Consider the following 72,089-nt stretch of genomic DNA (forward strand, 5'->3'; position numbering starts at 1 on the left):
ATTCTACTTTCAGTTGACACTTTAAACGAATAAAATCACTACTTTTGATAAACCAAGAAAGAATCACGAATCAAATTAATGAAATATCTGCAAATAATTATTTATTGCATACATGCAGTTTAAAACGTGGTTTTGAAGAATTAATTTCTAATGTTAAGCAATTTCCACTTTAAAAACTTTAACGTTCTCGATTTTCATCGCAACGGCAATCCAACCCAGAACTTTCAGATGCAAAGAAGAAATTCTCAAAAGAATATTACAATGTCAATAAAGATATGTCCGCAGGTTTAAAAAAAAGCAAATGTTTGTTGCAAAATAACTCATTTTGACACCACATCCATTCAAACGTGGTTTTAAATAACTAATTTCTAATGTTTTGTAATTTTTAGTTGAACAAATTGAAACATTCTTAATTTTCATCTCAACGACAGTTCAACACAGAACTTTCAGATGCAAAGAATAAATTCACAAAAGAATATTTCAGGAATACAATGTCAATAAAGTTTTGTTCGTAGGTTAAAAAACACCAAAGTTTGTAGCAAAACAACCGATTTTGACCACACACCCATTCATATCACATAATCAACGAAATACCAGCAACAGAGGTAAATAAACAGACATCCCATCATTGCGCACGCGCAAGTAACTCAAAAGCGATATCGCTTCTTTGGCGCATTTAAGCGAGGAGTCGAACCGCGCCAAATGAAATGCGATCGTAGCGCCATCTGTATGACCTGCGTACGCGGTCGTGTTTCTAAATTCGCCGCCGGGAACATTGGGCGTCGAGTATTTTGGACCCAGGAACATTGGGCACAATATGCTCGGCACCCAAAGTTCCCGGCGCCCAAAGTGCTCGGCGCTCAAAAAGCTCCCGGCGCCTAAAGTGCTCGGCGCCCAAAGATCCCGGCCCCCAATCTTCCTAGACCGCCGTATAACATATGCTATATTTAGAGCCGCTAATCTTACTACTATTATATATGCGAAAGTTTGTCTGGATGTATGGATGTTTGTTACTCTTTCACGCAAAAAACTACGGAACGGATTTTGATGAAACTTGACAATAATATAGCTTATGCATCAGAATAATACATAGGGTAGTTTTCGTCCCGTTATGGGAGGAAAACCCTCTTAGGGGGGCGATAAAATACAATTTTCGTGTAAATTCTCTAATATAGGGATGGAAAAATACTTGAACATATTTACATTATATGTCCATCGAAAGCTCTGATATTTCTGCTGAAGATGGCACCTGTTCGAAACTTCTAAGCAGAATAAAAAACGAGTTATGAGCTTTTTAGTTCCATGTTCGAAGGCTTTCCTCAACTCAATACAGTATTTAGTGTATCATCTCAACTCCCTGTCGATAGCGACAATTGTTGTATTTTTGACTTTCTTTTCTTTTCGTGATTGTTCAAGGCTTTTCTCAAGTCAAATCTTGAAGTAAGATTTTTGCACAAGATTGTCAAATAATACATGATTTGGCTGATGATTTTCCATTTAAACGGAACTTTAATGTAATTAATGGTTTTTTTAATTATTTATGCTAATCAGTGGCAGATTGGTTAAAGAAATCGGCCCTGGCATAAAGGGATGTCGCGGCCCCATAGTTTCTATAGATACTCATTTTCACAAAAATGATTGGGGAACGATATCACTTAAATATGAGGAAATTATTGAAAAAAAATAAATACTTTCTTTTAAATAAAATTTAACAGATGGAATTCATTTCTGTGTTTTAATGGTGAACAATTGATACAAGATAAGCTAAACCTTTGTTTGTATAAAAAAAAAAGGTGATTGTACTAATCTATTTAAGTATTTTTAAGTGTCTGGTGCTGTATTGATTACTTCCGTAATGATCTCTTCTAACATTACTTCAGTCAGAATAGGGAGATTATTAGGGAGGCGAGGGGTATGGAAGTTATTAAATATTAACATTAGAAACTTAATTGTAAGTTTAACATTGAGTCAGAAATATGGGGTCCTGGGAACTCTCCCCCGGAAAATTTTTCAAATTGTAGTACTAAAAATGCAATTTTAGATGATCTCTGGTGAAGTTAGGGAGAACGGAGGTTCGAGGGTCCTCTTCCGGCATTTTTTTGGAAGTGAAACTCCGAACTTCCATTTATATGTTATCTTCAATCATGTTAGGAAGATGAAGTCCGAGAAAATTTCAAAATATTAGCTCTGAAAACGCAGTTTTAAAAGATTTTGGGTGATGCTAGGGAAAGAAGAGATTCGAGCAACATCCATCAAGAATGTTTTTGAAATTGAAATCTTAAAAAGGTATAATTGTAAGCTTTTTTTTTTTTTTTTTTTTTTGATAAAAACTAGGACATCGACAGTTATTCAAAAGTTAAGTTCCAAAAACGAAACTTTCATCGACCTTCGATGATTTTAGGACGAGTTACGGCGATGCTCTGCTTGGAATTTTTTCGAAATTGAAGCATTTAAAACGAGATTTCTGGATGTGCTTTACTGATGATGACAAAGGGAGAAGGGGCGGGGGGGGCTTTCTTTGAAATTTTTCGATACTGTATATTCGAAAATGCTGTTTTAAACTATCTTTCATAGTGTTACTAAGAAGAGAGGATTGAGAGCTTTCACCTGGTCCCGGTAAACAATCGAAACTTCGGAAAGAGAAATCAGAGGGGTAATATTTAATGCTACAGCCTGTTTTAAAGAGTGAGACTGACCAAGTAGTTCTTAGGGCCATTGCTCTGGAGACGATTTACACTAAATACCCCGAAAGTGAATGGATACATGTATATACCGATGGGTCAAGAGTGGCAGACCATATAAATGCAGGTGCAGGCGTCTACAGTGAGCACTTTTCTTTTTCTATTCCTGTTGGTAAATATGCCTCTGCATTCGATGGAGAGGTAAAAGCTATACACCTGGCTCTAGATCAGTTGAAATACCGTGATTTTAAACTTAAGGGATGCGTTGTCCTATCGGATTCTCAAGCGGCTATTGAGGCGATAGCATCGATAAAGAGCTGCAAATCGCAGGAAATTTCTGAATGTCGCAGTTTCATTAACGATCTGGTGCAGCAGAATATAAAAGTGGTGTTGCAGTGGATCCCTGCACACTGTGGGATTAGAGGAAATGAGCTTGCTGATGCTCTGGCCAAGAGGGGGTCTGCTATTATTCAACTACCAAATGAGCCAGTCTCATTCAATGCAATAAAGTTATATATAAGGAAAAAATCAAGAGTTTTTTTTTTTTTTGGCAAGACCTAAAAGGTAGAAGCAACCACAAAGTTTGGTTTACAAACCGTGATTTTGTCCCTTCAGCACCAAGAGCAGAGTCAGTGGCTTTGTTTCGACTTTTAACTGGCCATGACTGTTTACCAAAACATCTTTACCGCTTAAGGATTGTGAAGAGTCCCAATTGTCCCCTTTGCAATTCAAACGAAGAAATGGACATTCGTCACCTGCACACTTGCACCCAGCTTTCCAGACGTAGCCTGTGTGACCGTTATTGGGAAGCAAGAGAGCGTATCGGCAGCTAAATATTTCACCCTATTGTTTCTGTATTTTTCCTTGTTCTGTGTATTGTGTTTGTTCCTGCTATTTTGTTCTTTGTAACCTTTTCTTGCTGCCAGCCATTGGAAATAAAAATAAAAAAAATATTTAATGCGGAAAGATGAGGTTAGTGGATGATGGAAGATATAAAGGTCTGGTGAACCTGTGAGTCCATGACACCATGACATGAATTTTTACATGATACAGAATCTGAAAGTGAGAAACGAAGTAGATCGATAGGGAAAAGACTATGGTCAGTTACAAAAATTGCTTGGTGTGTAGTGTTTAGATTTAAATTTGAGGTTTTAATTTAATTTTTGAGAATAGGTCAAAAAATCTTCTGTCATGATGTTATGGGAAAAGTGGGGATTAGGGGAGGTTTCGTACTTTTTTTTGAAGCTCAAAAAAGGTAATTTTAGACAATCTTCTATGATATTATGGGAAGGAGATGCTTAAGGGGCCTCCGAAATTTTTTCGACACTGATTTCTGACGCTCTTTAATGATGGGGTGGGGACGTTTCTAGGTCGATTGTGGCGGAAATATACTCCTCGAAGTTTTTCGAAGCTGAAATCCCAAATACGCTGTTCTAGGCCATCTTTAATGACGTTAAACTAAGGAATGGGGTTCGGGAGTTTTTCCTAGGAATTCCTTAAAAAGCTAAGTTTCAAAAACGCACCTTAGGCAAGCTTTGGTGACTAAAAAGGAAGATATAAGCTCTTTTGGATCCCTCTCTTCCCCACCTCTTGGCTACGTCCCAATCTTCTTTTAGTTATTTTATTGATAAAAAATATGAAACACCCTCAAACACTGTTCTCCTTAAAAACCATTTACATTTAGATTTTCCATACTAAAATTTTCAATTTACAGCCTAGTATTTTTATTTGCTTGGAATGCAAGCCATCTGCTGTCCCAAGTAAAAAAACTTTTCTTGACCTGATCTGGTGCTTTGGTGACCTTAAATAACCTTAATGATCTTTGGTCTTTTTTTTCACTCTATTTTATTTTAAATATCATTCCTTTCTTCACCTCTTTATAAAGTTTTGTTTCAGTTTTCGATTCATACATGATTTTTACATTCAAACACTTAGAACTACTGGTGTGACTATTAATTTCAAACACTCTCGCTAAACTTTAATTTTTCTCCTAGGTAAACCATATTTCTGGGGCCTGTGTACTTTTCCATATACTCTGATTTTCAGGATGATATTCTTCATTAAAAAAAATCGGAAAGCTAAAAGTAGTAGGTAGAAAGTAGAAAAGGTCGGTGTGTCGGCGGCCCCTGGGAATCATTTTTTTTTAAATATATATAATCATTTTTAAACTGAAGGGTCTTCAACCGTGGGTTTCAACCCTTCGAGGGATATTGAGTGAGAGAAGCTGAATATTTTATTTTTCGCAAAAAAAATGTTAGAAACGCACATTTAGGAGGCTTTTACTTAAATAATCTTTATAATACAGAATTTTGGGTGCTCCAAACTGTGTTTTAAGATTGCATTTTCTGTTAAAGCTTTAATGAAAAAATACTTTCTGTCACTTTTATTGCAATTGTTATGAACTACAATTCATAACAATTGTGAATTGCCATTCATAAGTAAGGTAAATGTCAATTGCAATTCATAGATGAAATTGAAAAATGGACAAAAGTATTTTAACTTTTAAATACTGTCCTTGTCTTTGTTTTTTATTGCATTACTAAAATGAAATTGGTGGCCCCATTTCTGAAAAACTGGGAGCTCCACAGCCCCCTTAGCAACGGCCTTGCACCCTCCATCCATGGGCTTGAGCCTATGCGTGTAAAGAGGAATTGAAGCTAGAGAATTTACTTAGTGGTATTTACATTTTACTGTATGTAGACAGGGCAACTGATCGGCCCGAACATGACCGGCCCACCGGGCAAATGCCCGGTTGCCCGCCGGGTGTATCTGCCACTGATGCTAATTGAACACTTACTCATTATCCAATCATCCAGCAGACTGCCAAAATTTTTGCTGTTTTTGAAGCCGAAGACTACGTCATAATGTTTCTCAGCTTGCACCATGTAAACAAAATATCGCCAATCAAAGAATCTTTAAAAAACTTTTTTTACTGTGTTAAATAATCCAGCAACTAAATTAGGCAAATCCATAAACAGCACAAAAACTTCCATTAATTTTCCTTTTTGCACAATTTTAAACAATCGCCAAATTTTACTACTTATTTTGGAAACATTTCGGATGAAACTCTTTAGCGCCATTTTATGGTGACCAAAAGTACGTCAGCATCTGGCGATAATATCTCTGTAACGAAAATTAATATCATATCGTTTTACAAAGTAAGGAAAGAAGGGGGAGATCATCGAAGGTATACCAAAACGATTCCCGCAAATTCGGTAAAATCGCACCAAGAGTCCACAATGATTGAAATTTCCCAAAATAACTAAAGCAAGTATAAGGGGATTACGAGCAGCGTCAATAGCCATACAGAGAAGGTTTTAGACTCCATGTTTAAAAAAAAGTATCAACAGATTAATCTTTTTAAACATGAGAAGATTAATTTTATGTTTTGGAAATTTATTTATGCTTAAATATAGTGCTTTCGTTTCTAAATTAATACTATTTTGTACTTTATACTTATTGCTATTTTAGTTTTATGGGAAAGGAAGAAACTCGATTTTTAATCACGTCAAAAAGATGTGTTTTAAATTCTTTCACTTGAAAAAGAAAACAAAAGCAACTAACGATTTTTTCTCATAATTATTACTGACCCAGGCAACGCCGGGTATTTTTGCAGGTATATATATAAAAGCCTTTTACAATACATTGGTCTAAAATAGTGTCTCTACCCACCACCACAGGTAATGCTGTCTCTACCTGGCAGTGTCGTGTAAGCGATTAGGATTTGGATTTGCGTAGCCTTCACAACGCCACCATGTTAGGTTTGCCATAGAATCGCTATATATATATATATTGTAACGGATTCGGTGAGACTTCCAACTTTCTTGAAAGGATGACACAGTTCTTGATAAAAACACAGGAAATTTATTTACACTATGTACAGGAAATATCGTCAACAACTGCTAAATTATTCATCAGCAATTAAGCAATTATCACACAACACCGTAAACTCAACGTTTACACACGTATTTACTTCCAAATACGAAAACAACACAGCGAAATGCCTCGCAATAAACAGAGCTAATCCACTCACAGCACAAATTCTCAATCGAAACTCACTCCCCTCTTTATCCAGCAGGACGCTTTTATAAACATCGAAGAATTTTCCACAGCATTCTTTCTGCTTCCAGAAATGCGTAGACCGTTATCAAATTTTATCAATGAAAAGAAAAGGAAATAGGGGGTCGTATACTTTAGCGGAATTAAAAGGGGTTGTATATTCATTACGGGAAACTATTTACAGGTTACGTTACTACAATAATTACTATTTACAGAATTTGTAACATTGCCCCCTTCCCAAGGACTGCACGTCCCGGGCTTTACAATCCCCAGAAAGGGTGCAAACACAAGTCTATCACAAGTTCACAAATACACACATTAATTAATAACTAACAGATACAGAAAACAAAATAATAACAAGAAATATTACTAAACATTAAAAGCAAAAATTATCTACAACTTTTATGTTATCAACCATGGTTGTTTACGTAATACTCATGAACTATGGCCATAGTATGGGGCTAACCGATCATAATGTACAACCCTAGGTTTTGCATTAGGTGATTTTTGGATCCTCACTACGACGTCATTTAGTCGGTTAAGGACTTTGTAGGGTCCATCCCAATGCGACTGCAATTTGGGTGACAGACCTTTCCGTCGGATGGGATTCCATAACCAAACCTTGTCGCCTTCGTTGAATTCATGTCCAGTAGACCTTGTGTCGTATCGGGTCTTCATCTTCTCCGCCGCGATGTTGATTCGCTCTCGTGCGAAGTTATGAACGTCTTCCAACCGGGCCTGGAGATCCTGGATGTACTCCTCAGGCGATGCAGGCGCATCCGGAGGACGACCGAAGACGAGATCACAAGGTAGCCGAAGCTCTCGTCCGAAAAGCATCTGAGATGGGGCATATCCGGTAGTCTCGTGGACAGCACTGCGATAGGCCAGCAGGAACAAAGGTAGCTTCTTGTCCCAATCCTGTTGATTTCTGGAGACCATAAGTGAGAGATTATTCAGGACTAGAGGCCCCGACAGACGTTGTTCTGTTCAAACTTTGAAAATTGAAAAGTTAAAAAAATTCAATGAACTATCAAGTGTTTGAACCGTTTTATTGAAAAAAAAAATAAGTAAAAAAAATATTTAAGCTGTTCTTGGTGTCAGAATGCGTATATTTATTACAACTTGATTTAACTACAGCCCACTGAGCAGTTGTTTTATGAACCTTTTTTTCTCCCGGACTTGATGGCTTGTTCCTTTAGCCATAATCAAAGGATAAAAAGCGTCCTCCGATATTAAGTAAAAAACTAATTACCCATCTAGAACAAACGGAAAATCCCGCTGCAACATCCCCCATATGAAAAAGAATAAAACAATCGAAAGGATATCGTTTAAAAAAAAAATGATTAATGTAAAAACCGTTCTCTAAATAAGTGGAAATCACTCATCCCCGACCCCCACTCCTGATGTAAAATAAACACATTCTTCAACTAAAATGACTTAACACTCTTTAAAAACGAAAAACAATTCTTTGAAGTTTGAAATATTTCGTGAAATAAACAAAAAATACAATAAATTACATTAACAGTAGTTTTAAAATGTAAGCAAATGATCACGCAACTCTATTGTTTATAGCCAAAGTCACAAAGCCACCACGTTACTGTAATCCAGCCGATCAATGAGCGAAGCCTACTCCGACCGATTAGCAGTTCGATCTTTTGAACGAAAACTTTTAAAACTTCATACATTGCCTAGTTTGTTCTTTGCAGCAAAGGTAAAGATCTTCCACTGCACTGATCTTTTGTGTACAGAACTACCCTATTGTAATTAATATGGACGAAAATAAAATTTGTTTCGTCTTTAAATTCCATCATCTTTTCCTTTAATAATGTACTGATTAGTTTGATAACCTTTAAGTATTCTTGACATTGTCAAAACTCAGATGGCTTTGAGCCGAGAAACAAATGTTGCTAGGTTTCGGTTCAACTACGACGCCATCAGAACACACGTTTTGCGTGAACCTTCCAGTACTTTACTTTAAAATATATCTCGGGACCTAAAATCGTTGCTTTCAAGAGAAAAATGAAGGCTTCACTTTCTCTCTCTACGTTTTATCTATTCTCAGTTGACGTATCACAGTAGAAAATTTCATTACAAAAAGCAGAGTTGGCTTTCTTATCGTCCTTTGGCAACGGGTTAAATATTTATTTCAGTTCTCGCTCAACAATAGGTTAAAATGAATATTAACCATTTGGGAGATACAACCATCCAATGTTTAAATTAATTAATTAATTAACTAAAACGTTTCCGATTCTTTCCATCGCGCTTCGAAACCATGCTTGCCACAATTTAATTACACACAAAATATTTGATCAAAATCGGTCCAGCCGTTTAAAAGCCTTATGGTGACAAATGTCCGCATAGAAGATTTTTATATATTAAGATGATAACATTAATTATGACAGTATAAAATATTCATGTACCATACGAGTTTTTCCCCTCATAGGATAAAGACAGTGCAATAAATCATTTCTTCCGAAAAATTCAGAAGGTCAAAGCTAAGATCTGTGTAGCCCAAAAAATCTTAGCAACTAAGATTCAAGAAATGGAACGTAAGTATTTAACTGTTTATGTTGTGCATGTTTGTGTTATAATTAACATTTTAAGCCTACTGAAAACCTTTGACATGAATAAAGAAAGATGTTATAAAGCATCAATTCATTGAATTCAAGTGACAATTATTAAAAAAGTGATGCATTTTTGAAGTACTCTTTCATTATCATAAGGCATTTATCCATGTGACGGAAAATTAATAACAGTTGGAAATCCATCCCTGGTTTCAAGGTTGCAACAAAAACTACTTTGCCAAATCAGGAGCAAAATGCAGTACCAATTTTTCATGTTTCAATTTGGTTTTCTGTTGTGCCTTTTTGCTCTAAAATAGAAAACATAATATTCGCTTTGATTTCTGTTTTATTTAAAGTACTTTCAAATAACCTGTAATTTTTAGCGAACTTTTTTATTTTGCTTAGTTTGACATTCGAAACTTTAACCATGTAAAAGTTGTCCATTTTACTTCTTCATTTTTGTTGTCTCTTTTTTGTCATTTTTCATCAAAGTTGCATCATCAAAGTTTTTTTCAAAATGTTCACCAGCAAAAGTTTTATTTCCATTTTACATCATACGAAAGCATTCGTCAAGTTCGGTTATATTTAAATCGAATCAAGAAAGTTACGAAAACAACATGAAGAAATCATGATTTCTAAACAGTAACTTAAGTTACTCTATATTTCACAAACGTCATCAATGACATTATGAAGCCTTATGAAAGGGTAATATTTTAATTACTTATTTTATTATTATTACTTGAACAAGATTAAAAAAAAATCTAGAAAGACATATGAGGCAGTAAGAAGCAAAGGGATGGGAGAGCTTCATTTACCATTTGTACTGATTATCTTCAAATTTTAAATTTTGCCACTTACATCTTTTTGCCTCTCACTGCCTAGATGCCATTATACAGCATGATTTAGAAAAACTTTTTAATGAAAGCTTACCTAGGACTTTATCTTTAAACGCGTTTTAGCAAAACTTGAAAATGTCCACTTACATCCCTTTGCTTCTCACTGCCTCAAATTGTGTTAAATATATTGCTATGATGTTAACGTGCTATTCTATACATCTATTCTCCGATGCCTCATTTTTGGTACGAAATATAACCTACTAGCAAAAATACCCGGCGTTGCCTGGGTCAGTAATAATTATGAGAAAAAATCGTTACTTGCTTTTTTTTTTCTGGTTTAAGTGAAAGAATTTAAAACACATCTTTTTGACATGATTAAAAGTAGAGTTTATTCCTTACCCATAAAAGTAAAATAGCAATAAGTATAAAGAACAAAATAGTATTGATTTAGAAACGAAAGCACTATATTTAAGCATATACAAATTTCCAAAACATGAAATTATTCTTCTCATGTTTAAAAAGATTAATCTGTTAATACTCTTTTTTTTAACATGGAGTCTAAAAGATTCTCTGTATTGCTATTGACGTTGCTCGTAATCCCCTTATACTTGCTTTAGTTATTTTGGGAAATTTCAATCATTGTGGGCTCTTGGTGCGATTTTACCGAATTTGCGGGAATCGTTTTGGGATACCTTCCATGATGCTCCCTCCTTCTTTCCTTACTTTGTAAAACGATCTATTAATTTTCGTTACCAAGATATTATCGCCAGGTGCTGAGATACTTTTGGTCACCATAAAATGGCGCTAAAGAGTTTCATCCGAAATGTTACCAAAATAAGTAATAAAATTTGGTGATTGTTTGAAATTGTGCAAAAAGGAAAATTAATGGAAGTTTTTGTGCTGTTTATGGATTTACTTAATTTAGTGGATTATTTAACACAGTAAAAAAAGTGTATTGAAAATTCTTTGATTGGCGATATTTTGTTTACATGGTGAAAGCTGAGAAACATTGTGACGTAGTCTTCGGCTTCAAAAACAGCAACGTTGAAAAAACTGCCAAATGCATCAGCTACGGAAATCTTTCTGCAAAAATTTTGGCGATCTGCTGGTTGCTTGGATAATGAGTAAGTGTTCAATCAGCATAAATAATAATAAAAACCATTAATTACATTAAAGTTCCGTTTAAATGGAAAATGATCATCCAAATCATGTATTATTTGCCAATCTTGTGCAAAAATCTTACTTCAAGATTTGACTTGAGAAAAGCCTTGAACAGTCACGAAAAGCAAAGATAGTCAACAATACAACAATAGTCGCTATCGACAGGGAGTTGAGATGATACACTAAATACTGTATTGAGTTTAGGAAAGCCTTCGAACATGGAACTAAAAAGCTCATAACTCGTTTTTTATTCTACTTAGAAAGTTCGAATAAGTGCCATCTTTAGCAGAAAAATCAGAGCTTTCGATGGACATATAATGTAAATATGTGCAAGTATTTTTTCATCCCTATATGAGAGAATTTATACGAAAATTGTATTTTATTGCTCCCCTAAGGGGGTTTTGCCCCCCATAACGGGACGAAAACTACCCTATGTGTTATTCTGATGCATAAGCTATATTATTGTAAAGTTTCATCAAAATCCGTTCAGTAGTTTTTGCGTGAAAGAGTAACAAACATCCCTACATCCATACATCGAAACATCCATACATCCTTACAGACAAACTTTCGCATATATAATAGTAGTAAGATTGTGCGGTTAAATCTCTCCACCATGCCGTCCGATTGTGGGTGTAGTGGTGTTGTCCTAGTTTTCTCAATTCCGAAAATTTGACATAGGCCCTTAAACACAGCAGAGATGAAATTCCTCCCTTGATCGGAATGAATCTGCAAAGGTGTTCCGTATCTCGAGATCCAATGTTGGACTAGAGTCTCTGCTACGGTGGTAGCTTCTTGATCTGGAATGGGATATGCTTCCGGCCATTTGGTGAAGTAGTCGATGGAAACAAGAATGTATTTGTTCCCATCAGCAGTTCTTGGTAGAGGACCCAGGATGTCGATCCCAATTCGTTCGAAAGGAGCTCCAACGTTGTACAGATGTAGCTTCCCTCTGCTTCTCTTCTTCGGTCCTTTACGAGCAGCACAGGCGTCACAAGAATGGCACCACTTCTCCACGTCATCCTTCGCCTTGCTCCAGAAGAAGCGCTCCCGAACTTTATTGAGGGTTTTCAAGACACCAAAATGTCCTCCAATCGCACTACTATGTATTTCTTTCAGAACATCTGAAATCCTTGATCGGGGAAGTAGTAACTGCCACCTAGATGTTCTGCCGTCGTCAGCTTCCCATTTCCGGTGTAGCACGCCGTTCCGTAAATGGAGTGAGTTCCATAAAGCCCAGTATCTTTTTGTTGCAGGACTGAAGATGGAAACGTCCTGCCAGCTAGGGCGTCGACTGTCACTTTCTATGAACTCTAAAATTGGTGTTATGTCGGGGTCTTCAAGTTGATCTTTTCGAACTTGGTCATCACTCCATGGATCAGGTTCTGATGATGTTGGAGTCACTGTCACCTGATAGGCGGTAGGGCTAGCCGTTCCATACTGTTTCTCGATTCGGGAGCAATAGTGGCAGTTCTCAGGACAGGGTCTCCTTGATAAAGCGTCAGCATTACCGTGAGATAACCCTTTTCGATGCTTGATCTCCATGTCATATTCCTGGAGCCGCTGTATCCATCTGGCTATCTGGCCTTCCGGATTTTTGAAGTTCAAAAGCCAAGTTAATGAGGCATGATCTGTCCGAAGCAGAAATTTTCGGCCGTAGAGGTAATGATGGAAGTGTTCTACAGCTTTCACTATGGCCAGTAACTCCTTTCTGGTGACGCAGTAATTTCGCTCCGACTTTGATAAGCATTTGCTCCAGTAAGCGATGACATGTTCATTTCCGTCAATTTCTTGGGATAAAACAGCTCCGATGCCCTCGTTAACACAGGAAATTTATTTACACTATGTACAGGAAATATCGTCAACAACTGCTAAATTATTCATCAGCAATTAAGCAATTATCACACAACACCGTAAACTCAACGTTTACACACGTATTTACTTCCAAACACGAAAACAACACAGCGAAATGCCTCGCAATAAACAGAGCTAATCCACTCACAGCACAAATTCTCAATCGAAACTCACTCCCCTCTTTATCCAGCAGGACGCTTTTATAAACATCGAAGAATTTTCCACAACATTCTTTCTGCTTCCAGAAATGCGTAGACCGTTATCAAATTTTATCAATGAAAAGAAAAGGAAATAGGGGGTCGTATACTTTAGCGGAATTAAAAGGGGTTGTATATTCATTACGGGAAACTATTTACAGGTTACGTTACTACAATAATTACTATTTACAGAATTTGTAACAATATATATATATATATATATATATATATATATATATATATATATATATATATATATATATATATATATATATATATATATATATATATATATATATATATATATATATATATATATATATATATATATATATATATATATATATATATATATATATATATATATATATATATATATATATATATATATATACTAGAGGACCCGACAGACGTTGTTCTTTCAAACTCTGTAAATTGAAAAGTTGAAAAATTTCAATAAACTATCAAGTGTTTGAACTTCATCGTTGACAAAAAAGAGTGAAAAGAAAATGTTTTAAGCTGCTTGGTGTCAGAACGCGTATATTTATTACAACTTGATTTATCTAATGCCCACTGAGCAACTGTTTTATTAACTATTTTTTCTCGTGTACTTGAAAGATCTTTATAAAATTTATGATTTGTTCCTTCCGCCGTACTCAAAGGATAAAAATCGTCCTCAGATATTAAGTGTAAAAAACTAACTACCCATCTAAAACAAACGGCAAATCCCGCTGCAACGTCCCCCATTTGAAAAAGAATAAAACAATCATCATCATCATTGGAAAAAATGATAAAGGTAAAAACAGTTTGCTGAATAAGCGAAAACCACTCACCCCCTCCTTCCGATATAAAACAAATATTCTTCAACTTACATGACTAAACTCTTTAAAAACCAAAAACAATTCTTTGCAATTTAAAATATTTCGCAAAATGAACAAAAAATACAATAAATTACATTAACAGTAGCTTTAAAATGCAAACAAATGATCACGCAACTCTTTTGTTTATGGCCAAAGTCGCCAAGCCACCACGTTACTGTAATCCAGCCGATCAGTGTGCGAAGCGAACTCCGACCGATTAGCGGTCCAATCTTTTGAACGAAAACTTTTAAATCCCGCTCTCTCGCTGAGCATTATCACTTGCTATCTTTGGAGATATTTCGATAATTGGGAATCTGGCAATATTTCTTCATTGGCGTCAATTTTTAGCTTCAGCGCCTGCGAGAGAAGTATTTTTCGTTGCAAAGAGATCGGAAACATCTATCCACATAGGGTTACTATAAATTAGCAGGGTTACCAAAATAAAATTATTTATGCCAAAAATGAGATGACCACGCCAGATTCCCAATTATTGAAATATCCCCCTATAAGTCAGCAGGGTTACCAAAATAAAACTATTAACGCCAGGAATGAGACGACTGTAGTGTTCGCTTGTTGTGTTTGGAGGCGTAACGAGCGGATAGCGATGCAATAACGATAGACGCTGTTTGCATTAACACGCTATACTTTAATTAACACATATAAAAAGCGGCCACAACACATTTATAAAGAACATATACATATCTGAAGCTTACATGCAACATTCTATGACGTCGCGCCCAGGGTCGGACTGGGAATAAAATTCGATTCGGGCATCTCGAGAGAACCGGCGCCTCTCCAATTAAAAAAAAAACCTCACATTCATTATTAATTAAATATTTAATTAATATTCAGAAACATAAATTATAAAAATATTTCATAATTAATTTAAAACTAATCAATTAATTAAACTAATCAATTAATTATTAAGAATAAATAACCAAATATTGATTTAAAATAATCAATAAATAGCATTTTATTTTTTTAAAAAAAAGGAAATAATAATTTTTTAAAATCATTGTGGCAGCAGGATGTGTTCAAGATAACCTGGTACAGTGGCGCAATTAGAAAAAAGTTTTTTTTTTATGTGTGTAGGGGGGGGGGGGCACATTGAAAAAAATCTCATCTGGAAATCCTTTTATCTGACAGCAAAGGGGGGGGGGTCCGGGGATTCTTCCCCGGAAAATTTTTAAATTTTTCGTCTTAAAAACACAATTTTAGATATTGGACAACAAATTTTTGACACAATTTTAGACTTATGAGTTTAGAGGGGGGGGGGGGAGGTACAGCGACCTCCGCGGAAATTTCTAGAGATTAAAGCCTTAAATACGCGATTATAGGCCATATTTATTGATGTTAGGGCAAGTGATGGAACTCAATGACTGACCCGATCGATTTCGTTTTAATAGATCGAAATCAATTCCTCATCCCCCGCAAGTTTTCGAAATTGAGGATTAAAAAACAAAATTGTAGACGATCTTTGAAGATTTTACGGGAAGAAGGTTCTGGTGCTCTGCCCTGGAAAATTTTTCAAAATTTTGATCCTAACAACTTAAGCAATGATTTATATTCAGGATCTATTTCACTTCATTTTTTTTTTTTCGTATGGTTTAAAAACCTAATTGTGTATGATATTAGAAAAAGGCGGTATAGGTACCCTTGAATCAATATTTTCTGAAATTCAAGTCTTAAAATCGTGATGTAAAGACCATATTTTGTAATATTAGTAGGGCCAGCAATTTTCGAAGATGCTCCAGAAATGCAATTTCAAGCAATTTTCGATGTCGATGAGTATTTGGGGTCTTCACCAGGAGATTTTGCGAAATCGTAGATCTGGAAACGAAATTTCAGATGTTCCATTAGCCTCATGTTAGGGAGAAATTGATAAAAAAATTATCTGAATTAGTTTTGTTTCTTCTCTTTGTGTTATGAACAATTTTCGACACCCTATTAACTACTAACTACAAATATCTATACACCCTAATGGCAGGGGTCCGCCCTAAACATTGGTCTATGAAAGGGGTCCGCTGGCTATAAAATTTTTGTAAGCCCTGGGGTAGAGCAAATAATGAGAAAAACTCCGTGTTACTTAATTTTCATAGCGGTTTATTACTATTTCAAAGTAAAAATATAATGAATGATAATATAGTAAAACGATCAGTGATAAATTCGTTCGTTTAAAAGTAGATGTTAAAAAGCAGCTAAATATGTGAAAAATTACTACATTTACGTATAATATTAATGATTTTTAGGAAGTTAAGGGGGATAAAAGGGTCAGCACATTAAACAATAAGGAGCAATTTTAACAGCGCATTTTTTATTGCTAAGTTATTTGAAATTTCATCAAAATTCAGGTTTTCCATCAAAATTCGTTTCCTCTAATTTTGTCAAAGATTATCTATAAAGCGGTTTTAAGACTACCAAGTTAAAAAATTTCCGTAAGTGGCCACACGAATTTTTCCTCTTCTAACATCACCAAAGATCTTCTAAAACTGCGTTTTTAGAGCTACAATTTCGAACATTTCCGGGGAAGAGCCTCCAAACGCCTTCTCTCTAATATAATCAAACAACTACTTTTGTAAAGTTTCAATTAAAAAAAATACCAACCTTTCTTTCTCCTCACATTACCAAAGTTCGTCTAAAATGCATTTTTAAGGCTGCAAAATAGAAAATTTCCGGATTGAGAAACCCCCGAACTTCCTATTTCTGAGTGAATACTTCCAAACGGCACGACCTTGAGGGTCACGGATCTGGACGAAATTCTGGATTTAGGTCAATTCGCATCAGAAATGAACCCAGATAAAGCGGTTTGACTGCATAGGTTCTAGTTCGGCCGCAATGGGGTCCAAAGTTGCTAGTTTAGCTCCAGAAAAACAATGGTTTTTCCTCTGAAATTAACTTTTTTACCCTGTTCTTGCAATTGCATTGCAGTATCATCCAACTGAATGCATTCACAATATAGAAAAAATTCCCTCGTCCCACATTGTACTAACATGAGACGCAAAAGATGTTAGGAGAGCAAATATTGAGCCAAAGGTTCAAATTCCGAAGAAAACGCTATTGCAGTTCTGGAGCCAAAGAAGCAAATTTAAACACTCCTTGCAGCCAAACCAGAGCCTGTGCAGTGTGCACTCAACTAATTAACCTGGACTTATATCTAACACAACTTGATCTAAATCCAGAAGTTTACCAAGATTCGTGACCTTCAAGTTTTTGCCGGATGAACCAGATTTAGTTCCAGGACTCAGAATTGCAATGGTGTTTTTATTAAAATTTGAAACTTAGTCACAGTATTTGCCCTCCCAACACATTCAGCGTCTCTTGTCGGTACAACGAAGGGGGAGGGGAAATTTGTTCTATGCTGTGAATGTATTAAGTTGGCTCATACTGCAATGCAACTGCAAGAAAAGGGTGAAAAAAGTTTAATTTTAAATGAAAAACCATTGCGTTTCTAGTCTTAACTAGCAACTTTGGACCCCCATTTCTGCCGAACTAGGGCCTATGCAGTCAAACCGCTTTACCTGGGATCATATCTAGTGCGAACTGACCTAAATTCAGAATTTCGTCCAGATCTGTGACCCTCAAGTTCGTGCCGTTTGGTAGTTAGACTAATGACTCCCTCTTAAACCATAAGCTGAATCCTCTTCCTCTTCTCTTTCTCTCTCTCTTTATGTATAAAAAACACATATATATCTATATTTTAAAAAACTAAGAGGCCGCCGATATCATACGCTTTTTTTTTATGACTTCGCGACGGCCGCGGCCCGAGCTCCCTGCTTCTCAAACTTTTGGACTGAGTTACCGTGTAGTTTTTTTTTTTTTTTTTTTTTTTTGAAGATATGATCTGATTCCTCCCATAATGGGAATCGAACTCGATCGCATAAGACAACTAGTTAAACACAAAAGTAACTTTGCTGAATTTCTCACACTTCAACTGATTTTTTTCTCTATTGTAAAATCTCATCTCTCTCTGCAGATAAACATCATTTAGCTCAGGAACATTTTTTAAATTTTTCTTTTATGTTAGCGGAGCCATATTAAAATGTAAAAAGTTAACAAAAAAACATACTATTCTAGTTAGCATATTTTATTATTTAGTTTAACCACAAGACTCCTTATTTGATGCAGTTTTACAATTTCGCTCCCCTTTTTTTTTAAACCTAGAAGTATGATATGAGTAAAGAATGTTTTGTTAATTTGGAGGCATCCAATATACCGTACCATTGGAAATGAATACCAGGTAAAGAAAAGAAGTTAAATAAATAGCATGTTGCATGTTCCAGTGGCGTACCAAGAAATCAGTATTAGGAGCTGCAGCTCTATCAACCCACCCCGCCACTGCACCCTACTGTGTAATAATTATAAACAGCAATAAATATTTTTTTGCGAAGCGTTAGTGAAATGAATGGACCGTTTTTACAACACCAACACGAAAATTCCATTGCTAACAAATCTTAACAAAGCATTCCGTTAACAAGATAGTACAAAAGAAATAATTATAATAAATAATTATAATAAATCACTTAATATATTTCTACAGTTATACCATTCTTTTTACTTACATTTCAAAGTACTTCCGAGCAATTGTTGTTTAATATATTTAAATACACTTCTTAAAAACACATTTGGGAAAATGTGATCCTTATCATTTGTGTCAAAGAGCTAAAATGAAACATTATTTTGTGCGAACACTGGAAATCTCAAAACATTGCGTCCTGCGGAAGGGCTCTAAGCAATAAGTTCAGTAAAACACTCTCGAAAATCTTCCGACATAGGCAGGGCGGGCCTCGAAGCACTTTTGGAAATAAAAACGTTAAGATGTTCCATGCGAGTTGACAGTTGAGTACTGTACATTGTACTGCATCGTAATCAGCTAAAGCGGGGTCAGCTGCTGATGAACAAAAAACAGATGTGGCTCATTTGCTTGTAAAAAGATCTACGTTGTAATGTGAGTGGTGTGAAGGGAAGTGAGATCCTCTGCCCCAGGGCCATCTCCTCTCTAGTCCTACTGTCCGTCCCGTCTTTTCCTACAATGGTCATTAGGATAAGAAGTGGTAACGATCCTTTTATGTGGTGTTAAATGGAAATAAATTACGGGAAGTCTAAAAATAGCTTTTTTTTCCTTTCCGGTATTTTCTATTGCAATCAACAAAAAAAAAAATCCTTAATTTCTCAACTGACAAAAATTAATACAATAAAATTTTCCATTAAAAAAAAGAAAAAAAAAAAGACGACGGTTAACCGGCGCCTTTTGGAGCGGCGCACCGGGCATTTGCCCAAATGCCCGCATAGCCGGTCCGACCATGGCTCGCGCCTCTCGCGATGGTCCTGTTGTTCGATTAGCTGTCTCTCTCTCTGTCCGAACACGGTTACCGTTAAAGTCCTTTATTACACATCTCCCCCCTTTTAAAGGTCAAGTCTCTGAGGGGGACGGGCAGTTCTCCCACTTCCGGTAGTATATGGAGTGGTGGTGGAATTTGGTTCACTCCTACCACCACTGTCTGGCGACGTTGTCTCATCATCTGGTGGATTGGTCATCGCTGGACGAGGAATTCCTGGTGTTCTCCTTTCTGCAGGTTTGAAGTCATCTAATTCCTCAGTCTCTGGTTCGAAGTCTGTCGAGGGAATCAAATGCATCCTGTTTCTTCTGTACTGTTTCTTTCCCGACTCTATAATGTCTGATCTTGGATGGTTAGTTCTGCGGGCAATTCTTCCTGTGGCTCTTCTATCCGTTATCCATACGGGATCGCCCGGACTTAAATTGCTTAGATCTCTAACTCCATGTCTCTTATTATAATTTTTCATTTGTTTCTGTATTCTCTTGTCTTCCTTTCGTTCGAGTTCTGCCTTGTCAATCGTATGCGGTTGCAGCTGACTCTTTGCTATAGGGAGCGTTGTTTGTATTTTTCTTCCCATCAAGAGCTCCGCAGGGCTAAATCCATTTTCTAAGGGAGCCGATCGGTAAGCCATTAGAGCCAGATAAGGATCAGTGGACTTCTTGATGCGCATTTTGACTGTTTTAACAGCCGACTCGACAAATCCATTGCTTTGAGAAAATTTCGGACTGTTCGTAATGTGTGCAAATCCATAACTTTTAGAAAACTCTTGAAATTCTCTTGTTCTTACTGGATCAAATTGTGGTCCATTGTCTGATCTTAAAATGTCCGGTATTCCGTGACGTGAAAATATAGATTTGCAGTGTGTTATTACCTCAGCAGAAGTCAAATTACTTAGCTTCGCTATTTCTGGAAAACGTGAATAATAATCAATAATGAGGAGATACCATGAATTTTTGTATTTGAAGAGGTCAAGACCTATCATTTTCCACGGTCTTCCTGGAAAAGGAGTTGGGATAAGTGGTTCTGTGATTCTTTTATACAAGCTGTACAATTTTTCACTTTTTCCTCGATTTCTTTACTGATATTTGGCCAATAAACTGAACATCTGGCCAGTGATCTGCATTTGGTAATTCCAAGATGACCTTCATGGATTTTGTCCAAAATTTCTCGTCGTAACGCTTCAGGGACGATTATTCGAGTTCCTCTCATAAGCAACCCGTTCTGAAGCGTGATTTTGCACCTAAAAGGCCAAAAAGGTCGGCAAGATGGGTCTACTTTATTTTTCTTTGGCCATCCTTCTAAGACATAAGTAGTTAACATTTTGCACATTGAATTTTTTCTTGTTCTAGCTTCAATTGCGAAAGTCTTTGTGGAACTATAGGAATAGTGTCCGTGATTTGTCTAACGAAAGCTTCCACTTTTTCCTCTAAATCAAAATTCGGACCCTCTTGTGGATGATGTGATCGGGATAAGGCATCAGCTGCTAATAAATTATTTCCTGGAGTATGAAAAACACTAAAGGAATACCTCATTAATCGCATTTTAAATCTTTGAAGACGAGGAGTAAGATCATCTAGAGATTTTCTCATCAATATAGGGACTAATGGCTTGTGATCAGTTTCCAGAAGGAATTTGGTACCTATCAGATAATTAGCGAACTTTTCACATGACCATGTAAGCGCCAGTGCTTCTTTTTCTATTAGGGCGTAACGTTGTTCCGTTGGTGTTAAAGTTCTAGATGCAGATGCAATTACCTTCATCGTGGAATCTTCCTGTTTCTGGCATAATGTAGCCCCTAGTCCAAAGGATGAAGCATCAGCTGTTATTGTAGACAGTTTGTTTGGGTCAAAAACTGAGTACAGGTTCAGATGATAGCACTTCTTTTAATTTTCGTAATGCACTTTCCTGAGGCGTATCCCAAATAAATTGATTTTTTGAAGATAACAATGAAATTAAGATTGCCATTAAATTTGAAAAATCGGGGATGAATCTTGCTAAGTAGTTAGCCATTCCTAGTAATTGTTTAAGCGCTGTCTTATTTGTAGGAGGTTTAAACCTTTGTATGGCTTCTATTTTATCCAAGTCTGGACAGGGGCGGATCTAGAGGGGGGCCATGGGGGCCATGGCCCCTCCCAAAGCCTTGTGGTTGTAGGAATTTTTTTAAGGGGAAAAAAAAGAAAAGAATATTATGAGAAGATAACAAAATTTAACACATGTATTTTATTGAAAAAGAAGTATAGGTCTTAATTTCGAGATAAATTATATCCCTGTCCTCAAAGCAAAACTTTTATTTCCAAAATTTTTCTCCATCTTTTACATCATTTCTTGATTCCAACTACAGACACTTGGACGATCTCTAAATGCTGCGTTTCTCAGAGTATACCTATTGTTCTTAAGACCAAAGAGAGCATAAATTTTATTTTTTATGGCTTTAATTTCGAAACTAGGAGGAGACCCAATTTTCCCACGCCCTTTCACAAATGATTTGATATTTAGCAAAAAATTGCATTTTAAGTCTTTTATTTGGAAAAATGTCTACGGAAACTAGCTTATCCAGTCCTTATCACTTAACTTGCTTTAAGGCAACTTAAATGAATTTTTTTGGGACTTCAATTACAAACGAGTTTTGATAGGACCCCCTCCCTCCCTAGTTCATATCATGATAAGAAAGGAGGTTTTTTGGAGGAGCTCACGAATCTTACATCCCTTTCTAAAATATGTATAAATGTAGTTAAAAATCGAATGTTTACAGCCTCGAAGGCAAAATATTTCCAGGAAGGAAGGATTCTAAGCACCTTCACACTTAATTTAATGTATGCAAACATTACCTAAAGGTGCATTTTTAGGCTGGACAGCTGAAGAGCTAGAAGAGCACCCCTCCTCTTCTAACTTCTCAATGTATAATGACAGAATATTTTGGTTTCTAAGCTTTATTTTCAAAAAATATTTTGGGGCCAGCGCCCGAAACCCGACCTTTCTCCGTACATCATTAAAAATGGACAAAATGCGTTTTTAGTTTCCGAATTTTCAAAAATTACTTGGACATTTAAACCTTGAAACTTTTTTGAGGGAGATTCCTAAATACACCCCCTCACTTAATGTGAGGGGGTGTACCTCACATTACACCCCTCACATTACAACCCCGAAAATTGAGTTTTTAAAACTTCATTTTAATAAAATTTCTGGTAGTTATCAGGGCCCAAATTCCCAGTAGGCAGAGTAGACAGCTACCTAGGGCGGCAAACTTTCTAGGGGAGGCAAATTTGCTATTATAAAGCACATTTTTTGAATTAAATTGTTATACTTGAAAGTAAAATATTAGCACTCTTTCATTTTCCACAGAGACAATTTTTTCTTGTAATTTAATAATGATTACTTTCACACATCTTATGAAATCAAATGTTTTTCAATCATTGTATTTGCAGAATAAAAATTTTTTTTTGGGAGAACACTGTGATGATTTCATCGGGGCGCCTCAGGATGTGAAGCGCCATCATTTCTTCATAAGTTTGACAGTTTGAATCTGGGGAACACTTTTTTAGATTTTTTTTAAGTCAAGGATATTTTGCTTCTTTTAGGGGGGGGGGAGGGACGGCAGATTTCAAATTTGCCTAGGAGTGGCATGGAGCTAAATTCGGTCGGAAAAGTTTGTTCAAAAATTTCGGATGGCCCCTCCCAAAACAATCGGCTGGATCCGCCACTGAGTCTGGACGTATGCCTTTTTCATCGATCACATGACCGAGAAATTTTATAGATCGTACAGAAAAACTGCATTTCTGTTTATTGAGAGTAATTCCCGTTTCTCTAAGACGTTTGAGTGTGGATCGTAAACGTTCGTCATGCTCGTTCTGATAGGATCCCCATATTAGGATGTCATCCAAGTTACATATTATGCCTGATAAACCTTCTAACGCTTGGGACATCCGACGCTGGAAATGTTCTGGTGCAGAAGAAATCCCGAATGGCAAACGTAAGAAACGGGATCTGCCGAAGGGAGTGATGAAAGTTGTGATATAAGATGACTCTTTATCCAAAGGTACTTGCCAGAATCCTGAATTGGCGTCTAGTTTCGAAAATATTTTTGCTCTGGCCAACAAGGATAAATTGTATTCTGTAGTCGGTAACGGATGCCATTCTCTCCTAATACTTCGATTAAGTACCGTCAGATCTACACAGATTCTCACATTTCCATCTTTTTTCCTCACCACTACGGCTGGTGAACACCAATCTGTAGGATTTTCTACTGGTTTTATCACTTTTAATGCTTGCATCCTATTTATTTCTTGTCGGTTTTTTTCTAGAAGCGGTATCGGTATTCTTCGTGAAGATGTTAGAGCGTAAGCTTTTGCATCACCATTTAATTCAATATGGTAATCTCCTTTTAATTGCCCCAGTCTTTCGAATAATTCAGGGAATTCTCGAACAGGATTAAAGCTCCCAAGGCTGTGCACTGCTTTTATGTTAGGACCAAGCCCAAAAACTTTGATTGCAGGTTTCCCCAATAAACAAGCTTGAAGATCTTTTATGACGTAAATATCCTCTATACTGCTATGTCCGTCATATTCGATGTTTTCCCTTAGTTTTCCCATTAATTTCAAAGGTGTATTGTCGGGACCAAAGATTGTCTTATCAGTTTTAATAAGATGTACTTTCTTCAGTATTTTTTGCACCACATCACTAGGCATTACAGAATAATTAGCACCGCTGTCAATTTTAAATTTGATAGATTTCCCCAATTTTTTAACAGGAACCACCCATTCATCACAATCTTCTTTATCAACCATTAAGCCTATAAAGCCAACTTCATTGTGAATTTCATTGATTTTCTTACTTGTAGAAGGACATAAACAAACCTTTTCCCAGTGTCCTTTTTTTCTGCATTTTCTACAGACAGACTCCTTTGCTGGACAGAATTTTCGGTCGTGTTTTTGTTTCCCACACCACTTACAATGCTCGGTTATTTTTGTTTTATCATAACTTTTATATGACCCCTTATTAACAGATGTTTTCGGGTTAGCAAAACGATTTCCTCGCTTCACCTTTTGCTTGCTGCATGAAATTGCTTGAACGGACAAATGTTCACCTGTTAATATTTCTTGCTGCTTTTTAACGGATTCGGATAAGCGAACTTTTTCTATCGCTTAAGCGTAAGTTCCGCATCCAGTTGGAGCCGCTCACTGAGGTTTTTATCACGGATTCCAACGACTATCCTGTCACGAAGCAGTTCATCATGTAACGGTCCGTATTCGCAATGTTCCGCAAGTGAATATAATGCTGTGATAAATTCGTTTACCGATTCTCCTTCTTTATGAATTCTTTGATTGAATTGCGCTTTTTCGAAAATTGTATTCTTCTTTACAATAAAGTGATCAGTAAACCTTTTTATAACAGTTTCATAATCCGTTTGTTCATCTGTTGACAGATTAAAGGAAGTGTATATGTCTTCAGCTTTATCGCCCATGAAGTAAATTAAAGCGTTTACTTGCTCATCATCCGACTGTTTATTTAGTCCGGAAGCACAACGAAATCGTTCAAAACGTTGTTTCCATTTCAACCACAGAGCTGGTGCAGAAAAAGAAAAGGTATCGGGCGGAGTCACTTGATATGCAGGCGCCACTTGTTCTTTCATCGGCGGTAACTCATTTCCAGTCTGCGATGTATCTGTCATCTTTATCTACTATGATTTTTAATACGTGAGAACCGTACGAGGAAGTAAGTAATGTTCTTTTACTCACTTGAAGTAAAGATGTTTAACAAATCCAACGCTACAGCTACAGTCATAAATCATGTTAAGTAGGGGAGAGCAATCATCGCAGTCATATCGAAACCAAAACTTTTTACCGCTGCCACCATGTAGTGTTCGCTTGTTGTGTTTGGAGGCGTAACGAGCGGATAGCGATGCAATAACGATAGACGCTGTTTGCATTAGCACGCAATACTTTAATTAACACATATAAAAAGCGGCCACAACACATTTATAAAGAACATATACATATCTGAAGCTTATATGCAACATTCTATGACGTCGCGCCTCTCGCGATGGTCACGTTGTTCACGTTCGAATAAATCTGCAACGGTCTACCTCTGACGTACACTTATGTACGCCACTGATTTTTATTTCTTGAAGCGGTGCAGTGCTGATTATTATGCGCACCGCATAAGTGATGTTTGGTATTCGGCAAGCAAAATAAAATGCATTTAAGTGTGGAACAATTGGTAAACATTTTTTTAAAAATATGATGCATGAAATTTATAGTACAGTTTTGTGGCGCTAAATTAATTTATCAGTTTTCTAGATAAAATCATTTGAATAAATTGTAAAGATATCTGAAGCAACTTGGATTTGGATTTGAATGTAAAGTAAATGCAAGATTCTTTATTATAACATGTTAAAATGATTATTAGATATCAAATATCAGGTGAAAATCAATTTTCAATTTATACTAGACTATATACATAGAAAAAATTAAACTTGACTGATTTGCTTTTAAAATAAATTTATTTATTTTCAACTAATGATAGTGATGTTGAATGCAAAAAAATTTAGGATGTTACAGTTAAACCTGTAAAGTTGACTGCTTTTGTTAAGCATCAAATTAGTTCTATATGATATATTTATCACTAATTAGAGCATTAAAGTACTGCACCCCGAGTGGTCAATTGACACTGGCTCAACCGTATATGGAAATATTCTTTTATTTCACAGAAGACATGAAATAGAAAAAATATCTTCTAATTTAAATTTGCATAAAATAAGAATACATTACAGTTGAGGTTATTCTTCCCTGATACAGAACTTTTGAGGAAATTGTCTCATTCCTATCAAATTGTTTCATTTTTTGATTACAGCAACTGCGTTCAAACTGAACCGATTAAAAATATTAACACATGTAGGGAATTTAATCCTTTTCTTAAAGATGAATTTGCTGTAACAAACTTGAGCCGAAATATATTTTGAATTATGAAATCTAGGAAAAAGTATTTTTTGACTTGACTTCAATTTTTTTTTAAATTCAGTTATCTTCAATATTAGTCTGTTTTGGGAGAAATGCAATCTCCCTTGATGTAAGTACAAAACATATTAAACAAGGAGAAAATATGCAAAATAATTTATTCATGAAAAGTAGCTTGCTACAATTCTATTACGTTTGGTAATACCACCTATTTGAGGGGGATAAACAGTGCTATTACTGTCATCGTCTTCAGATTCATCTTCATCTTCGTCTTCAGAGGAGTCCTCATTTTCATAATAGTCCTGTTCGAACAGAGCAATATTGTGAAGCACAGCTGTTGCAACAATAATTGTTTGTGCATTTTCTAAGTCGCACCGAAGAGCCGTGGTAAGGCAAGGGAACCTTTTTTTCCATACTCCATACTGTCTTTCGACAACGTTGCGAGCAGCTATAAGTGCTTCATTGTATCTGTTGAAAGACAAAACATTAATATTAATTTAGAAAAAGACTACACTAAACTGCGGAGTCCCCCTTACTTAGCACTACATCTGGTTAAACCTGCTAAATGGCGCCCTGAGGACAGCTGTTTATTTTTCCTTTCCTTTTTTTGACCAGATCAGTAGTTAACTACCCCAGAGGTAGGGAGTGTTAAGTGCAGTATAACGTTACAAAAGTTGGGTCACATCCCATATTTAAAAATTGCTCGCCGGGACCGCATACTACAAAATTTGTCCTCCCTTTTTAAAAGCATTCGAAAACACCTCGTTGAGTCAATTTTAAAGTTTGAAATTTCTTTAAAATGGCATTTAAAAGCAAAAAAATTTTTTTTTTTGGAATGAGGACAAGAATAAATTTGTGACTGTGACAAATGCAACATGCTCCTGTCACCATTTGCATGACAGAGGATCTTTTGCGGACTAACATTGAACACAGGACCTTCCTATTGGAATTCAATCAGGAACAAAGAGAGAAATAAAGCCCCCATCTAACAATGCATAAATATTTTAAATGTATAGATACAACTAGTTAATCAACTCTTCCTCCAATTTGAAGGAGGGGAGGAAGTTTTAAATAACCGTTCACATTTATTGAGTATGAGCATTACTTGAATAAAGTGGTCGTAGCTTGTATGAGTTACATTTGTTCTAAAGAGTTTTCATTCTAAAAAGCGACTGATCCAATAAAGCAGCTAATTAAAGCTGGATTTTATTCTGTTTGACAATTTGATTCATTAAAGCGGCCATTAAATTAAATTACTCGGCGTCCACTGTATTAGACAGCTTAACAAGAATAAACATTCATTAGTTACAACTAAGGAGTCGAAGTCGGACTGATTTTTCGGGAGCTGGTGATTTTCCCTCTAAGTCCAAAACGCTGCCAGTGCCTGAAGAGTCTGAATCAGACTGATTTTGCTATAATTAATTGTTGAGATAAAATCCATTATTATTTAGAATTTATTAATGTTTTAATTGCAAAAAAAGGACGATAATGCACAGTTACATAACACATAATTTATTATTTGAAATGCAATTGCCAAATGTTTAATTATGTTATTAATAGAAAATTAACTTCACTAGCAGAAAAAAGAAACAACTGTCTACAATGAAAGCTTAGAAGCACAGAATTGTTGCTGAAGTGCTACTAATTATAATCAGAAGTGAGAAAAAGTATTCCTTTCCTTTTTTTTCTGAATGCAACACTAAAATATCATTTAAGAACATTGAGATTCAGGATGCATGATTTTTAAAATAAAGTGAAAAAATAAATCTGTAAAGTATTACACTAGTCCAAAATGCTAAACGTGATTTTACTGAAGCGCAGCCGTATTTCAAACAAATAAACTATCCGGATGGAAATTGAAAGTACAGTGAAGAACCATTTATACGTTTCTGAAGGGATTGTATGAAAAAAGCATACAAATGAAAAAAACGTATAATAAAAGCGTGCAAATGAAAAAAAATGTATAATAGGTATACGTTAATATGCATTAAACTCTGCAGGGACCAATTAAAAAACGCATAATTGATAAAAACATATAAAAGAAAAATGTCTAAACGGTGCTTCACTGTATTCATAATTCATAACGGCCTTTGCATGTGCAATATAACTGGGTTTATCCGGACTAACTTAAACCAAATGCAATCAGAGAAAAATGAATATCCAAATGATCAGCAAAAAAGTTCATTTATGAGCAGACTTGTCTTTCATTAAAGCAAAAAAAAAAAAAACGTTTTGATGCACAAAACTTCAAAGTACCTATTTCTCGCAAATACTTTATCATTTGTAGTTCAGCTGAAGTGATCTCGATCTGACACATCATATTTTTTGTAACTCAGAACTGTACATTCTATGCAGGAGTTGTATGTTTAATCAAAACAAAACCCAAATATTTGGCTTATTTATAGTTCTGTTCTTGCAATCATAATTTTAAATTATTTTTTAAGCAAGTATATGTTTTTTAACTCTAGAAATTTGATTTGGTATTACTGAAAACAAAAAACACTACAATAGAATTGTTAATATTATTTAAAGCCAATTCTTCAGGGAATTTGAACCATTGCCTTAATTTTGCGCAATGAAATAAAGCACAAAGTTATGTAATCAACATCATATTAGCAGTTCATAAGGAAGAAAGGTAATTAGCAAGAGTATAACCATACCTTTGTTGGGGATCGGTGGAAGGCTTTGCAAATGCAGTCATTAGATATTCCCTTAATGGATAGCCAGCATCTCCCACAACATGATAGTTAGCAGGAACTTGTGTCTCCAGGTGTGCTCTTAAGTATGAATTATTAAATATGCTGCTATCATGGGTGCTGCCTGGCCAACGAACAACAATGTTTCTTATTAACAGGTCAGCATCACTCAGTGTTTGAACATTTAGAGCGAAATGTCCTTTTCGACTTCTATAAGTCTCTGGATATGATCCTCCGGGGCTGTTTATCTTTATGAGTGTACAATCTAATGCGCCATACACAGATGGAAAACCGTACTTTGAGTAAAACTTTTGGCTAATCTGTAAAAAAAGAAGTCATAACACAGAATTAGTGATAGTCTACATTTCATACACAGCAAAAATATATTTTCTTATTAGCTTGTCCTAGATAGAGTAATATTGAATGAGTATACCAGTCCAGCCGTTCAATTTCAAAATTGTTGAGAAAGGGGGAGGGGCAAAGGGCTATGCAAATTACAGCCTCTCTATGCCATTTGCAGCAAAAAACAACCAAAAATACACATATCTTAATGTAAATACTCCCTTCTTCCTTTCTGGGGTGTCTCAGAAATATTGTCTTTCCATGAGTGGAGCAGTAGAAATCTATAGTGGAAATTTTTCTTTTATTGTAAAAGCTTTTTTTGCTCATTGCTCCTAATTTTTAGAACTACTCGACATTAATCAAACAGGCAAAATACTGAGTATCTATAGAGCACTTGGTGCCGCAGAACTAATATAATAACATACTTTTGCAGGGATTTTATTAACATACACCTGAATATATTACAGTAGGCACCGCTTAATGTGATCACTTTGAGACAAATATAATTTGATAACAATAACCAAAAAGAATCCAGAAGACACAAAATGATTTTTTTCCAATTAAGGTGCATTTATTTTGGCAACCTCAAATTAAAATCAAAATGACTCAAAAGAACGCAGTTTTAAATTATAAATTATTAAATTAACAGAATGGAAATATCTGAATTATAAAAAGTTAAAGCTAAATTATGCAATTTTTTAATCACATAGTAATAGGTGAAGTAAAATATGACAGTTTTCCCTGACATTCGTAAACCAGTTTTAAAGACCATTCAGCTTATCTCTCTTTTCCAGCATGGTTTTGCTTGTTATTTAAATTTTAATTTAACTTCGCTTTGTTTTCAATCTCGACACAAATCTTTAACAGTTTACAAAGTAATGGCAACAATGGAGGTCCTACATCAATGCCTGCAACATGTCCAGTGACTGAATTTTTTGAGGTGCAAAAGAAAGTTTTCTTAGGGGGAGTCTGTGGTCACTGTTGGGCGAACTTTCTGTAGCTTCATTCCTAGAAAAATTTTGAACTGCCATTGAAAACCACAAAATGCTACGCCAAAAATTAGTCTCGTCAGGGTTTGCCTATGTATTTCTGTTAATTGAGGAACAAAAATGGAGAAAAAATTGAAAGTTTATGAAAAAGTGATAACAATAAACGAAGACGCTGATTACAATACCCGATTTTTTTAACATGCGTTAACATACAAGTGTTCCGGGACTTTGTGATTCCGATAACATTAAGCGAATGATAACATTAACCGTGATCACATTAAGCGGCGCCTACTGTATAGCCATGTTAGACACTTATACCGAAGTGTCTTGACTGCACGACAGGGAGACTGTTCCCTGGGCAGAGGCCAGCAATGAAACTAAAAATAAAATTGCAACAACTTACTCACATGCTTTTTTTTTTGGTAGGTTTTTCAGCTGCTATGAAGTGTTTTTTTTTTATATTTTTTTTAAATGTTAATGCCTACATTCCCAAACAGCAGAGAAAATTGTTTCATCCGTAACATTATATCGTTGTTGAGGTTAGTACCAAAGTCAATCAAAATTTGATGATTCACTACAATTTTAACTAAAAGAACAGTTTTGTAAACATTATGTTGCATGTTAACAAAAATTACATAAATTTGGGGAACACTCACCTCCATTCTTTCATCTTCCGTCTGTGGGAGATATATGTAGTTTGGCCTCAATTGAGCAAGACACTTGGCGACTTCGTTGATAGATCTGCAGGAAGACGGCTGGCACATACCTTGCAAATCACCAATCTCCACTTGAAACGTACCGCATGCGAAAAATCTGAGCGCAGCGAGCACTTTTTCAGTTTTCGTTAAAGCGTTATTCCTATGCGTTGTGTCCTCCATTAGGGGGCTGACCAAGTCTATAATTTTTCCCGTTGTGCTTTTGTTGAACCTATATCTTTCATGGAAGTCTATTTCGTCTAAATCATCTAAATCAGAGTTTCTTTCGCGGATCCATGGCAAACGTCTTTCAATATTTTCTAACATTTGCAAGTCGGCGAGCTCAAAATAATCAAGTCGACTGGCGTCCATGTTGTTTATGTACTGAGGAATGATGGGAAGGAAATCTAGTCATAAACCGTCGATGTCCCGGTCACAAGCCGAGCTCTGGAAGTGGGCGTTCTGTGACCGAGTTTAACTTAGTTTAACGCCAAACCGGGATGGAGAATAGGGTAGTTTTTCAACTTCGAGGTTTAAGCCTTGGTCCGAGTTTTAACCGGAGTGGAGAATACCGGTGTAGTTGATTTTCGCGTTTGATAATTTTTTCTTTTCGCTTTTCGATCTTATTTATTTATTTATCTTTTTTATCTTTATTTCCTTTTTGTTATTGTTGTAAAACAGAAAGGGAATTTATTTTTTAAAGCAATAACGGTTTTACTGCATATTTACTTAAAATATTATTTTTTTTAAGATATAAATTTGACGTTCTAAAAGATATGATTATTTTATTCGAAAAATGGGAGAGGAGAGGAAGTATCAAGATTAGTTTTTTCAAGTTATTTACCAAAATATGTTTTATATTAGCTGTTTAAGGGAAACATTTTATGGGGGAAAATAGGTTTTAAGTTTCTGTAAAATAAAACGGTATACGAAAAAAGAATGGAAAAAAAGTACGAATTTTTTTGTTAAGAAATAATTTAATTCCTTTGTGCCGAGAAATAAACGTTCGGATAAATCTGCAACGGTCTACCACAGACGTCACAGCTACGTTGCCTTCTGGTGTCATCGGAATGGGTGGAGCTACGTTTTCTTCAGCCGGTCTGAAATAGGCGGATTTAAGTTGTTTATTCTCGCTATTTTTTTACTCATTCTTTTCCTCCTTTTGTTTCATACTTTTGTAATTTTAATGATACGACAATGATATGACACCTATTATTTCCACAGGAAATAAGAGATGTGCACATGGGTGCCGGCAAGGAGGGGGGGGTGCAAGGAGGATTTCTTATACCTCACGACTTTTGAAAAAAATATCAAAAATCAATTTTCAAAAGACATTTTTTAAAATTAACTTTTTTACTAGTTATTTATTAGTAATTTAAACATAAATCACTAGGTTTTCTTTTATATTTAGGTGTTTATATTATTTTTAGGAACTTCTTCATCCTTGACTTATAAAAACTAAATTGGATTAGTTAAACGTATTGATAAATTACAAAATATCTTAATGAACTGCAAAATACATCAGGATTAGTATTATTCCATCGCTTATGTTTACCTGAATTGGCAAGAAGGTGTCCCCCCCCCCCCGTCGACTTTAAAAAATAAAATTGCAATAATTAAGAAAAAACTTTTTAATACTTTAAAAATATTTTTAAGTATGTTTTTAATGATTATTAATACTAAATAAGAAAGAAAGTAAAAATAACTGCATTTTAAGCAAAGGGCAAATACAATACAGCAGAAATACTGTGGCCAGGAAAATGTAACTTTTGAACTGAATAATTGAATAGAATTAAATGAATAAATAATTATTCACATAGTTTTTTAAAAATTGGAAAATCAATAAATAAATAAATAAATAAAAATTAATTTTAATTTTGACTATGTCTTTCGCAATCACGAGTTTGTGTGTGTGTGTGTGTGTATGTAGGCGTGTGCGTGTAAGTCTATCTGCAGGCAGGGACGTGCCAACGTTTTGGCAAGTGGGGGGGGGGGTCAAACAAAAAAAATAACCGATTTAGCACAAATTTTTTATTCTCCATTTTCTTCTAGTAAACATAGAATTGAAATATATTTACAAGCCAAACACATTTTTTCTTTCGGCGGTTCTGCAGACAAATTCCTTCATAATGGAATCCAAATCAAGTCTGGCGGTACGAGATTCGTGGATATTTAGCAGGAGAAGCTGAGTCAAACGTTTTTGTGACATTGTTGACCTCATGTAAGTTTTAACTCGCCGAAGAGAACTAAACGACCTTTCAGCCGATGCTGCTGAAGCAGGAACTGTGCGAATCAGCTCAACTAGCTTAAATACTTCACTGAGTAGCTCTCTAACAGTTCTTGATTCTCCTACCAATTTCTCACAGACATCGAAGGAAGATAATTGTCCCTTTGTTATTGTGGGTACCATAATCAATTGCGCCTCTAATTTTTCAATATCAAAGTCACTTGCGTGAATACCCAATTTATTTTGCAACTGACTTCCTCTTGCTTCACTTGTCAGCACTTCTTCTAAATTAACAAGATTGACTATCCGCCGTTTGGTGGAACCGCCTTTTAATTTCATTTATGACTATATCCATTACTTCAAAAAAGTATCGTCTGAGTTTAACAGTTTCTGTTACATTAGCATCAGATGAATTGTCGGAAATGCTGGAGTGCTCGTATCAACGTGGAACTTTTCCTTTTCGTGATGCCACTGGTAGCTCCAAGCCCAAGAGTTCCGCTGTTTCTTTAGTTTCTGTCGAGAGACATTCAAAGTTTTCGTCTGTTCGCATACCGGAAATCGTGTCCGACAGAAGTTGTGCACATTTATTTGCATTAGTAACAGTATAGCCTGGTTTCTGTAGTACTTTAGCAAACTGTTCACAAGGAGCAAAAATTTTACAGGCTACCTTCAACGCGAACAGAGTCTTCGCTTTTTTCATCTGTTTTTTATATCCTCTTAAAACTGCTCTTCTGTCATCTGAAAGTGTATTTCCATCCTCTAAAATTGCCTTTACTGTCTGCAGCACCCTTTCGTAGTTAGCAACAAAAAGGTTCAACGCAGTGACGCGAATGCACCATCTTGTTGGGCAAAGGGGTATGAGGTTGGACACTTCTTTTACTTCACTGTCCTGCTCACATGGAGTGAGAACAATGTCCAAGTATGTTTTTTTTCTTTTTGCTGACGATAGAATGATTTTCGAAACATCTTTCACCAATGCCATGACTTCACAAATTAAAGTGCAAGACCGGGCTGCTTCTTGTAGACATAAGTCCAAGGAATGATTGCTACAGTGAACAAATAATGATTTCGGTTGAACTTCCCGAATCAGTTTCTCAACACCATTCATATGACCACTCATGTTTTTAGCTCCATCAAAGCAGTGCCCTCTTACTCTTTCAAACCCAAGACCAAGTCTTATCATCACATCTTCAATTGCATGAAATAAAGTATTGGCTTTTGTATCGTTTGGCGAGTACATCCCTAAAAAATCTTCTCTCACCTCAAATGTGACGGGATTCATCCATCTAAGACACAAACTGAATTGCTCATTTCCTCCAATATCTGTTGTACCATCTGCTACTATACCCAAATAAGTACTTTGTTTTATATCACTTACTAACTGTCGCTGAACGCAGTGAGCCATTATTTCTAGTATTTCATTTTGTATTTTTCCATCCAGCCAGTTATTTCGAGTTTGGAGCCAGCTTTGAAGAAAAGGAACGTCTTCACTCCTTGCTTCTAAAAGTCGAAGCAAATTACCACTATCACTTTTCCACCCTCGAAGAGCTTGCCCAGTACGAGCTAAGTAGCGAATGGAACTTATTATAGTACGTAAAGCCCTTTTTGCATCTTTTTGCTGATTTTGGCTCTGCTGGCTTATTAAGTTTACAACAGGTATGCCCTTTTCTCTCTGGATTAAGAAAAATGCTGACTGGCAGTGAAGATCACTTTTCTCATGAACTTTGAATTTTTCAGGTCCTTTTTTCCAATTCCTGATACCGATCTGTACGAAGGCTTGTTCAGATCCTTTCGGACATTTCAAGCCTTTGCTAACTGCTTCAATGCACTGAAAACAGAGAGCACGGTCATTTTCTTTATTATAATGCAACCATTTAAAGGTTGAAAACCATGAATGTTTGAAATTCCGTCCAATATCGTCACGAGGAAACTCATAGTCAACAGAAGGTTGACACTTAAGTAAAGGTTGAACAACTAAAGATGACTCTGCCTTCAGTGCATCTGAGGATTTTTCTTGTGAGTTTGTCACATTTTCAGGTTCATTGGGAACTTCACATTCTAGTCGCCCTGGCAACGGAGGGTTATCTTTGCTTGCTTTAGAAGGCTGCCCTCTCAGCCACGAATCAATTGAATTGGGCTTGCGCTGTGACATCTGCAAACAGAAACAATTCTTTCAAAATCAGTTCGATTTACAAAAATAAAACTTTGCTCCTGGGACGAACGCTCCGCTCACCCCTCCTTCAAAAGGCCCGGTTTCGGGGGAATGCCTCAGAATTTTTTTGACATTAATATCCCATAAACGAAATTTTAGATTACCTTCAATGGGGCTGGGGGCGGGATGCATTTTGTAACACTTATGATTATTCACGAAAAAAACGTTCTTTTTTTTCTACGAATTCTTTGTTTCTTCTATGCTTAAAAAAAAAAATATGAACAACGTTTCAGGGGAGAGGCATGGGCCCTCACGAGCAAAATTTTAAGGGGTTTTCAAATATTCCCCCCCCCCTTTCGCAGGATATTTTCCCTATAGAAAGCAATATCAATGCAGATTATATTTATTAAAAGTTGATCTTTTTAATAACTTATTCATTAACGGCTGAAGTTGCAATGTTTATATTTTTGCTGAAAAAACAGTTCTAAAATCAAGGAAGTACTAATTCCTTAAGAGGGCTTGAGCCCCTACTTGCCCCCTCCATATGAGTGCCCAGAAGGGCTTGAGACCTACTCCTCCCCCCCATATGGGTGCCAATGTGGGGTTGTACCCAGGGCCGATCCTAGGGTGTCGGCCGCCCGTGTGCAAAGACCTAATGTGCCGCCCCTCAAGAGTTATTTGCATATTTTGACTAATCTTTAACATCCATATAAATCTTTCTTCAAATTTCTATACCAAGTTCTATTTAAAAAAAAAGAAAGAAAGAAAGAAAACAGAAGAATGATGAACTTATAAGAAGGAAGAAAAGTTTTATAGTAGGATACTCCTTAGGTGCAATTTATATGTTTGAAGAAAGTAATAGATGCCAAAATTTACTAGTCATAAAAACGCATTTTATAGCCTGTCTTCAGTGACATTAGAGGAAGGACGGAGGAGGGGGGATTGCTCCGAGAAGATTATCGAAATTGGCGTATGAAAAATAGTTTTAGTTCATCTTTGGTTGTGTTCGGTATATTCAATGTGCATGGAGAAATTTTCGAAATTGATATCAAATATCGCAATTTTAGGAACTTTTTCTAGACTTCTGGGGAAAGTAATGTCGGAGCACTTTCCTAAAATTCTTTCAAAATTGAAATCAACTTGAAGCTATTTTTGGTGAATGTAGCTTAGGAAGGATCGCGCTCTTCCCGAAAATTTTCCGAAACTAAAGTTTTAAATCCGCAATTTTGGGTCACCTTCGTTGACGTTGCTAGAGGGAGGGAGATTCAATCGTCTCCCATCGAAAGTTTTCGAAATTGAAGTATAAAACGCAAATTTAGGCTGTCTTTGCTTACGGTAGAGGGGATCTGGCGGCCTTCCTCCGGGTGTTTCTCGGCACTATTATTTCAAAAACCCATTTTTAACTATATTTAAAAACGATAGGGGTAACGTGAAAATGTTCTGAACCGAAATATTTTTCGGAACTAAAATTCATTATATGGGAAGGAAGGGTTTTGGAGCTCCCAAGCGGATATTTCTAAAAGAGCAATTATATGTTATCCTTGGTGACGTTAACGAAATTGCGAAGCTTCGGTGGATCTTTCGGATATTTTTCGATATTGATATCTAAAAAATACAACTATTGACTTTTATCCACCTCACCTTGACCATTGATGGGTATGCCCTAGCGCGGTAAAAAGTTACATAAGCCAAGCAGTTCTACTCCGGAATTTTTTAGAAATTGAAGTCGCAAAAACGTATTTTAGGCATTGTTTGATAACGATGGGACTAAAAGCGAGCGGGGGTCCTGTGGAAGTAATAGGTGTCATATCAATGTCGTATCATTAAAATTACAAAAGTACGAAACAAAAGGAGGAAAAGAATGAGTAAAAAAAATAGCGAGAATAAACAAACCGCTTATTTCAGACCGACTGAAGAAAACGTAGCTCCACCCATTCCGACGACACCAGAAGGCAACGTAGCTGTGACGTCAGTGGTAGACCGTTGCAGATTTATCCGAACGTCTGTTGTTCGATTAGCTGTCTCTCTCTCTGTCCAAACACGGTTACCGTTAAAGTCCTTTATTACACAACGACCACGCCAGATACCCAATAATCGAAATATCCGCCTATATTTCTCTGCATACTTGGATGATCTTCATACATTGTTAAATTTGTTCTTTCCGCCAAAGATAAAAATCTTCCACTGCACTGATCTTTTGTGTGCACTGATCTTTTTCCCCCTTATTTTCAGTTTTAATCATACCTTTTGATACATTTTAAGGTGCAGGCAATTTGAAATGTCAGCGAAACTGGAGGCAAACCATTTTTTAGTAACTATTTGACCTCTGCCTGTGTTGACCGTTAACTTGAATCTACATCAACGTGAGCGAACGGCCGTGGTAGCCCGATCGGTAGAGTATCGGATTCGGGGCCGGAGGGTCCTGAGTTCGAACCTCGATGGTTGCAGACCCACCGTCGTCATTAAAGGGGACTGGGCGACTTTAAATATTCTCGTGATCTCAATGTCCTCCAAGTGAAACGATACCTCTGGGGGTGCTAGCACCAGGTAGCTATTAGCTTCTGGACTAATTCTAAATTCTCATTAACTGTTCGATCCGGTGATGGTGCTGCCATCTATCGGTAGATAAAATAGCGGAGGCAAAGCACTTAGTATGCAGTCCTCGACATAAATACAGTTGTAGTCAGTTATGACTCGGAATCGGAATCGGATAATAGTTTCAGTGTCTCCAACTCTTATTGAAGCAAATTATTGTAGTTTCTTTTGACAAGGCCGTCGCGAGTAGTAAATTTTTAGAGACTAATTCGCAACTCCAACGAACTATAGGGGGCATTGAAGTCACTGTCTAATGGCGGACTTAAAAACTAAAACAAACGCACATGGTAACGAAGAAAATGCTAAAAATGTTGTAATTTTTGTTCGTACGTATGATTTTTTCGCTTTATTCTTTTTAAATTAATTTTCAAAGTCTTGTGGATATTCTGGCCCACGTAGAAAGAAATGAGAATTCAAGAAGCATTACTAAACGTCAAAGATTAATGCAAACTACGTAGTTCGTATTTCTAAGCAGCTATTTCCACGATGTTGAATTCGATATTTATCAATTCTTGATAAAAATAAATAATAATTGTGGCCTGACAAGAACAACAATTAATGATAGAAAATACAATACGACATTACAAATTATTATCGAAAGAAGATGATACTTCTTTGCCTTGCTTGGCTAGCGCTTATTGTTTTGCATTTGTTGCTGAGTTATTTCTCTCGATTTCCCGAATCGGTTAATTTAAAATTTTTCTGTTTCGATTTTTCTAATTTCTGAGTTACGATTTAATTATGTCAAGTTATGCAAATCATCTACAGAATTCTTACGGATATATGGTGGTAGTTTTCTTTTCAGTTGATTGACCATTATTTCTTTTTACTTATCGAATTCTGTAATCTTACTACCATTTTATTCCACTCATGATAAAAATTAAAAATAGTTTAACTAAAAACGCGAAATCTCGCCAAGGCTACTTTGCTCGCACAATACTAAAACTATAACCCTAAACAAATTTGGCGAAACCTTTCAGCTGAGAATAAAAGGAATAAATAAGTAAATTCTTTCTCGGTGAAACATTTTTCATTTTGTTTTACGATAATATATTCAAGAAAATATTTTGCATACCGTCCATTCCAACTAAATGCTGCTGTAAAAGATGGTTAGTTAAATTAATTTAAGATTAAAAAAACTCATATTCTTACAAATTCATACAAAACAATAAAATTTTTTACCTTGTATAACGTTATCCAAGTTTGTTAATCCAGTTTTCGCTTTCACCATTTTCAATCAACCCATATTTTAGAAGGAAATAAGGAAAACTAACATTATTTTGAGAAGCTCGAGAATACTACTAAGAGACGAATTAATTTCTGTAGCTGAAAGCAAACTTAGTGCCGCCATTCACGAGCGAGCCGAATGGAGAAAAGCCATTAGGAGTCAATCCATTTGGAATGGGATAAAATTGTGACCGCATTCACGACACGACCGCGCCAATGTTTGTTTACAATTTGAAAATCGTTATTCAGGCATCTGTTTTTGTAATTATTTGGATATCATTGGTGAAATAACGTCAATTTAATGATAGCTAGTCCTCAAATAGGTTTGTATACGTTTATCTCCTGACTTTAGCAGACAAATTTGTTCATTTATTTGTGTGAACGAGTCTTGATTTTTTATCTCCTATAAAGCCGATTCGTCCTTTAAATACTAATAAAAAATACACTAATATGAGGAGAAGCATTTATGTTTACTTGCATTTTAAGATTCCTCGCTGCAAACCTAGATTAGATTACCTTTTACTGAAATTCGCTAATCGTTCGCCAGAACGGTTAACGTTTCTCGAAACTTGCTATGCAAAACTGCCTTGTTTAACAGTCATTTGAAGGTAGAAAAATCTTATATTGCCGATTTTACAATAATTTATTTCATAGTTTTATAACAACCAACAATTATCATTAAGTGAGAAGCATTTTCTAAGTTCTTATCGTGTGAGCCTAACTTCATAAAAAAATTCATCTCTTTCTTTTATTATCCATTTGAAAAACCTGACACATATGTACATATATATTTACAATCACTCAAAAAAGCAAACAGCTTGTCACATTTGCTTTAATGCTGTAAAATATAAGTTGTTAATATTGAGTTACTCGACTAAAGTAAAAGTTTTTACTTCATTAAGTAATTATGATTTTTATTTCGTATTTTTAAAAATTCAAAAAGATAGATTAACCTTTCAAACTCTGACAACTTATTTCACAAATCGCAAAGGTTTAAATTGTTTAAAAAGCTTTATTCTTGTAAACAAACTGAAAATGCAGGCTTTCTTGATTAAACCAGGTGTGCGCTCATTAATTTACAGCTACACGAATAAGAATGAATTCGGTTCAAGTTCAGGGGTTTGTTCTTCTCATTACTGTGAAAGGATTTATTTTCCTAAGCTGCAAATTTTTGTGGAAATGACGACGTGGGTGATTTCTTGAGATGAAAATGTTGCAAATTTATGTGAACAGAGCCTAAAGTCAACAAAGATATTTTGCCTTCCCGTCTGCAGCAGTATTATGTTTTTAAGGACAATATTGTTCTCTGTGTGTATGTAACTTTAAATATACATAACACGTTTATAGTAAGTGACATAAAGGGAATTCGTCCCAATGGTCATACGAGGGTGATTGCCTGTTAATGTAAATTTGACTTTCGCTTTTGTTGGCTTTTAGGATATATCCCTCAGTAGTGGAAGTAAAAAAAAGAAGAACGGTTTGTATAATTTTTGCATTGCAATAATTCCTTTGCTTTTATCATGTACTTTCATACTACTTTTATATTTAATGTTTTGAAATGTTGAAGTTATGCAATTTTAATTTCCAGGAAAACAGTTTTTCTTCGTTTAATGATTTCTGCACATAAAATTATCTTTTATAATTTTATGTTTCCTTTAGTTTGTGGTAGGACTCTGATCACTTGTGATTGAAAACAGGATATTTACAAAAACTATTTTTATTCAATGCCAATTTTGGTTTTAATTTTTAAAAAAAATTAATTTAGTGTATGTACTTCATTATTTTTGTTTATGAAATTGTTTCATTTATTATGATCAGGAGGGGATGGGGAATTGTCATAAAATCCTGCTTTTCAACTCATGTAGATAATAAATATTTAAGACTTTCTTTAAAAACTTCACATATGTTTTGTTGTTTTGAAACATTGCATTAAGAACACATTCCATTAAGTTTTTGGAAGAAAAAAAATATTTTATTCTTTTTCTTTTTCATACGTAGTTATGACCACTTTACGCTAAGAAGTGGTACATTGGGCAAGGTGGTCATGTTAAACAATAGATGTACGACTATTTTAAAGATCAATAAAAGTGAAAACACTCGACACTGCTAGTCCTTTGAAAGGAATCAATTTCATTTAATTAAATGATACATTTTTAATGCTCTATAGTCAAAAGTTGGCCCATTAAGGATTTATAGGTAGCTCATGCACCAAAATAGATACAGGAAGGGATGGTTAGGGGGAACTCTTCTATCATCAACTTTTAATAAAAATTAGGCTACGTTGGATTTTAACGTGATAATTACTTAAATGACCTCATACATTTGGGACATGATCTCAGAAATCGAGGCAGATGGCCGCAGTAGAGACTTCTTCCCTCCATTTCACAATTTGCATGAAATTACATGAGAAAAATATTAAACATATTTAGGTCGGATTTTTTTTCAGTAAACATGATAATCTATCTATACTATTATTTTATGATCAGTTGATATTTCTGAAGTTAGAAAAGTGGAGGGCAATGCCCCTTTACTTTTGAAATTATCGAAGCAGTTACCTCCTTTGAGACACCTGTGTAAGACAATAATAAAAAAGTAAATTAATTTGAATTCTGAAATTTTGAATTCAAATTATGTGTTTCACAATCACGAGTTGCAACAAGACCCTACCAAAGGTGCTCATATGCAAAATTTTAAGGGGGGGGGGGCTCAAAAATTTGCCCCATGGTTTACAAAATATTTTCCCCATGGAAACCGATTTCAGTACAATTTTAATCCCCCCCTCCCCTATATGGTTGCCTTTGGGCCCTACTCATTGGAGTTATTGTTTCTAGAAAAGGCTCCTGTCCCCCCAAGCCTGCCCCTGGATGGTTACATGTGTATAGTTGTGTGTGTGCATAAACCTATGTGTATGCACGTAGGTGTATGTGTATGTGTACGAGTGTGCGTGTGTGCAAGACATGGACGCCACCGACCAAAAGAAGCAGATTCTGAAGGACAGTGCTCAGGACCAGAGGAGCCGCGCCTGCAAAGGATGGTGGGGGGGAGTGCTGCAGAGGAAGGCGGGAGGAAAATAAAATCAGCGTAACGTCAAGGACAGTCAAATTAGAACAATAAGCAATCGTGATTGCCCCCCCCCCCCCAAAAAAAAAAACAGTGAGTAGTAACTGATTATCTTGACTATTTGCAGTTACATAATTAATGTTAAGTAGAAACTTTTGCTCTCACGCAGTATTTAAGTCTTCCATATAGTGCTCAAAAATATTGATTTCTGTAAGTTTCAGCTAATTTTTTCATTTTTAACACATTGTTTTTTTATTATTCATTTGCAAATGTTGATTCGCAAGTTTGTTAGCTAATGTATTTTTCAACTTGATATTTTCTTTAGTATGTTTGATTTAAAAAAAAAAGAAAATAAGGAAGAAATAATGTTTTGAAGGAAGATGATCAATTTTAGGCTTTGTGCGAGATGCCTAAATTTTTTTTTTTTGGATATTAATGATTTTGTAGTACATGCGGGGTTTATAAGGGTAACTTTTTATGCACTTTGAATTTTGAATCTTCAAAAAAAATTTTTTCGATTTGGCTTAGTACGCAAGGTTTACCCAAGGTTGGTGTAGTACATAAGGCATACTGGTTCATGCTTTTGGATGCAAGTTGGCACAGGTTGTGGTTGTTCAAATTACAAAACATTTCTTTTCTTTGGATATCAAAGAAAAGAAAATAAGAGGGAATGCAACAAAAAAGATCTACTTTAATTTTTTTAGGACACCCTAGTTTTCCATCCCCCAAGGTCCTAAGTACCACGTGAAGCTTTCTACACATTCAATTTCATGAAAATTCTACAAAATTTGAGAGAAAATTATACCGTTCAGATTTTAAAATGTTGTATAAGTAAATAAAACCATTGCGTTCACTAAGTAAAGAATTGCCTGCAGTAAAATTTGGAATTTAAAATTTAATTCCTTATTGATAAACTCTAAATAAAAATTTTACATTTATTCCACTATTTATCTGACAATAATATAGTCTTCTATTTGATGTGCGCAAGTTAACACCACCTGCCCTTAATGTTCGCTTTTAAAATTGAATGTACATAAATGCTGTACAAATAAAGTTATTTTGTTGTTATGAGATGTTTTCTTATTTCAATTTTTTTCTAACAAGAGTGGTAGGTGTGAGCCGATAAGAATGAGACCACGTTGCATTTAAGCCGAAATAAAATGTGAAAAATTATTTCTTGCTTGTTCTGTCGCTATAGTAGTAGCTGCTACACCTGCTGGCTAGAAATAATATTTCGGCACATAAATGCCGCTCTTCCATTCCTCTCGGCTTGCCCTTACTGACATAATTACACAGCCGAGAACATCTTTACAAAGGGTAATCAGAGAATTTAGCCTCAATTTTTCGAAGAATGCCTGGAAAAGACGAAAAGAGGAAGAATGCAATTCCTAAATCAATATTTAAAAAAAATGCTTAAATGTTACCTTATAATTTCAAAAAAAAAAGTAACGCTGATTTAAATTTAATTGTATGTAGTGGTGTAACTAGGGGTAAGCAAGAGTGGCTCTTGCCAGGGGGGCGGCATTTCAACTATTTAAAAAAAAAATTAAGAGGTTTTTTTTTTTTTTTGACCAGAGAATTTGAAAAATGCTAAATAAAAAAAAATACCTCGCAAGAGCTAGAGTGGGTATATATATAAAGTAAAGCCTCTCCTAACGAACACCCTTCAAGTGCGGACACCCCTCTTATATGGACATTTTTTAATTCCCCCGATTCCAATGCGAATAACATTAAACCCCTGTCCTGCGGACACCCCTCTATTATAGATAAAAATATTTGTCCTGTTAGTATCGGCATTAGAGGGGTATACACATACAAAACATCTACTGAGAATGAATATTGGGAATCATTGAAAACAATTCTAAAAAAGAAAATAAGAAAAAAAATTACAATGCTGCCTCCTACTTGTCAAATCAATATATCAATGTTCCAAAAAAAAATTCTTTTGGAGGTCACGGTGACTTCCCATGTGGGCCACCCTAGGGGGAGGGAGTGCAATTTCTTTAGTTCGCCTGGGGTGCTAGACCCCATAGTTACGTTACTGATTGTATGTTATTTTATAGCTATCCACATGTAGAATTTCAAATATGTAATAAGAGTTTATGATTAAAAATCCATTAAAGATCTACCAATCATGATACGGATACAGATCTTTTTTCTTTCGGATCTATCTGCCACATCACTATCAATCAAAGATAAATAGTTAGGGCAAACCTAACCTGGCAGCATTGTAAAGGCTACGCAAATCTCAATCCTACTATTACAATGCTGCCAGGTTAGGTTTGTCATAACTGTAGTGATGCAAAGAAAGTCGTGCCCCTTCTCCCCCCCCCACACACAGGAACATATGGTTTTAATGTATATTGTCAATCCTAAACTGTTATGACCAAAAAAATGCCTGCAGAAGGTAAATTCTATCTGCACTAGTGCAAAATTTATAACATATGTATTTCTTAACATGAAAATATACACTTGATTATTCATTTAATTGCAAGAACCTCTTAAATAAAGTCTTTGTAGGAAAATTTAGCTGAGCGCTAAGAACCATCAATATTTGCTATTACTATTAATTTCAATGAAATCTTTCTATCACTAAGAAAAAAAGAATTCATATTCTTTTGTTTGGGTTCAAAATATTAGACTGACTTTCTTTTTTTTTTTTTTTGAATTGAAGAATTTAGGCATGTAGGATTTTTTTTTCTTTTTACATTAATGAAACTGAAACATATCAGAATATGCAGTTTTTAGTGCTGCATTATGCTGCACTAAAAATGCTTACATTACAGTTATGAAAAATATATTTAAAGTATGCTGTAAAAAAAGTCAGTTTAGTTATTACTAACTAAAGTTTATAAACAGATACATACAAAATTTTTATTATTATTATTATTATTATTTTTTTTTTTTTGACAAGTATGAATAATGTGTTGCACAATAAAGTTTTAGCCTTATAAAAAAACCCACACCTTGAGTACAATCTACTGAACCTAACAACTGTAAATAAAACCTATTAATATAAGTATTACTTTATTTTCTTACTTTTATAGGCTCTAATATTTGAGAGTAGAAGTCACACCAGTTAATCTTTTTCATTTCCAATTTTTTGTTCTCCTACCTCTCTGTTAACGAAACACATTTTCACAAACAATAATTGGTTTAAATAATACTGTTGTTTTATTTTGCAATTTAAATTCAAAATTATCTTAAGTATTATTCAGTTGTTGTTGTGAGTAAATTATTGGAAAATCTTTGCCTTGTCAGAGATTCATTCTTAACCGATGATTCTCAAATTGTCATTTTTCTTTAAACATCATGCGTTTTATTCGAAACAAATACAATATCCATGTAGAACATATGATGCATTTCTTAAACGGCAACATTTTTTTTTTATTCAATTTGCTTTCTTTTCCAATTGTAGAGCTAAAAGTTGGAAAAAAACAAAAAAAAACAATTACATCCATTACGCGAGGAAACATGATTTCACTACCGAAAACAAACATTGCATCACGATTTTCACCCCTCTCCCTCTCTCAAACCCAGGGAGCTCAAACCAAATACTCTAATTGGTTGATATTAGTTAGTCGCGTCAGGTAAATGAGATTATCATCGACCACTATTTCCTATCTCGACTCTGCACTCCAACGGGTTATCATACATTCACGATGCGATGGAGCGGTCGAAAATCGGCGCGGTGCGGTGGATTTCGGCTCGGTTGGATATCCAGCGAGCCGCGCCATGCCATCCAAATGGATGAGGGGTTCGGCATTCACGGGCGGATTTCGGAGTGTTGCCGCGCCGTTCGGATGGATGGAGCGCCCGTGAATGGCGGCCCTAAGACTCATCGATTGCGTTAATAAATACTCAGAACAAACTGCCTGTGTTTACGTCAACAGACACACATGGAACGCAACGTGGCAATGTTTTAGTTTCATCGGCAGTTTTGTAAATCACCGCAAGGTAGCGTATTCGAGCGCTGGAGTTCCGAATAGGAACGTGAGCGAAGCCGCGGGTAAAAGCTAGCACGTATAAATAATGGCCTCAGGTTTGTCCCAACTATAGTCTATAGGCAGGATGTTCTCAAGCTCTATTAATTTTAAACGCGTCTGGTTAGTCAGACGACCGGTTACTTTTTATACGAACACAAAAGGAAAGAGAATTTTTTGTTTGAGTTTTGGTGAGAAGGAACCTTGAGTCAGATATCTCTCGAGATACGAAATCCTTTGTTTTCGTTTTCGCGCCAGTTTCCGTGATGATAGTATGTTGTGATCAGTGGTTGCAATAAAAAAAGCTCGAAAATCAAAATTCAAAAGTGTTGTAGGTAGCTTTCAAAAATTGATTATTGAGCCCCAAGAAGGAAGCAGTTCGAGTTTGAAATTATTGTGTAAAAAGATGCTAATGTGTTCTCTGATTTTTCATTCTTTCACGTGATATTTTATCTGTCGATTGTGTTGTTCATTGGGCTTATGGAAACAAAAGCCCCTCACTTCTGAGTCTTTACAATGGGAAATGCGTCTATCGAATGCGATAATTCTCGAAAAATCTTTGAAGAAATTCAGGGGCGTCGTTGGTATAATGTGTATCGAGCACTGAAAAAGGGATTCGATGTTAATGCTGACATTGAGCCAGGTAAGAGCATATTATGTTATGCAGTGCAGTCCGAAAACATTTTTAAAGTTAATGCTGTACTGCAGTTTAAACCTGATGTAGAAAACAAAAGCAACATAAACTCTCTTACATATATGACAAACGAAAGCCTTGACGAGATTTTTCATTCTCTTTTGCAATATGGATTTGATCTGAATTGCAGTTATTTTGCTTTGAACAAAGCATTTCAGTTGGGAGTTGAAAGTGGTAACTACGAGTATTATAAATATTTTTCTAAAAATGTGCACATGCAAGATTTTGCTATCAAATATCCTTGTATGTTACACACTGCACTACAGAAGAAGCTCTCAGAAATTGCACTTAAACTTTTAAACCTGGGATGGAACGTTAATACTACAGATCAGTCTGGTAAAACTCCATTGCATTACGCATTTCATTACGATGACTTGACTGCTGTTAAGAAGTTAAGCTTGTTGAGAGAAGAGAGTGATGATGAGAATGATTTATTGTCAGCTATAACACCTGCTCACAAAGAAGTGGTAAAAGTTCTGATGGAACATCCTGACATCGATGTAAGTGTAATTGATTGTGAGGGCTGCACATGTGTGAATTACGTGATAAATGATAGAAGTATATTTTTAGGCTATTCTGAAGAAAAGAAGATTAAACTTTTGAAATTTTTTATGACAAGAGGTCTGGATATAAATGCTCAGCATGGTATTGGTATTCCTCTACTTCACGAAGCTGTAGAAAACGGCTGCGGAGAAATTGTAAAATTTCTTTTGGATCATAATGCAAATGCAAATGCTGTGGATAAATATGGTCAAACAGCTCTTCATCTTGCATTAGATTTGCGTAAGTTCAAAGTAGCTGATATTTTGCTGAACTTTAAACTATATTTGAAGTCAATTAATAGATTTGGCGAATCTTTATTGATCTCTGCATGCAAAGTACGTCACAAAAGAGCGGTAGATAAAATTTTAAGAAATGGTGATGTGGACCAAGTTCAAAACTGCAAAAAGTCTGCTCTCAATGTTGCTATATCTAATGCGCATGAAAATGATGAATCAGCTGAAGTGGTCAGAGCACTTTTGGACAATGAAGCAAGTGTGAACTGTAGAGATGAAAATGGTCGCACACCAATGCACAATGTTTTTTTGAATAAATCTTTCAATATTTCTAAGAAGTTTCAGAAAATTATTAGTTGTGAATATTTATTTAGAGCTTTACCAACACAAGTAAAAATAATTAAAATGTTATTAGCACATCCAGATATTGACCTGAATATAATCGATAATTATGGGCAAACAGTTGTGCACTATGTAATAAGGAACAAAAGTAGTCTTTTCCTCAACAGTGGGGAGCAGAAAATTGAATTAATTAAATTGTTTTTAAAGACAGGCCTGAATATTAATACTCAAAATGACATTGGTAGACCCATTATACATGAAGCTGTAAAGAGTGGCAATGAAAAATTAGTTAAGTTCCTTTTGAATTATGGTGCAGATATGAATGCTGTTGATAAATTTGGACAAACTGCACTTCATATCGCTTTAGACAAATTTCAGGAACCTATAGTGGACATGTTTCTTAATTATAAATTTGATGTGAATTCCCAAAACAAAGAAGGGGAATCTTTGCTGTTCTCTGCATGTCGAGCTAGACATGAGAAAGCTGTTAAAAAACTTTTAGAGTTAAAGGTTTTTAGAGTCAATCAAATTAAAAATGGCAAAACAGTTCTTCACATTCTGTGTTCCTATTCTCAAAGTGATCTGACAGCTAGACTTGTCAAATATCTCTTGGATTATAAAGCAGATATTGATTGTGTTGATGAGTATGGTTGTACCCCTTTACATTATGCATGTCAAAGTTGCAATGAAAAAGTCGTTAAGTTGCTTTTGAAACATAGAGCCAAAGTAAATCATGAAGACAAAGAACGGGCAACTCCTTTACATTATGCTATTGTAAAAAAACAATTGAATATTGTACAGTTATTGTTAGAATATGGTGCAAATGTAAATAAATGTTACAAAACACATTCCAGTCCACTTTTTCTTGCTGTAAATTTGACAGACTTACATTCAAATTTTTCTTTTGGATATAATTCTAAGGATACTGTTGAAATAATTGATTCCTTATTGAAATATGGTGCAGACATTAATATTCAAGACTGGTGTGGAAATACGGTAGTCCATGTTGCCTGCAAATCAAGAAAAGATGTACTTGGCATTTTACTCAGTTACAATCCTGATTTTAATATTGCTGATGAGTCTGGCCTTACACCATTACGTTTGCTGGCTGATCAACTGGAATATTTTCATCTGTATGATTCTCAATATAATCAGTACTCTGCTATGTTTTCAAAATTGCTTACTTACATAATTAGCATGCAGGCTGCAAATGCGCATGTCAGTCAACAAAATTTATTAATTATGAAACAAGAGGATATTAGGAAATGGTGTCCTGATAAAAGTTTGGAGGACTGGAATGCACTATATGATAGATGTAAAAAGTTGTTGATAGGTCTTAAAAAAAGGTTTCCGGGTACAATAATCTCTTATTATGACATTTTAATCAAAGATGTGAAAGAAATAGCCATGTATGTTAATGATAATAACGGTGAATTTCCTAAACATCTTGAGAATTTTGAACATTATCGTAATATTATTGAAGCTAAAATAAATCAAGCATTTGCAAGAAGAAATTTATTAAATAAAATTTCTACGGTATTTAATTTTCTTTTTACAGATTCCCCTTGCCTACCTCAATTATGTATTGAGGAAATTTGTTCGTATTTAAGTAATTGTGATTTACGAAGTGTTTTAATTGTTTTCAATGATATAACTGGAATAGTTGATTTAAAAATGAATGATGGTACAAAGAATATATTTTATAATATATTAAACAATGAAATAAGAGGAATCAAAATTCGTAATTTGCCGGAAAAGCATTTCAAAATTTTCCATCCTATTTTCGCAAATCTTCCTAAATTACCATCAAACTGTATGAAAAACATTTGCTGTAACTTAAGTGACAATGACATAAGAAATTTATTAAATATATGTCAAGCTTCATCCATTCATTCAATCTGTACAGAGGTACAAGAAGATGCTGGAAAATTTTACTCTAAAAGTTCAAAAAAACTCAGGTTAATGTAGTTCTTTATTGAAATTATGATTTGCTTCATTTGTATTGCAAAAATCACCCTATGAGTAATAAATTTGATCAAAGCTTGTATTTTCTCCAAACTCCAATTTTAGTATCCATTCTATATAATAAAAAAAATATTGTAACAGAACTAACTCATGAAGGTTAGTTACCAGGCAGGGTGAAAATAGTATTTTCTTTTTGAAGAGCAATTTCAAGAAACTAGATAAAAAAGCTTTGGGCTCAAGTTTTCCCGCTATGGTAGCATTTTTGCGCAATGCAAAAATATTGTCTCAATTACGAAAATGAAGTCTGGCATTTTTGTTTGAATAATAATAAAAATAATAATAATTTAAAAATGCACGATCAGAGAAAGGAAGCAAACAAGGTAATGGTGAGTTCAACTTGAATCTTTTCATATCATTCCCAAGATATATGAACGCCAAGCTACAGTGAAATCCCGTTACAACGAACTTTAAGGGACTGCAAATTTTATTCGTTGTAACGAGAATTTCGTTGTAATGGAATTCAAATAATGTAGTAGTAGTTATATAGGGACTGAAAATGTAGTTCGTTGAAACGGAAATTTCGTTGTATTGGTATTCGTTGTAACGGAATTTCACTGTATTACGTTCAACAGTATACTTAGTCTTGTTAGGCACTATGTCCACCCAATAAATACATTATTAGGAGGTTGGAGCTTATACCCATAGCTAGAAAATGTAGACACACACACCGTGCGCGTACACATTTGCTTTTCTGTGCAGATACATTTGCTGCAAATATGTAATTTTTTTAAAATATCAATATTAAACAATGGTTATCTTGAAAATCTGTAGATGGGCAGTTCTCAAAAGGTGGGAGCAAACACAGACCTCAACTTTGAAGCTTCAACACCAAATAACTTTCATTTTAATTAACTCAAAAATTTTTGAGTTAAATTATAATACTGTATAGAGACAAGAATTGACATAAATTATGGAAAAAATGCTCTTTAAATGCCCTTAAAAAAATATTTTTTTTGCTAAAAGGCGCAATTTTGGACATACCAAAACGTTAACTGAGCAAATGTACCATTAAAAAAAATTTTTTTTAATTATTTCCATACGTTTCAAAAAAAATTTAAAGGTATGAATCTTACACTGAATAATTTTTTGTTAATATTTTACACAAATAACAAAAGTAAAGACAGATTATACACTTTGTAAACGATTTTAGAAAATAGTAAGTTTGAAATTTGATGCATGTCCAAAATTTACGTTCTTTACAATGCTATTTTTTGAGAACTAAGTATATGATGTTTTCATTTTAAAGGTGTTTATCGAGCCTCGGAATCAATTTTTAATTGTTTAAAAGTGTTTTCATAAGCTTTTATGCAGTATCTTAGAAGAAAAATAATTTTTTTTAAACGTACATGTGAGATGTCCAAATGGCGTTACGATCTTGACGCCGATAATTCTGTCCATTTATTCATAATATTTGATGATCTACTGTCTTCTAACCTCAATAAAAAACGTTATTATAATGTTATCTTCTTTAATCCATTGGTATTCTGCATAATTAATATGTTACACATTGAACAATACATAAATTACAGTAGAAACATGGCTGCTTATGATCGAACCGAAAGCCATTTTGCGCTAAAATTGCCAAGCAAACCTCCGTTGGCGACAACACAGTATACGATAAGCTAAAGGTTACCAGAGGGGAATTCCAATTTGACAAATGTAGTTTATCGTCAGCTGTACCAGTTTTGGCGACTTTATCACCTGCGCTAGCATTTTTTTTTTTTTTTTCCGCTTTTATTATTTTAGAACTTTTTCTCTTCTTTCTTTTGGAAACATAATTTAACGATCTCCAAATAGAAATACGAATTTCTTTCTTCAATAATTTTTTTAGACATCATTTTAATTCTTATGACATTAGAAAAAATATTCATTATTAAAACTGATGTCACTTTTTACAATTGTATTATTTTTAATTTGAAGCTTTTTTTTAACCTTGCATCAATTTCTTCAAAATCATTCCAAAACTTTATTAAACGTAAGGAGCAGCATGTATAGCCATTCAAGTATTTCATTAATATCCTCTTTATTATTAAATTGCAAAATTTAAAAAGTAGTAAATAAAATTTTCATTTGAAAAGTTAAAAATCAGATTAACAATTGTCAAAAATGGTGAAACTTACGTTATGATGATGTCCAAAATCCGTTACCTACAGGAAAACAATGTCCAAAATCTGTTACCTACAGATTGCTGATTTAATTTGCTAATTAACAATTTTTACAAATACCTGCAGTCTTTTCATGTTCATATATTGTGTTCTAGGTATGCATACTATAGAATAAAATCAAAATTGATGTCAAATTCGAAAATTTTTGAAATTGCTCAAAGTTAACTTTTTTGTTCCCACCTTTTGAGAACTGCCCAGATACATTAATGAAATTAATTTCTTGCTTTCATGGATACATGATTGAAAGCCCAATAACCTTTGCATTACTGAAAACTTTACCTCCCCATTGCAAGGTAAACACACCAGTCGTATCTAGTGCTTAATAGTGCTTCTTCGGTAGTGGCCACTTCAAGGTTTATATTTGAGAAAATAGGATTCCAGGTTTCCCAATGGATTCAAAAGGGTATGGAGCTAGTATCTCCTTGCCTTGTTTGATGCACTTTTGAATCCATTTGAGACTTGGAATTCTATTTTTTTAAATATAAACCTTGGCCACTGTTGAAGAAGCAGTCAGGGGACTTGATCACTCGGGGAATTTTGAAAAAATAACAAAAATTGAGGGAAAAGTGATCAAATGAAGAAAAAAAAATATTTCCCGTAATTTTTTTTACGTAAAATGAATTACTTTGATTCCTTACGAATTTTCCGCCAATTGTTTGTTTTAGAAAAGTAAAATAAATGAGCTGTGATAATAGAGTGCTGCTTATTTGTGCATCTTTTTTCCTCTAGGTCAAAGTATTCAATCAAAGGATGAGCTTCCTAAGATTACTTCTGTGTCTGTATAGGTGTTTATTTTACCAAGCTTGAATTTTCTTTCCACGCATTCCATGCTGGCAAAGGGAAGCCCCCATTAATGTCTTTGTTCCCTTGCCTTTACTCATTGGCTTGAAATAATTAGCATAGTGTTATCGTGATTTCAAGAAAAAATCTTTGTTTTAAAATTAATGCTGATAAAATCTTAAAAGTTATTTATCACTTGGCGTTTTTAATTTGCTAAAATTGAATTTTGACTGAAATCAATTTTTTTTTTGCTATGGTATTTCCAGGAATAATTGTGCCCTTATTGTCCCTCAAATATCATCGTATTTTTTGTGAAGATATCAAACAACTCTCAACTTCAACGAGAATGGTTTGCATTTCTTCTGCATAATGCAGGTAAGATAAAGGAACCCCTATTTAAACGGTTCGCCATGTCTACTACTGCCGAAAATTGTAACACTGAAGCAGGGGCGGCATTTCAGCATTTCATTTGGGGGGTCGAGTTTCTTAAATACGAATTACCTCAGTATGGAACAAAACACATATTGGCTAACAGCAAGTAATCTTGATATGGGGGGAGATTGTATAGTTAAAGAGCCCCCAGAAAAGATATTTGTTGATGTGAGATATTTTTTTCAAAAATAGTATGTATTTTTAAAGAGTATCTATGAAACCATACTATACATTGAGCAGCTGAAATGTGTTTCTAGCTTAAGAAAGTGATGAACACTCATCAAATAGACACACTTAAAGTATGAACGTAACAATGAATGTAAAATACCACGGCATTTTCTTGTGCAGCCACACCACTGCACGAGCCTCTCATAACTATCGTTACGCAGAGCTCACAAGAACGAGATATTTAGCCCATATGCGGAAATTACGTCTTTTGTTAAAATTAACCATGATTCTTCATCAGTTTTTTTTTTCTGTTCTGAAAAGGCCAGTAAAGGCTTCATGAACTTCTAATAATTTAAAAAACGGGAAATACTTGCACTTGTCTGGAAATGTGTCAAGTTTCGTCAACCATTATGGAGAACCAGCAAGATTGTTTTTCTTCAACTTTGATTGGCGATTTACATAAATTGAATTTGCTCACTTTTTATCATTCCTCTTTTAGAATTTGGGGGTGCGATCGCCCCCTCTTGACCCCCCTATTTGCCGCCCCTGCACTGAAGGTGAGGTGCAGTGTCACAGACTGCTTCTAAAGAATGCTTGAAATTTAAACCATCTGCACTTTCCTAAAGATACTGATAAGCACAAAGAGTGTTCAAGGTCAGAAAACAAAAAGCTATTGGGAAAAACCATTCAATTTGACTGAGAATAAAATAGGGGTGATTGGATGAACTTTTGAGCGGTCTGTGAGATCGCACCTCCCCTGTTACGGGTTAAGTTGATTAAGGGTAATTCCATGCAAGAGTGGGCATGAGTATTGAAATTTTAAAATTCTTTTGTTGCTACAAGTTACAAGTAATACATCAAATGAAAGATAATGATATGAGGTTTGGGAAATTGTAAAGAATATTTTCATAAAAATTATCCTTTTATTGTTTTTTTGTACTAAAGTTATTACAATATAAAAACTTTCATTTAGGAATAACAGCATTTTCATTCACCCGGGAACAGTGGCGGTTCCAGAAGAAGTTTTCAGAGGAGGCCATCCTTTTTGTATCAGTTATTGTTTGTTCCTTTAACATTCTTATGGTGGAATTTCTTTTCTTCTGGGGGGGGGGGGGACTCTTAGTCTGGAAGTGTATTTTGTAGCATATGAAGAGGTGTGCCATTGCTCTTGAGAGTAAGCTTCAAGTAGGGCAGAAAAAAATTTGAACAAATAAAAAAATGTGATTACATATCATTGTTGCAAACTTTCAAATGAATCAAGAAGTGTCCCGGGCAGTTCTTCAGACAATTTATTTGCTCTCTTGGCAGGGTTGTTTGATTTGAACCAAGTGTTTTTTTTTTTTTTTTGAAAAACTAAATAGTTTTCGCCCAAATGTTTTCATAAATTTTACATAAGATTCAAAGATGTTAAATCCAATTAATGGAGAAGAAACCAGCAAAGCTTTAGAGATAAATTGTGTATTAATAAATTTGTATTTTTTAAAAAAATGTGATGCAAATTTGCTAAATAGTTTTTCTTTTTTTTTTCTTTTATCAATGCAACTTTTCTTATTAAATACTAAATACATAATTATGTGAGGCGGACCAACTACAGTACAGTCTCAAAAATCTGACTTAATTGAGGCTCATGTCACCTTTGGATTATTGAAAACTCGGATTACCCAGAAAAATTCTTGGAAATTCAAAATTGACACTATTAGGGCGACATATGAGGGACACGTTTTATTTCCTTGTGCAAAGAAAAAGAAGTATTTTCTTCAGACAAAATTTATTACTCAAATTTAAACATAAATTTACACTTTAATTACGTCTAAATGAATTATGATTTTAGTTTTTCACGATCGTATTTATATGCGCAGTTTTAAACAACCAAAACATGAATTTTGACTAGTTTTCTGTATCTATCCGAGTGCGTATATACAAGATGTATCTTGCATAACACAAAAACGTTTAGTTGTGAAAATTTTCCTTTTTGAAACTCATGTGGCGTCGAGTTGTGCACCAACTTTTTTATTGCAATCAGATACTCCAAAAGAGGTGTTAACATGTTCTTTGTCGACAGTATTTCTCCTCGTTTAATGCATTTAGGGATACAATATTTTTTATCAAAATAATATTAAATAAAAATAATAATGAAAAGCCTTAGTATGAAAATACTCTTTTAACATATTTTTAAAATGAAGATTCATAAAAATTAATGTTTATTGATTCTTCCACCATTCATACATAAGACTTTTACCTATTGGGATAAAAAAATTTCTTTGAAAGGTGAAAATTTAGCCTTATATATATATATATATATATCGATATATATAAAAATCTTCTGTGCGGACGTTTGTCACCATAAGGCTTTTAAACCGCTGGACCGATTTTGATCAAATTTTTTGTGTGTAATTAAGTTGTGGCAAGCATGGTTTCGAAGTGCGATGGATCGAATCAGAAATGTTTTTGTTAATTAATTAATTCAAACTTTGGATGGTTATATCTCCCAAATGATTAATATTTATTTTAACTTATTGTTGAGCGAGAACTGAAATAAATATTTAACCCGTTGCCAAAGGACAATAAGAAAGCCAGCTCTGCCTTTTGTAATGAAATTTCCTACTGTGATATGTCAATTGCGAATAGATAAACTTAGAGAGTGAAGCCTTCACATTTCTTGAAAGCGACGATTTTAGGTAACGTGATATATTTTAAAGTAAAGTACTGGAAGGTTCACGCAAAACGTGTTTTCTGTCGTCGTAGCTGAACCATGTGAGCGGATCGGTGCTTTAGGTTTTCCTAACTAAATGATCAGAAAGTACTGTAATTAGCAACATTTGTTTTTTGGCTGAAATCCATCTGAGTTTTGGCACCAATGTCAAGAATACTTTAAGGATTATCAACTAATCAGTTCATTATTAAAGGAAAAGATGATAGAATTTAAAGAAAAAACAAATTTTACTTTCGTCCAGATAAATTACAACAGGGTAGTTCTGTTCTGTACACAAAAGATCAATGCAGTTTAAGATCTTTATCTTTGGTGGAAAGAACAAATTAGGCAATATATGAAGTTTTAAAAGTTTTCGTTCAAAAGATCGGACCGCTAATCGGTCAAAGTTAGCTTCGCTCACTGATCGGCTGGATTACAGTAACGTGGTGGCTTGGCGACTTAGACTATAAACATTAGAGTTGCCTGATCATTTGTTTACATTTCAAAGCTACTGTTAATGTAATTTATTGTATTTTTGTTTATTTGGCAAAATATTTCAAATTGCAAAGAATTGTTTTTCGTTTTTAAATAGTGTTTAGTCACTTTAGTTGAAGGATGTGTTTGTTTTGCATCGGAAAGGGGGGGGGGGGGGTGAGTGATTTTCGCTTATTCAGACAACTATTTTTACCTTTATCATTTATTTAAACGATATCCTTTCGATTGTTTTCTTCTTTTTCATATGGGGGATGTTGCAGCGGGATTTCCCATTTGTTCTAGATGGGTAGTTAGTTTTTTGCACATAATATCTGAGGATGCTTTTTATTCTTTGAGTATGAACTACTCAGTGGGCATTAGATGAATCAAGTTGTAATAAATATACGCATTCTTACACCAAGCAGCTTAAAACATTTTCTTTTTACTTATTTTTCAAACACTTGATGGTTTATTGAAATTTTTTTAATTTTCAATTTACAAAGTTTGAACAGAACAACATCTGTCAGGTCCTCTAGTATATGTTTCTGTTTTTATAATTTTATATGTTTTCTTTTCTTGCTTTGTCTGCATCGTCTATCAGGGGTGCAAAAAGTGTGCAGGTATGAACACAGTTTTATGCCCACTCTAAGTGTTGTTGCATTATTTTTTTTTCTCTTGTCATTTAAATATTCTAGCCTTAAAATTTATGTATACTATGTATGGTTCAGTGGCACATAATCTATCTCAATGAATCTTAAGTAATTAAGTAAATTAGGTAGTTAATGAAGTTTTGGTTGAAATATGCTTTTTGAAGTGCAAAAGACTGAAAAATAATAATAGGGAAGTTGCAACCTATTAAATATTTCTATTTTGACTATTACATATTGTTAACAGTCCCTCAAATCCCCGAAATTCACCGACGCCGTATTTTAAAACACAACGCCTGATTTTTAATGAATTTTTAAAAATCCCACGCGCAAAAAAGCGCGCCTTGAGGTGACGTCATATGGCAGTAGGGAAACTCACTCCGAGGGAGGTTCTGTGTTTAGACTACGAGCTCAGAGTAAGCTCCGCATTTAAAGCCTTGAAATCTATTAATTAATCCGTTAAATACATAATGGTGGCTGGATTCGTGAGAGGACAGTCCAATAATCTTCCTGAAGCGACTTCAATGATTATATTTGACTTTTTCCGGGAGAACGAGAGATTCAAAGTTTAAGAAACGAGAGGAGTTAAACGCGCGGCGGCGGGGTTTACTTGTAAGTACGGTGTGTGTGGTAACCCTCGGTTTTCGCTTTATTGGCGATAAATTTCGATAAATCTCTCTTTCTTTCGTTCTTTTCCGTTCCTTTTCTCTTTTATTATTTTCTACTGTTTGAATTTCATTTAATTTTATTCCTTTTTAAAATTTTGTGTTTGAACTTTGCAAAAAAAAAAAAGGAAAATATATTTTATAGTTTCGATATAAAAGTGCTTTAATTTATTTTTGAACGAAAGAAAGGTTTATAGAAATATATTTTGCAGCTAAACTGAAAATGTGTTTTTAAAGTATTACTTAGTATTAGTTAAAGTTTCAAGGTATTTTTTTCATATTTATAAAGAAAGTATTAATAATGTTTTCATTATGATTAAACTGCAAATAGTGATGTTTTTACCCCTTTCTATTTAAATTTAATGCGTGGGATTTCAGTTCCTTTGCAATTTTTTTAAATGTCTTATATTCAGGGCTCCCAAATGGTCCGCTTTTCCCGCCAAAGTCCGCTTTTTAAGGTAAAGTCCGCTTTAGACCGCTTTTTAACATTTTGGTCCGTTTAGTCCGCTTTTATATTGTTTTTACTCAAAAATCAGATTTTAAAAATTTTCAATACATTAAAAGATACTGTGTGTTGACGTTTGTTATGCCCGAATACGCGGCCGCGGCGCCGTTTTTCTATTGAACCTGACTTTCTAGTATTATTTCGCTTCAGATTGACGTCATTACTCCTCCTTCAACCGCTGTAACATGGAAATCTAGCAAATGGAGAGGTTTGGGGGAGGAGTTTATGACATCAGATCAAAGCATTTTGCTACCGATATTTCTCACGAGTTCGTACGCCCTTGTAAAAAGAAAGAATGTTTCATCAGTGCAATTTTCTGAACTTGTGTTCGATATGTAACATCGCGAAAAATTACTTCCCTGTGTTTGCGAGTTCAATCTTTTTGCATCTTGTTAATATTTTGATGTTTTTGAGAATCAGAAGTTGTTTTAAACATTCATTAACTTAGATTAGCTTATTTTATGTTTAATTACAATAGATAAAAAACTACTTCTTTTTTCGGAACCATGTTGACATCAAACTTTCTTGGACTTCGCCGAAAATTGCTTGCAGGGTTTTGAGATTTCAATCTCTTTGCATCTTGTAAATATTATGATATTTTTGGCAATCGGAAGTTATTTTACCAGAACACCTTCTTAGATTAGCTTATTTTTCGGTTAAATTTAATATACAATTAACTTTTTTATTTTTGGAACCATAGCAACATTGAACTTTCTCGCACTTCGCGGAAAGTGCTTATCGTTGTTTGAGATTTCAATCTTTTTGCATCTTGTAAATAATTTGATATTTTTGTCAATCAGAAGTTATTTTGACACACTTCAACATAGATAAGCTTATTTTTTGTTTAATTTTAATAGAAAATAAACTACTTTTTTTCGAAACCACGGCAACATTGAACTTACTCGCACTTCGCGGAAAATTGCTTATCGTGTTTGAGATTTCAATCTTTTTGCATCTTGTTAATATTTTGATATTTTTGACAATCGGAAGTTATTTTGACATACGCCATCATAGATAAGCTTATCTTTAATTTAATTTTAATAGATAAGCTTTCTTATTTTTGGAACCATAGCAGCATTGCACGAACTCGAACTTCGCGAAGAATTGCTTCTTGTGTTGCAGATTTCAATCTTTTTGCATCTTGTTCATATTTAATATTTTTGGCAATCGGAAGTTATTTTGACATACTCCACCATAGATTAGCTTATTTTTTGTTTAATTTTAATAGATAATAAACTACTTTTTTTTTTTTTTGAAACCATGGCACCATTGAACTTACTCGCACTTCGCGGGAAAATTGCTTGTGTTTGAGATTTCAATCTTTTTGCATCTTGTTAATGTTTTGATATTTTTTGCAATCGAAAGTTATTTTGACATACGCCACCATAGATTAGCTTATTTTTTGTTTAATTTTAATAGATTATAAACTTAGTTATTTTTGGAACCATAGCAGTATTGCACATTATTTTAACATTTTTGGAAATTGGAAACTGTTTTGACATGTGCTACCTCAAATTATATTATTTAATTTTATTTTTAAAAACTAAAATTTTGTATCCTTATTTTTATTTATTTTTTTAAATACTCATAATGAATATTTTCAATTTGAAAGTATAGCTCTATGAATCTGAACTTACACATTTATTTATTACGTTAAGTTATCCAGTAAAAGCAGGCTCAAATTTACACTCAGTGTATTTATCGCTTAAGCAGTGTTTGTATATTTTTGGGTGTGGTGACTTTAATAAAAAATTTTCTTTTTCACTAATTTTTATATATACTTGAAGACAGTTACAACATTTTTTGGTGTCCGAACAACTAATACATACATATGAAGAAATGATTTGGATACTTAGCATACTAATAAATGATTTGGCAAATCTCTAATATTTTTGAACTTAGTCAGTAGCGTAGCCAGAAATTACCTCCTGCTTTGGTGTGTGTGTTTGGTTATGAACTCTCATATATATATAAACTTACCATATTTAGGCTAGAAATATGTGTAAAAACCAAGGGCTGTGGAGGGGGACCTTCTGGCCTCTAAACTATATCTTCTTGTCTTGTGGTACCTTATATCAAAATGAATTATCTTTAAACTGGTTATGTGAAAATTTTTGTAAACTACTATGTGCCAAGGTGTTTACTGTAATAATTTAAGTATGCACTGATTATCGGTCATTTAGGTGATTATTTTTAACTAGCCAGTTTTTACTTGTTAATAAATAGAAAATTTATTTTACAATTAAAGTTACTCTGTAAGATGGTCAGTTACATGCTTGCTTGTGACCCCCCCCCTCCAAATGTTTGTGTAAATAAGATAATTCAATGGATAAAAAGTTCAGTTGTACAGAAGGTGATAACAGGGTGGTGACAGATCAGGGAAAAGTCAGGGAACTTTATTAATCAGGGAAAAATCAGGGAATTTCAAAAAAATAACAAAAAATCAGGGGAAAATTATTATTTTTTTTGAAGGCATTTTTTTTTTATTATTTATTTATTTATTTATTTATTTATTTATTTTTTGCTTTACAAAATTAAGTATCTTAATTTCCTACGCATTTTCCGCCAATTATCTGTTCGAAAAAAGAAATTAATGAGATAAAAAAGATCAAAATAATTTCAATTACTTTTTAGTTCAAGCAAAAAAAATTTCCAAAAAAATTAACTTGATATGTTTTCCTTTTTTAACCATTTTGTTAAAAAAAGTAGCATTTTTTAAAAATACATCTTTAGTTCATCAACTTTACACAACTTAAAACGTTTTAAATACTGCATTTTATACAAACATTCAATGGATTTCAAGTAGAGCAAAGAAAGGAAACCATTATCTTGGTAACGTAAATCAGGGAAATTTAGTGAACTTAATCAGGGAAATCAGGGAAAAGTCAGGGAACTTTTTTTCACAGTTCCTGTCGCCACCCTGGATAAGGATTTATCATTAAAAATCATTATTATGGTTAATTAACGAATTATCTTCACGTATTTAGTGCCAGGCAGCTAATTTGCCTTTTGGTGCTTCCCTGGGTTTAACTATGAATGGTCCTCCCAAGGTCCTCTTTTTAATCCTAACTGGTCCTCTTTGGTCCCCTTTTTGATTCAAACTGGTCCTCTTTTACCCTTTTCTATGGCTAAAATGTGTTGGGAGCCCTGTATATTCTTATTCAATATGTATTTTTGAAAGTATTATGAATTTTTTTTTATCTTTTTCGCCATAATACGGAATAATGAGCAAGCCGGGGAGAAAAAACATTGGCCCCGCTCATTTTCTTTTTCTTTTTTTTTAAATAAATTCGCAGATGTTAAATTAGCAGTTACGATTTATTTTTGACATGTAGTAATTTTTTGAAGGGGGAGGGGTGAATTTTTTGGGGCGCAAAGTTTGTATGCACCAATGAGGACGTTATGAAAAAGTCTGTAAATAGTCGCCAGAAGCAGAAAAAGAGTTTCCTGACTTGGGTGAAATCCTTTTTAAAGAAGCTTTCTTGTATGATTTCTTGAGTCTTACTGTTAATGAAAAACATAAGACCGACAGCATAAAAAGAAATAGAAATGCAGCATTCGCGATATTTCCAATCGCGTGAAAATTAACTCTTGTTTATAAAAAAATTCTCTTAAAAAGCTAAAAAAAATTAAAAGGCAAAATTTTACTGACATTCATTCAGAATGCAAATAATAGTTAGTAAAAATAGTAGCAGCGGAAACAAACTTTTATAAAGAAACCAGAATAAAAAAAAACCAAACCTTTTCGTTTAAAAATATGAAATTCACAAATTTTTAATCGTGAATATGTTTATTACATTGAATTTTTCTAGTTTTTAAAGAGCTTATTTTCTAAAAAAAAAAGAAAGAAAGAAAGAAAGAAAGAAAGCAGTAAAATGCTCATGTTTTTTTTATTTTCTCCCCCCCCCCCCCCGGGAAACTGGGAGGTGAATTTGTAAGCGAATTTTCAACTCTTTTGCTGTAAAGGAAAAAGAGAAGAGTTTTTATGTATTTTAATCGCTTTTTCACTAAAGAAATCACCGTGTTTTACAACTGAGGGCAAAATAGTGGTTTTTGGCAATATTTTGGTGAAATAGTCGCCATAGTCACCTTTGCTTCAAAATAGTAGCTTTAGTCGCCATTGGCAGACCAGTATTGCAAATTGAATCTTAAATTATTCATTGCGTCTGCTACATTTCTTATTAAATATTTCGCATCCCTCCCCCGTGGGGACCCGTGGGTGCGCAAAACTATGCTAAGGTAAAGGTTAGCAGCTCTGCAATAGTATCACTTTTTTTTCCTAAGATTATTTCGTGGAACGCTAACAAAACGTTTTCCGGCATTTCTCCTCGAACTTGAAGTGCATTGGGGTACAAAACAATACTTGTAAGTACCGTGCTTGTCATTTTTAATCATAGAAAGAATAAAGAAAGACAACTTGAAGTCAAAAATCGCAGACAAAAAAAGTTGCTCCTCCTAGGCACGCTATTGTTAAAACTCTTGCCATGATTTCTGTAGATTATCGCCAAACTGCCAAGTGCGTCTTATTAAAGGAAGCCAACTGCACTTCAGTCGGTTTCTCCTTGTCAGCTAAAGCCGAGCCCTCCGCGTGGAAGTTCGGATGACGTCACTTCCTATGCCATTTGACATCATATGCGTTTGAACTTTAAAAATCATTTTTTTAAAAAACTACTTATTGTATTGCAAAAGTTTTTTCACCGATGATGTTCATACATGTTATTCTATCATATAAAAATAAAATTGAAAAATCGAAAACTTCCCTATTGAAAAAAAAAAAGCTACTTGGATTTTTTCTCTATGTAATTTTAGAAAAACATAGTTGGTCTGACTTGTATATTTATGTACCTAATAGGAAAGCTGCATTGATTTAACAAAAGAAAAAAAATATTTAGCAAACTTGCATTCTTAAAAAAAAGTTATTAAATCTGTAATTCATCTATAAAGTATGCTAGTTACTTTGTATAATTAGATTTTACTCTTTGCAATAATATGTAAAATTTATGAAAACATTTGGGGGAAAACGATGAAGTCTTTCCAAAAACCCATTTTTTGAAAAAAAAAAAAAAAAAACCACTTGGTTTAAACCATGCAGGGTTCCCAACACATTTTAGCTTCAGAAAAGGGTAAAAGAGGACCATTTTCAATCAAAAAGGGGACTAAAGAGGACCAGTTAGGATCAAAAAGAGGACCTTGGGAGGACCACTCATATTTAAACCCATGGAATCACCAAAAGGCAAATTAATTGCCAGTTGGGCTAAATTCGTGAAGATAATTCGTTAATTAACTATAATAATGATACAATTAGTTTATCACCTGTGAAACTGATCTTTTTTATCCATTGAATAATATTATTTACACAAATATTGGATGGGGGGGGGGCACTTAGTTCAGCACTTAAGGCATCCTCCTTAGAACTAAATAGGCATAGTTTAAAATTATTTTGATGTTTTTCTGTCTTGTAATGCTTCTTTGTAGCATTATATCTCTTCTCAACCAATATTAATCTATCATACACCAAACAAAAAAACGTTATTCTTTTGTTGTTTTCCCCAGTCTCTAATTTTGTTTCCATCTAACCATTAGTAATCTAACCATTTGCTGAGAAATTTGCACTTCCACATGACTCACACTGAAACCTAAAAATTAGTGTTGTGATTTTCAACAAAGCTACAACTGAGTTTATAATAAAATTATTTTACATTTGAATTTTAAATTTAATCTCTTATCACAGGTTTCATACCCATTAAGGAGAAAAAAATTTAAGCACTTTTCAAGAGTAAAAAAATATTTTTCAAGGTACTACCCTAAATTCGCACGATAAATTTTGCATGCAGATTTCATTTAATGCTAATATATAAATAACAGGAAGTAATATAAAAAGTATAGGAAAACAAACTGCTTTTTCTACAAGAGACACTTTGATAAAAGATCGACTGTATGGAATGTTTTCCTAAAAATGTCTGAAATGCTTAATCACAAAGAGAAGCAGATCACATGAGGCTTAGTTTTGCAATGTTCATATTCAAAGTATATTTTCAAGAATCATAAAGCTTAGATTTCAAAAAGAAACTCCATGATTGTAAGGCCATGAGTGCTTTGAACTTTTATGGGGAAGGGGGGAGATTAATTCCCCTCTTAGCATGACAATGAAATGATGTACATAAATTCAACTTTATAAAATTTTAAAATTCAACTTTGTTTTAAATACAAACACTAAGTTAAAATGTTATGCACTCAATTGTTTACATTTAATATCCCCCCTCCCCAAATGAAAAAAAAAACAGTAATAACCGAAAATAAGCTAATAATAATTAAAACTAAATTTGCAAAACTAGAAATTTGAATTAAAAACAAAAAAACGTTATATTTTTAGTTATTTAAATAAAAATTGAAACAAGTTAATCTAATGTAGCATGTCAAAACAACTTCAAACTGCCAAAAATATAAAAATATTTATTAGATTCAAAACGATTTAAAGCTCAGATAAGCAAATTTTCACGAACTAAGTTCAATTTTGGCATGTTTCCCATAAAATAAATTTATTTATTTTCTACTAAATTGAACATAAAACATGCTAATCTAAGGTAGCATTTGGGAAAATAACATTCGATTCTGCGAAATATTTTAAGATTTTCATGATGCAAAAAGATTGAAATTTCAAACACTAAAAGCCATTTTCCGCGAAGTCCGAGTAAGGTCAATGCTGCCATGGTTTCCAAAATAATTACTTCGTTAATTATTGAAATTTAACGAAAAATAAGCTAATCTAAAGTAGTATATGTCAAAATAACTTCCTACTGTCATAAACATCAAAATATTACAAGATGCAAAAAGATTGAAATTTCAAACACAATAAGTAGTTTTCTGCGAAGTCCGAGTAAGTTCATTGTTGTCATGGTTTCCAAACTAATTCCTTCGTTAATTATTGAAATTAAATAAAAAAATAAGCTAATCTAAAGTAGTACATGCCAAAATAACTTCCTACTGTCAAAGACATCAAAATATTTACAAGATGCAAAAGGATTGAAATTTCAAACGTGAGAAGCAGTTTTCCATGTAGTCCGAGTGAGTTCAATGTTGTCATGGCTTCCAAACTAGTTCCTTCGTTAATTATTGAAATTGAACAAAAAATAAGCTAATCTAAAGTAGTATTTGTGAAAATAACTTCCTACTGTCAAAAACATCAAAATATTTACAAGATGCAAAATGATCGAAATTTCAAACGCGAGAAGCAGTTTTCCATGTAGTCCGAGTGAGTTCAATGTTGTCATGGCTTCCAAACTAGTTCCTTCGTTAATTATTGAAATTGAACAAAAAATAAGCTAATCTAAAGTAGTATTTGTGAAAATAACTTCCTACTGTCAAAAACATCAAAATATTTACAAGATGCAAAATGATCGAAATTTCAAACGCGAGAAGCAGTTTTCCGCGAAGTCCGAGTAAGTTCATTGTTGTCATGGTTTCTAAACTAATTCAGGGTTCGTACGCTCCGGGTCCGGGAAAACCGGGAATTGTCAGGGAAAATGACACTGTCAAAAATGTCAGGGAAAAGTCAGGGAGTTTTCCAATTTTGTCCTCCAAATTTTTTTTTTCCATTTTTTCCCCAGGGAATTAAGTATTATGAGATCTAGTCTTCGTTTTTATTGTGACTTCACGAAAAAAATTGTACATTATTATCTAAACCGACACTGGCACTTAAAAACTGCAATCGAAAAATGAACGTTTTTTTTTTCACAACGAAAAATGCGCCAAAAGAGCGAAGATTTTCTTGCATGGAGTCAGTGAGGGGAACGAATCAGGGAATTTTCCAAATGCGTCCCCAAAAATTTTCTTTTCCCAATTTTTTCCCAGGGAATTTTGTTTTATGAGATCTAATCTTCATTTTTATTGATGTATTTAAAAAAAAATTGTAACAATTTTAAAGCAATGAAAAATGTGGCGACCCAAAAAATCTTCAGAGCCGCCATTTTTGGCTCTCAGTTGTCCCCAAGGAAAAAAAAATCAGGTGAACAGGAATTATGCACAAACTCAACAGGAGAGAAGACAATATACTGCTTCGGATGCACAACCTGTAGATGGGAGGGTCGATCGAGGAAAATCACTTTTTTTTTCTTTTTGATCGGAAGATCATTTCAGCTACGTGTGAAACGTAGTCGCCATCTTTGGTCATTCACAAGATGGAAGTAGATACGATTCTAAAATGCCTAAGTTTCTAAAAACAAAGCAGAATTGGATGTTTTCTTTAATTGAAAACTGATGAAAATAACAAAAAATGGTCTGCAAATTGTTTTTCTATTACTATTATTTAAAATAATTTTCTTGAGAAATGAAAAATTTTGTTCTTAAAACTTAATCTTATCCTCACTGCCTCGGACGCAAATGTGATAAAAACTTTTCAATGAATTGTAGTTTCATGAAGATTTATTATTTTTTAATTGTCTTCATGTGACAAATTAAAAAAAGTTATTTCTTATTTTTGGGCATAGCCGCCATATTTGGTCATTCTCAAGATGGAAGTACACAAGACTTTTTAAGTGCCTAAGTTCCCGAAAACGGCATTGGATGTTAATTGCAATGCCAACTATTGAAAACAACACAAATTGTGCCTTTTTTTTCGTATAATTTGTAATTCTTTTCTGCAAAAATGCAAAATTTAATCTTCATAACATTTTTTTGTTTTAATTGGTTGTGTGCTCTTATGTGCTAAATACTGACTATTTTGCTTTTATTGTAGTTTTTTAAGGATTATTAATTATTTATTACTACTTTTATACTACAAATCCAAAAATCTACTTATTATTTTAAATTTTTCACTTTGTCGTCATATTTGATCGTTTGCACAATGGAAGTAGACTAAAACTTCCAGAAACAGAATTGGATGTTTATATCAATGTGTACTATGGAAAATAACATTAAAATGTGCAAAAAATTATGAATTTTTGAAAATTAACTATTACTTTCTGGAAAAGAAAATTTGAAATTTTAATGTAAGCGTCCTTTAATATGTGAAAAAAAAAAAAAAATTATTGGCATTGGCCTAAAGATCGGCGGATGTTGATTTTTGTTACTATGCATTACATGGTATGCCGATTGATGCAACAAGTTAATCATATTTATACTGAAATTTAGCTTTGCATTTTGCTCAATATGTTTTGTGTAACCTACTAATAAGAAAATAAAAAGAAGTATTGTAAACCAAAAGCGAATGCTAAAAGGTTGCTGCAGGACTACAGCAAAAAGCTATAATATTACGCGTGACATCAAAGAAACGCTAAAATAAGTTGTAAGTACTCTGTTTTCAACAAATAGTAAACAAATTAAAACAATTTTGAACAAAATGTTAAAAAAAAAACTTAAAATTGTGACAGACAAAACAAAGGAAAAAAAAAATTCCAAGTTTTTTTTTTTAAATCAAAGGGGAGAAGTTTCAGTTCTTCTACATTGCTACTTTAAACAATTTTAATTATTTTGAAAATATTACTATTTAAACTTAAATTTTGAATGAAGCGAGTAACCTGGAATTTTCTAAAAAACAACCTGGAAAACCTGGAAAAGTCAGGGAACTTTTTTTAACCAAAAGTGTATGAACCCTGTAATTCCTTCCTTAATTATAGAAATTAAACGAAAAATAAGCTAATCTAAGGTAGCACATGTCAAAATAACTTCCGATTGTTAAAAAATGTCAAAATATTTACAAGATGCAAAAGGATTGAAACCTCAAACACGAAAGCAATTTTTCACGATACTGCATATTGAACATATGTTCAGAAAATTGCACTGATGAAATATTTTTAAAAGAACTACAAGCAATCCAAAGTATGCTTTAGATTGCTTGTAATGATTTTTGAAAGAATTCAAGCAATCAAATAAACTTTTCATACTTTTTCAAGCACTAGCAAAATGAACTTTTTTTCAAGAACTTTTCAAGGGTGTAAAATTTACGAACATATGCACCTGTAAAAAAAAAAAGGCGCATGCGCCACAAGATTACTTTTGAATTCATTTGCAAAAGGGGTGGTTCATAGCAGCGTTACTATTACAGTCAACTCGCGAACAACTCTTTAGTCCCAAGGGACCGGCTAAAATGTTCCAAGTTATGGGAAGGTTCCACAACAGTCTCAAGAGCTTGGTATCCAATAAAAACTTTGAGATAAAGGAATATTCGAGTAATCGAGATCCGAGATCGGAAAGTTCATTCGTTATTGCAAACGTAAGGCTGAAATTCCAAGAAGTATCGGTAGCACCCTGCTCCGATTTGATGTCATAACTCCTCCCCTAAACCTCTCTTTTTTTATGGATTTCCATGCTGCAGCGTATGAAAGAGGAGTAATGACGTCAATCTGAAGCAAAATAATACGGGAAAGTCAGGTTAAGGTGCCGCGGCCGCGTGTTTGGGTGTACAGTATCTATTAACTTAAATGGAAAACTTTTAAAATCTGATTCTTAAGTAAAAACAATATAAAAGCGGACTAATCGGACCAAAATGTTAAATAGCAGTCTAAAGCGGACTTAAACCTAAAAAACGGACTTTGGTGGGAAAAGCGGACCATTTGGGAGCCCTGACCATGATTTAAACCAAACAACCCTGTCTCCAGCAAACATTTTATCCAAAATCAAAAGCCGATCTTACATAATACTAGTTCACTCGTTCATCACTCCAGGTTCTTTAATTTGAATGCCAGTCGAATGGTAAATATGCTTTAAATCCAAACCTTTAAAACACTGTATTCTTGTTGCTTTCTAGATGACAAAAGGTTTCAATTTCATGCTATCTGTGGTGCTCATAAATTGTTACAGGGTGGCGACAGATCAGGGAAATCAGGGAAAAGTCAGGGAACTTTATTAATCAGGGAAATATCAGGGAATTTTGAAAAAATAACAAAAAATCAGGGAAAATTGATTTTATGAAGGAAAAAAATTTTTTTTTGCTTTAAAAAATTAAGTATTTTAATTCCCTACGCATTTTCCGCCAATTATCTGCTCAAAAAAAAGTAAAATTAATGAGGTGTGATTATGCACTGCCGCATATTTGTGCATTTTTTTTCTTCAACGTCAAAGTATTGAATCTTAATTATTCCTCACAGGATGAACTTCCTAAGATTGTTTCTGTGTCTGTTAGGTTGTTTATTTTACCTAGCTTAAAAATTCCTTTTACGCTTTCAATGCTACGTAAAATAAACAACCATACAGGCAAAGAGGAAGCCTTCATTAATGCCTTAGCTCCTTTGCCTTTATTCCATTGTCTCGAAGTAATTAGCATACTGTAATCAGAATTTCAAGAAGAAATCTTTGGTTTTTGAATTAATACTATAAAAGCTTAAAAATTATTACTTCTTCCTGTTTTTAATTTGATTGATAAAATTGAACTTTCAATAAAAAAAAAACTTTGTTTTTTGCCGTAATATAATTTGTTATCACCTCAATTATAAAGGTTTTCTTTTCTTCGGACTTAAGTGATTCTTTTATTTTATAACCAAGTTGTATTCTTCTTTTATATATTTTGAAATTAACTAATTGCTTTTTTATTTCTTTTTTTCCCCCTTGCATTTCAAAGTTTTACAAAAGCGATGTAAGATTTTTTTTTCATTACATACTGAAATCATTTGAAATAGAGTTAACTAAGTAACTTAAGTAAATACCTTTATTTTTTATTGTTAAAATGCTGTATTCATTCATTAAAATCTATGTTCTTGATTAGTGAAAAGCTCCATATGAATGGATGTCAAATGGTTTCATCTGTTTTGCATAAATATGTCAATTAGTTATATAAGAATAACTAAATTACTTCTATTATTTCACTTTTGCTTGTTATTCTTGCAACAATTATTATACTGTTTGAAAATTTAGTTCAAAATAATTTCAATTACTTTTTAGTTCTATCATAAATACACATATGTTTTTAAGAGTGATTTTAATAGTTTCTTAAAATTCTTATGCTAAGTGGTTTCTGGAAGTAAAGTATTTTTTTTTTAATTCTCTATAATCTTTCCATTGTCGAAAAATTTAATATACTATTTTGTAGGGTTTTTTTCCCCCAAAAAATGACTTGATATGTTTTTTTAACCATTTTATTAAAAAAGTAGCATTTTTGAAAAATATACCTTTAGTTCAACAACTTTACACAACTTAAAACGTTTAAAATACTGCATTTTATACAAACATACTATGTATTTCAAGTAGGGCAAAGAAAGAAAACCATTATCATTGGTAACGTAAATCAGGGAAATTTCGTGAACTTAATCAGGGAAATCAGGGAAAAGTCAGGGAACTTTTTTTCACAGTTCCTGTCGCCACTCTGTGTTAAACGTCTTTAGTGTGTTTCATCAACTTTAGAAATGTAACAACTTTCCAATATTTGATTATTTCATTCTCAAAATTTATTTCTTTAATCCCTTTCATTTGTCTGCAGAAAAGGGGAAGACCCATGTAAATGGCCTCCGAAATAGCATCCGTGTCCAAATTTGAGGGTGTCCATAGTAGAGAGGTTTCTAATAGATTAGGCTTAATGCCTTACAGCTGAGGAATGAAAAACTGACCGCATTTGAAGGGTGTCCGTTAGGAGGGGTTTTACTGTATTTAAATGACATCAAAAAAAAATTGCACACCTTTTCACATCTACGACGGACCATGCAGTTAGAGAAAAAAAAAAAAAGAAAATATGTAAAAAATTTTGAAAGTAGAAAATATTTGTGTAACTCTGCTTTTATAACAAAATTTAATGTCAAATTTTCGCTTTTTGGAGAACTTTTTTAATCTTAATATAACCAAAGAACTATGTATGAGTGGTAAAAGAATATATTTTTTAGTAGTAAAATGTCTTTAGTATTGACTCAGTAGCAGAATCTTTTTTAGCCAGTCAGCAATACTGTTTTGGGCAGTTGAAAATAATCTGCTGCATTATTATTAGTTTTGTTTTAAGCTTTCATAAAATACACAAGTCCCTTGTAAAAGTCAAGACTCAGAAATTTTCCAACTGGCCAGCGGCCACTAGACCCAAAAAAACTTAGTGGCCACCACTGTCCCCAAGTTTTTAAGTATAAAAAGAGGGGGGTGGAGGGAGCAGTTTTCACTACTTTCATAAAAATAAATAGAACCTGGCACTCACACTATGAAAAACAATTATTCAATACATGTGGAAGATTGAAGTTAAAATAGGTTTTTGAATTTTTTATTCCATAAAATGAGTATAAAAATAAATTAGTAAATGAAAAGTTCGCAGGAAACTACATTAGATGAAAGATATAATTTATAGCAAAGCCT

General features: G+C 34.1%; 2 protein-coding genes across 2 annotated transcripts; one reads left to right on the top strand and one right to left on the bottom strand.

Moving 5' to 3' along the window:
- Window positions 1-26,659: 26,659 nt before the first annotated feature.
- LOC129216290 (putative nuclease HARBI1) lies at window positions 26,660-31,652 on the bottom strand. The gene is made up of 3 exons (XM_054850503.1): window positions 31,182-31,652; window positions 29,159-29,514; window positions 26,660-26,966 (listed from the first exon to the last, which is right to left on the bottom strand). Exons 1-3 carry the CDS (start codon window positions 31,590-31,592, stop codon window positions 26,660-26,662), a joined length of 1,074 nt encoding a protein of 357 aa, XP_054706478.1. The 5' UTR covers window positions 31,593-31,652.
- A 15,328-nt stretch (window positions 31,653-46,980) lies between these two features.
- LOC129216301 (ankyrin-3-like) lies at window positions 46,981-50,285 on the top strand. The gene is made up of 2 exons (XM_054850513.1): window positions 46,981-47,107; window positions 48,359-50,285. The coding sequence occupies exons 1-2, from the start codon at window positions 46,981-46,983 to the stop codon at window positions 50,242-50,244; spliced, it is 2,013 nt and encodes a 670-aa protein (XP_054706488.1). The 3' UTR covers window positions 50,245-50,285.
- The last annotated feature ends 21,804 nt before the right edge of the window (window positions 50,286-72,089 follow it).

This window comes from Uloborus diversus, chromosome 1, assembly GCF_026930045.1.
Source record: "Uloborus diversus isolate 005 chromosome 1, Udiv.v.3.1, whole genome shotgun sequence".
Lineage (NCBI taxonomy): Eukaryota > Metazoa > Arthropoda > Arachnida > Araneae > Uloboridae > Uloborus > Uloborus diversus.

Bases quoted from the DNA above. Each gene is read 5' to 3' on its own strand.
- LOC129216290 (XM_054850503.1), bottom strand. From the start codon at position 31,592: ATGGACGCCAGTCGACTTGATTATTTTGAGCTCGCCGACTTGCAAATG. The intron at 29,515-31,181 runs GTGAGTGTTCCC...CTTTTTTTACAG, and splicing joins CGGAAGATGAAAGAATGGAG to ATTAGCCAAAAGTTTTACTC. The intron at 26,967-29,158 runs GTATGGTTATAC...GTCTTTCAACAG, and splicing joins TCCACCGATCCCCAACAAAG to ATACAATGAAGCACTTATAG.
- LOC129216301 (XM_054850513.1), top strand. From the start codon at position 46,981: ATGGGAAATGCGTCTATCGAATGCGATAATTCTCGAAAAATCTTTGAA. The intron at 47,108-48,358 runs GTAAGAGCATAT...TAGCACATCCAG, and splicing joins TAATGCTGACATTGAGCCAG to ATATTGACCTGAATATAATC.